This window comes from Peromyscus leucopus, chromosome 15, assembly GCF_004664715.2.
Source record: "Peromyscus leucopus breed LL Stock chromosome 15, UCI_PerLeu_2.1, whole genome shotgun sequence".
Classification (NCBI taxonomy): domain Eukaryota; kingdom Metazoa; phylum Chordata; class Mammalia; order Rodentia; family Cricetidae; genus Peromyscus; species Peromyscus leucopus.
Window position 1 is genome coordinate 63,214,112 of NC_051076.1, and position 72,089 is coordinate 63,286,200.

Genomic DNA, 72,089 nt, shown 5'->3' on the forward strand with positions numbered 1-72,089 from the left:
TATGCTAATAAAATGAATTAACATTTTAATGTCCTATCTGCATTTGGTATAGCCTCTTTGCTCAGGTTTTAAAAAGGAGACTTTAAAAAATATTTCTCCTTCTCTCTCTCTCTCTCTCTCTCTCTCTCTCTCTCTCTCTCTCTCTCTCTGTGTGTGTGTGTTTGTGTGTGTGTGTGTGTGTGTGTGTGTGTGTGAGTGAGGGTGGGTACACTACACCTGTGCATGCACACAGAGGCCAGATAAAGGCATCCTGTGACCCCTTCTATCATTCTCTACCTACTCCTCCTTGAGCCTGGGGCTTGCATCTTGGTTAAGGTGGACACCAGCAAGTCCTAGTGATCCTCCTGCCTCCACCCTCCTTGAAGCTGAGGTAACAGACATTGGCCATGCTTCCAGTGTATTTTGTGGGTGCTGGGATCTGAACTCTGGTCCTTGTGATTTACAAAGCAAGTATTACTAATAGAGAAACCATCTTTCCAGCTCAAAAGGCAGTATTTCAAATGCTATTGAAGAAATACTCTCTCACTCTATTCCCTGGTGGTCTTCCTACAGATACCCAGCACTGGCTAGGGATATAGCTCAGTGGCAGAGCATTGCCTAGCATGCACAAGACCATAGGTTCAATCCCCAGCATCCTGGGTATCCCCAGCAGTCACTAGATGAAGGAGACTCTGAGTGGACTCAAATTATTCATTTAAGTCTTGTATGTCTCCAAACTCCAATCAACGATTTACCCACCATTCTGTCTTAGTTAGCATTTCTGTTGCTATGATAAACACCGTGTGTGGGGCATACAGGACAGCATGAGCTACAGAGATGGTGCCTAGAGGAAGTTAGACAGATGGAGCCCAAGTTGTTTACGCTGAGATTAGAGACAAATGGTGCCAGAGGAAGTTAGCCCAAGTTGTTTGTGCTGGGATTAGATACAAAGATCAGGAGATGATGTCAGAGCACAAACAGCTCGTAAACGAAGAAACGAGTATAGGGTAACCTTTAAAACGATTGGTCAGTTCCTTCCACCCCCTCCTAGGGTTCTGAGGTTTTTGCTATAAAAGAGGCTTACTGCCTAACAATAAATGAGTTCTTGCTTGACTTGACTCTCCGCTGCATCTGATTGTCTCCAGGTAAGAGGAAGACTGGGAAACCAGCGAGTGGAGCACTTACCTTTCCTCGGTTCCAGGCCACCTCCTCAGAGGTGACTTAAGTTCCCGGTGGGACAAGACCCTACAGCTGGTGCACAATGTGGAGCTCGAAAGTTCATTTGGCTAAGGCCAAGTGGTCTTCCAGGGTAAGTGAAACCCACAGTATGGGTAATGCAATTTTTCCAAAAGATCCCCAAGAGCCAGGGGAGGCCAAAGTAGGCAAAGAGGACCAGGAGGGTGAAGAGACCAAGTTTGAAGTCATCCACTCTGTGCCTTGTGAGCCATATGCCCTGAAGGAACATGCCCCCCCCACCTTATATCCCTGAAACAGGGAAATGCTCCATATACAACCCTTAGAAGGGACCTACATGACTGTGGTACCTATGACCAGCCATCAGCCGGGGATCGGGGAGCCAATGAACCGACTTATACAGAGGTCTATATTGCCCAGATAGCGCCCCAAGGGAGGCGGGACATAGGACCCCCAAGAGTAGATTCCACCGGGCATTTCCTGTTAATCTGGTCCCTGACCCTAATAGGCCACAAGAATGGTACCTGTGGGAGGCCAAAGACCTTAAGGAACTCCGCAAGGCAGTGACAGAGCATGGTCCGAATGCCCCTTGGTCCCAGACCCTACTGCAGGATATTGCATATAATCCTGGTGTCCCCGAGGATTGCCTGGACCTGGCTAAGGCCATCCTTTCAAGCACTCAATATATCAAATGGTGCGCCCACTATAAGGAGGAATGTAGAGTCCAGGGAGAGGCCAATTGAACTACTCAGCCCGTGATCCCAATTACTTACGGCATGTTGGCAGGAACTGCTGACCGGTACTTACTGGGGTCCAGCAGGCTGAGTGAGGTTCAGGCGCCATACCGAGACCAGGTTCCACAGGCGGGGCTAGCGGCCTGGCGTAAGCTAGATGAGGGACCTACAGAATCCCCCATAGCCGGAGTCAGGCAGAAGCCCAGGGAGACCCTACCAGAGTTTATAGACTGGGTCCCACAGAGCATGAATCGCAAACTCCCGACTGGACCCTCTGGGACCAACTTATAAAGATTCTGGCCTGGGATGGAATGAATTCAGAACACCTTGCTGCCCAAGCAGGGCTGAAAGAGACTTCCATGGGCCGATGGGCGGTCACCACCCAGGATCTGGGCACCCAACATCAACAGACCCAGACGCTGGCCTTAGCGTTGCCATCCCAGATGACTGCCCTGACTGAGGCTTTCTCAGATGGGCCTTCGCAACTCAGAGTCAGGGGACTGCAAAGCCTGCCACCGGGTGGCCGGGGGTGGGGGGTAGAGGGGGTTGGGGGATGGGGGTGGGGGGGTTGGGGGGGCTGCTTCAGATGTAGGCAGGAGGGACATTTTAAGCGAGAGTGTCCTCTCTGCAACAGCCTCCTGTCGGCCAACAAAAGGTCAGCCAGGAGAAATAAGACCCTCTACCACCCCCTGTCCTAGGTTCAGGAAGGGATATCATTGAAAAAAGGACTACAGGTCAGAATTCAGCGTAGATGGGAAACCTTTAAACTAGATAAAGGGTGCCCTCCAGCCCTGTTAGTCAAAGGAAGAACTCCCCCTGGGGGGGTAGGTGAGCCCCCCCCTCCAGTGGCCCATGCCAACTGGACTGTTCCTTTGGTCCTGGGACACCACCTCAAGATGAGTATTGTCATAGATGGGAAAAGGTTCCACTTCCTGGTGGATACAGGGGCAGACAGGACCATGCTCCACCGGGAGGAGGTGCCCCCTGACTGGGACCTGACTCTGGGACCCCGAATATTGGGAGTAGGGGGTAATGCTCAATCTCTTGAAATGGTCGCTCTCCTCAAATGGACCAGCCCGAATGGGGACCAGGGCTAGACACGTCCCCTGGTGGCTGAGAATCTTACTGCCAACTTATTGGGGCAGGATATGTTGTCCCAAATGGACTTAGTGCTCACCACCGACCACAGAGCTTTCTATGATGATATTATGGAGGACAAAGAGGCCCAAGGAAGGGGATGGGGAGCAGAGGAAATAAAAGAAGAGGACTTCTTCACCCACTATAGAAATGCCCCCCCCCAAATCCACTCGGGTTTACCCCCAATCCTAGAGGCCACTGCCCTTCGGGTACCCCCTATCAGGTGGAGGCTGGGTGACCCAGTATGGGTGGAGCAGTGGCCACTTGCTAACCCTAAATTAGAGGCACTCCATGCTCTGGCTAAGGAACAATTGGACCTTGGACATGTGTGCCCTTCCAGGAATCCCTGGAATACACCTGTCTTTGTTATTTAAAAAAAAAACCCTCAGGAGCCTGGCGCATGTTACAGGACCTACACAAAGTAAATGAGAGGATGGAGCTGGTCGGCACCCCCTTGAGGGGTCTGCCCTGGGTGCCAGCAATACCCTCAGACTATACCCTGGTAGTGATTGATGTTAAGGATTGTTCCTTTTCTATCCCCCTCCATCCGGATGATTGTGCCAAGTTTGCCTTCTCTATCCCCTCCTCAATTTCTCCCAGCCTGATCAGAGATTTGAATGGACTGTATTACCCCAGGGAATGGCTAATAGCCCGACCTCCTGCCAACAATACCTGGCCACCCTGTTAGGACCCTGCTAAAGATGGATAAGACGCTTACCTATGTTTATACGGATGGTATTATTTTGGGACATAAGGACCCCTTGTCTGCAGGACTTGTTGGGACAGGTGCTTGCATGGCTTCAGAGAGGAGGGTTCACGGTGGCTCCTAACAAAGTCCAGAGGGTGCCCCCCCTTTAGGATTCTTGGCACCGAACTTACCCTGACCCGAGCCTGCCCGCTTAAGTCTAAGCTAGACATTCCTGTGTCTTTGACTCAGTTGCAGAATATCCCGGGAGAGATCCATTCAATACTACCTTGGGTTCCCATCTCCAAGGATAGTCTTGTACTCTTATTCTCCCTATTAAAAAATAAGAAACCTCAGGATGTTATTGCTCTTACCCCAGAACATCGGGGCATCCTTTTACAATTTCAGGATGCTCTTGATAAAGTTTCCCTGAGGAGGTATTCTGCTGACCTTCCTGTTTCCCTCTGGCTGTTCACAAGCACTATATTGATCTCTGCGGTGCTGGTACAAAAAAGAGAGCCAATAGAATGGATCCATGCCTCCCTGGGTATACTCACAGGCTGATCAGCTTGCCGACACTATAATCAGAGGTCGGTCGCAAGCCCAGAGACATTTTGGAAGGGTCCTCAGTCTATCATCTTCCCCTTCCAGATGGCGGATGTTGAATGGCTTTCTAGAGCCAATGCCCATCTCAGCCTCTCCCTTGAAAGATTCCTGGGACTCCTTGATTGTCACTATGGACCCTCCCATGGACAGTTATTCTTTGGAGGCTCCCGTTGAGCTTCCCCTACTGATTTTGGGGCTGCCCCTACTGATTTTACCAGAGCCTATTCTAGATGCTCTTCGTGTGTTTACAGATAGGGAATGAACAGCTCGGCTTATGCTGCTTTCAGGGACAATCAGGACTCTCCCAAGTCTACAGGAATTCCGACCCTGTCAGGGATCGGCACAATAGAAAGAGATGCTTGCAGTTATTATGGCCCTCCAGAGTATTCAGAGACCTTCCAAATTGTATTCTGATAGCCTATATGTAGTAAATCTATTACCTCATTTACCCCAGGCCCATATTCGCCTGGACACTGATCCCATTTCCCTGCTAATGGTGACCTTTAGAGGGTTACTGGGGGGAAGAAACCATCTTATCTATGTTCAACACATGAGGGGACATGCTAAGCTCCCAGATTTCTGGCTATGACTGGGCGGATACTCTGGCCTCGGGTGCCCAAATATCCACATTACAAGAGGCCACTTGCCTACATGACCTGACTCATCTACAACATAGATTTCCTCATATTCCTATAAAGGACCTTAAAAAGATAGTTCATACCTGTCAGGCCTGCCAGCCCTTTCTAAGAGTACCCCTCTCAAACACCAGAAGTCAGTCCTAGAGGACTGAGACCAAACATCCTCTGGCAAACTGATGTCACTCATTTTGCAGCCTTTGGCAAACTTAAATATGTTTTTGTCTCAATAGAGACCTTCCCGGGGACTGTTGGGCTCCAGCCCATGCTGGCGAGAAGGCCAAACATGCACACTCTCACTTTCTTTAATGCTTTATCACCTTGGGCTTGCAAGCACAGATTAGAACAGACAATGGGCCTTGCTTTACTGGTAAAACCATGACAGAATTCTTTGAGCAATGGCACATAAAACATACTACGGGAATTCCCCACAACCCTCAGAGATAGACAATCATTGAAAGAAACTATCGATGCCTCAAAGAACAGCTTTTAAAACAAAAAGGAGGAGTATTCAACTACATCAGGCCTTATTTACTATTAATATTTTAAATTTGTTCAAAGGAGCCAATAAAACCAGATTTCAAAAACATTGGGGTATGGTAATATTTTATTTGTACTGAAATGTGATTTTATTTGTATGTTAATAAATAAAGTTGCCTGGGGGTCAGAGCTAACAGCAAGCTATAGCAGAGCTGGGCGTTCGTGGTGCACACCTTTAATCCCAGCACTTGGAAGGCAGAGCTAGGTAGATCTCTGTGTGTTCAAAGATACAGCCAGAATTGGAGACACACGCCTCTAATCTCAATACCATAGAAGACCTGGAAGTCTCTACAGACAGGCAGTGACAAGGCAGTCATGTGTTTGGGTTTACAACCAATGAGAAGGCAGAACAGAAAGACTATATAAAGACAAACACACAGGAAGTAGGTCCTTTTCGGAGGGGTCCCTTGGCTGAAGAGTCTAGCTGCAGGGTAAGGCTCTTAGCTCTGATCTCTTGGCTTTCTTCTTTGCATTGGTTCTGTGTTTCTTATTTAATAAGGCGGTTGGTTACATCTACATTGGGGTCAATTAAACACCAAGCCTCAAATTCAAGTACGTTGGAGAGACCCTCTAACACTTCAGTGGAGAGGACCAGATCCCCTGCTTACCTTGGGGAGGGGGTATGGTTGTGTCTTCCCCTTTGGAGAGACGGCCTGATCTGGTTCCTAGCCAGAAATCTAAAATTCCTTCCCATGTATGGGAATAGGAAGAGGCAGGGTGCTGGGGAGGCTCTCAGAAATCCACAAGGATGACCCCACCTTGGAGTGCTAGCAGTGGTCTAGAGGGTGCCTGGACTGGTCTACTCTGGTGACCAGTCTAGTGAATACCCTAACAGTCATCACAGAGCCTTTGTCCAGTGACTGATGGGGGCAGATGCAGAGATCCATGGCCAGGCACCAGGCTGAGCTCTGGGAATCCAGTCGATAAGAGAGAGGAGGGATTCTTCAGGCAGGGGACAAGATCATGATGGGAAGATGTGCAGAGATGACTGGCCACACTAGTGGAAGCCCATGAACTGTGGACTAGTGGCTGTGGAGCCCCCATGGGACTGGACTAGGCCCTCCGGATATGGAAGATGGTTGTTTGGCTCGAACTGTTTGGGGGGCACCAGGCAGGGGGATCGGCATCCATCCCTGGTGCATGGGCAGGCTTTGGGGAGCCCAGTGACTGTGGTGTGACCCCTTGCACAGCCTTGGTGCAGTGGGGAGGGGCTTGGACCTGCCTAGGCTCAGTGTGCCGGGCTCTGCTGACTCCCCATGGGAGACCTTGATTTGGGGGATGTGGGGTGTGAGGTGGCTAGGGAGGGAGGGCTGGAGGGTGGGAGGAGGGAAGAGGGGGGAATCTATGGGTGGTATGTAGAGTGAGTAGAAAATTTCTTAATAAAGAAAAATGAAAAAAAAAATCCTTCCCACCCATGCCCAACAGGAAGATGCCTAAGGCCAGGCTGACTAACAAGGAGAAAACAACATGGGTTTATCTCAAAGATAGTCCACACGAGGCAAATCAACCCTTCCCAAAGGTACCCCCTTTGGAAACACAGGGAGTTAACCCCAGAGGCCTAGAGCCAAAGACCCTCTGACAAACAGGTGTTACCCATTCTACACCCTTTAGCAAACTTAAATATATTTTTGTTTCAATAGAACAAAAGGGGGAATTCGCCCCCATATTCGGTTACTCTGCACCCTGCGGCCATCATGCTCTGGCCTCGGGGCTACAAGGACACCCACGCCGGGCCCCAATCAGGGCCTTCTTCTCCCCAGCCACCCCTTTGCCCTTGTAGGGCAGGAGCTCCTGGAGTGACAGTCCCTACAGAAGCGATGACAGAATACAGGCTTGCCAAGCCCTGGGCCGAGCCTGGAAAATCCTGCTGAGGAGAGGGGAGGAAGGATGGCTGTATGAGTCAAGGGGTTCAGGGTCATCGCAAGGGAACCCACAGAAGCAACTGACCTGCTCATGGGAGCTCACGGACTATAGACCGATAGCTAGGGAGCCTGCATGGGACTGGCCTAAGCTATCTGCATATGGTGATGGTTGTGTGGCTTGGTCTACTTGTGGGACTCCTGGCAGTGGGAGTGGGACCTGTCCCTACGGCTTTGGCTAGCTTTTGGGAACCTGATCCTAGTGCTGGATTGCCTTGACTGACCTTAATACAAGCAGAGAAGCTTAGTCCTACATCAACTTTATATGCCATGCTTTGTTGGCACCCATGGAAGGCCTGCACCTTTCTGAACGGAGGTGGAGGTAGGGTAGATTGAAGAGGGGGAGCAGAGGGGAGGGGATGAGGGAATGGGAGGGAGAGGGGAAACTGCAATCAGGATATAAAATAAATGAGAAAATTAATTAATAAAAAAAAAAGAATACAGGCTTGCTGGAGGCGTGGGAAAGGGTGCCCTGACCATCCAGCTGATCTACAACCATTTTGTGGAGGAGTATGACCCCACCATAGAGGACTCCTATCGGAAACAGGTGGTCATTGATGGGGAGACATGTCCGCTGGACATCTTAGACACAACAGGTCAAGAGAAGTATAGTGCCATGCGGGACCAGAACATGCACACAGGGGAGGGTTTCCTCTGTGTGTCTGCCCTCAACAACACCAAGTCCTGTGAAGACATCCATCAGTACAGGGTGAAGGACTCAGACGATGTGCCAATGGTGCTGGTGGGGAACAAGTGTGACCTCGTACTGTCGAGTCTCAGCAGGCCCAGGACCTTGCCCGCAGCTATGGCATCCTTACATTGAAACATCAGCCAGGACCCGGCAGGGTGTGGAGGACGCCTTCTACACACTAGTACGTGAGATTGGGCAGCACAAACTGCAGAAGCTGAACCCTCCCGATGAGAGTGACCCTGGCTACATGAGCTGCAAGTGTGTGCTATCCTGACACCAGATGGCGGTACTCCAGCTGATGGCCGTCCTGCTCTTCCTGGCTCCGGCTGCGCTGCAGCCCAGAGGGACCCACACCAACCTCAGTGGGTGACCTGGGCGGTGATCAGTGCTGGCAATGGACCTGGCCAGAGTATCCTGGGACATTGGGGATTGGACCCCCCCCTCCCTTTCATAAAGGACTTCAGTTCTCCAAGTCCCCTAAGCCTGTCACCCATAGTGGGGACACAGTGGGCTCCATGGATGACCCTCTCTCCCCAGAGGTCTCATCCCCACACCCACCACTGCCCCCACGTCCTTCGGCCTCCCCCTCTTCCCTGCAGCAGCCTCTGACACCTGCCCAGGAGGGCTCTACCGCCTGCCTCCAGCACCCACTACCACTTCCCAGCGCCCCACTGCTGGCTCCTCAACAGAGCCTGGGGGCAATGGTGACTATACCGAGATGGCCTTTGCTGTGGCCGCACCCCACCGCCAAGACTCACCCGATCTTCCACCGCAGCCCCTTGTGCACACGGCCGGTGGCGAAAGTGACTTCTTGGTGCCCTGGGCCTAGGGCTAAAGCTGTCTTCGCTGCTGCCACTGCTGGCGAAGCCCGCTGGGCCTCTACTTCTCAAGGGATGCTTACTGGGAGAGGCTGTACGTGGACCAGCCAGCTGGCACACCTCTGCTCTGTGTCCATGCTCTCCAGGATGCCCCTGAAGAAGTCCCCAGCTTCCGCCTGGGCCAGCATGTCTCTAGCGCCTTCCCCACACAGCTGCATGAGAATGATTGGATCTACATCCATGAGGACACTAATCTTCTCTACCCCAACCAGAGCATGGACCACAGTTCCTGGGAACAGCTCAGCATTGGCAATGGTGGCTTCCCCTTGCTCACCATCTTCCTCCAGGTCCCCCTGGGGTCCGCAACCCAGCGGGAGGACGGATGTCATTGGCCAGGCTCTGCCGGTGTGCACTTCTCCATCATCAATGACTCCTTCCCAGCGTGTGGCTCCCTCAGATCCCAGGACCCCTACATCCCGGAGACAGGCCTGTCCTTCCGCATCGGGGAGAACAGGCCCCCCCCCAGCACCGTCTACCAGTTATACCCGTTGCCCATGCAGTTCAGTTCCTGTGCCCCAACATCAATGTGAAGGCTCTTGGAAGGGGTAAGTCTGCCCTTCCGTTGCAGCCCAGACAGCTTGGAGGTGAGTGAAGGGGTTAAGTGGCGGCATTCCGGCTGGCCTCTACCCAAGGTGGTCATGGCGGCACAAGAGAGCGCTGGATGCTGCAGTGGCGGAAGAATCACGAGCCATGTTTACCTTTTTAGAGCTTTATTAGGAGGAAGGAGAAACAGAGACACAGAGAGAGAGAGAGAGACCACGTGGCAGGAAGTTCAGAGAAAATATGGAAAGGGGGCCCTTGGGAGGGCACACCCACTTTTTAGGCTAGGACGCCATCACAGGCTGATGACATAATAAGGACAGAATCCTTACGGTGAGCACTCGCTGGGCCCTGGACCGTGAGCCTCAGGAGAAGTATGTGCTGGTGGCCACGTGCATGGTGGACACTGGTGCCAGCGAAGAGGAGGTGACTGTGTCCTTCCCGGTGACCATGTATGATGAGGATGACTCAGAGCCCACCTTCTCCGGAGGTGTGGGGGCTGACAATTCTCCATGGGACTGGACTCAAAGATGGATTAACTCTAGTAATTCCTAAATGTGACTGGAACAGACTCCTTTTGGAAATCATCAGCCGTCTTTGGGGGTGGGGTAGGGAAGGATAACCCTCTCTTTGTACCTTTAACGGTTTCTTAACTCTTCTCTCTGTAGATGTTCATGTAAGTACCTCAGAGAGTAAAAGCCTTCTCTCCTGCCCATGACATTGGTCAAAAGAGGCTTTTTAGAGAAATCCCCTGAAATGTTTAACTAGTGTTGGGACTAGGGACCTACACTGTGTCTGCTTCCTAACTAAATCCACCAGGGGACAGTAGGGCTGATCTGCCAATGACAGCACACTTAAACAGAGGTGACACACCCTCCGTGTTCGGAGTGGTCACCACAGGACACAGATGGCACATGTCCCTGCTACAGCTGGAGTGAACTTCGTAAAGAGGTGCCCTGCGCCTAAACCTTAAAATAAGGTGGGCTTGCTTAAAAACAAAAAGGGGGAATCTGTGGGGCATACAGGCTGGCATGGCCGCACAGATGGTGCCAGAGGAAGTGAGCCCAAGTTGTTTGCGCTGAGATTAGATACAAAGATCAGGAGATGATGTCAGAGCACAAACAGCTCGTAAATGAGGAAATGGTTATAGGGTGACCTTTACAACAGTTGGTCGGTTCCTTCCACCCCCTCCTACGGTTCTGAGGTTTTCTGCTATAAAAGAGGCTTACTGCCTAACAATAAACGAGTTCTTACTTGACTTGGCTCCCCGCTGCGTCTGATTGTCTCCGGGTAAGAGGGAGGCTGGGGAATGGGCACACTTACCTTTCCTCAGTTCCAGGCCACCTCTTCAGAGGTGACCTAAGTTCCCGGTGGGGCAAGACCCCACAACCATGAGCAGAAATAACTTTGGGTGCTGAGTGGTGGTGGCACACACTTTTAATGCTGGCACTCAGGAGGCAGAGGCAGGTGGATCTCTGTGAGTTTGAGGCCAGCCTGGGCTACAGAGTTCCAGGAAAGGTGCAAAGCCACACAGAGAAACCCTGTCTCAAAAAAAAGAAAGAAAGGAAAGGAAAGAAAGAAAAGAAAGAAGGAAGGAAGGAAGGAAAAGAGAGAGAGAAAGAGAGAGAAAGAAAGAAGGAAGGAAGGAAGGAAGGAAGGAAGGAAAGAGAAAGAAAGAAAGAAAGAAAGAAAGAAAGAAAGAAAGAAAGAAAGAAAGAAAGAAAGAAAGGAAGGAAGAACTTTGAGAGGAAATGTTTAGTTCAGCTTCAAGTTCTACATCACAGTCCATCAGGGAATTCAAACAGGGCAGGAACGTGGAGGCTGGAACTGAAGCAGAATCCATGGAGGAGTGTTGCTTACTGACTTGCTCACCATGGCTTCCTCAGTCTGCTCTCTTAAACACTCAAGGACCCCCTGGCGAGGAGTGGTTTGGACTCTGCCACATCAATCATTTATCAAGAAAATGCCCCACAGGCTTGCCCACCCGACAGTCTGGTGAGAGCATTTCTCAGCTGAGAAAAACTATGCAGGCCACGTTCCACTGCAGGTGTTCTCACCTGGGTTAACAGTACTGCAGGTCCAGGGCAGCGCAAAGGAGCCCACTGGGATTCTTTTCTTCTCTTAGCAAATTAAAAATGAGAACACCTGACAGCATTTTAGCTTTGTTTTTTGTTTATTGGTTTTGAGCATCCAGGGTTATAAATTCAAAATAGTGACAGGAAAAAAAAAAAACAGGTTCTGGACAGGACAGGACCATTAATTACACTCACCAACCACAGCAGCTTTGTCTACCCACACAAGATCTAGCCAACCAGTGTTCCGACAGGACCTGAGGCCTCAGGGGGCCTCCCTCTAGCTGAAGAGCTACCGGCAATTGATGGGGGAGGGTGTCTCTTTCTTCTGTGGTGTAGCCACTGGTGAGCTGCCCCTGCTCCCATAAATAACCCCCACCCAGGCTCATGCCAGCAACTCTAATTAAACTCAGTGGGTTATTTACAAAAAAGGACAAAGAAAAAAAAGACATGAATATAGGACAGGGGTGTGTTGGGAAGAGAATGTTCCAGAAGGAGGTAGAGGGGAGTAGGGGATGGGTATAATAAAATATATTATATGCATGTATAAAATTGTCAAGGGAAAGTAAACATTTTAAAAGACATCCAATGTCCTCCTCTACACCCCGTGTGTGTGTTGTGTGTGTGTGTGTGTGTGTGTGTGTACAAGGCACCTGCCCACATATACACCACATCTCTCTCTCTTTCTCTCTCTCTCTCTCTCTCTCTCTCACACACACACACACACACACACACACACACACACACACACACAAAGAGTTCATTATCTTGGAACACAAATTTTCTGCCTGCCTTGTAAGAACCAACCCAAATCACGGAACCTACTCAGAACTAACCCGTCGTTACTTCTCATCATTAAAACTAGTTACAGGAGCAAGGCAAGAGTGACGGATGCCTTTAGTCCCAGCACTCAAGAGGTAGAGGCAGATGGATATGGGGCCAGCCTGATCTACAGAGTCCAGGACAGCCAGGGCCACACAGAGAAACTCTGTCCTGAAGCCTGGCCACCAGAATTCATCCCCTGACCCACAAGGTAGAAGGTGAGAAACAACTCCTGCAAGTCATCCTCTGGTCCCTCGTGTGTGCTGTGACAGTGTGTGTTCTGGCCTGTGTACGCCACACACACCCCCATTAATTACCTAAATAAGTAAATGTAATTTTTTTAGGACTCATGAAGGAAATGCCTTTGTCCTAAATTCCTGACTCAAAACTACAATCACATTTAGGTCACATCAATTGAATGCTCTCATTGCAGACACTATTATTTCCTGCTGACGTGCTGATAAATATGTCCACCCAGAGAGTACTAGTTAATCTTCACACGTAGTCTTTCCTCCTTAGGTATATACCAAGGGATCTGGGAACGTGGCTCATTGGGTAAAAGTGCTAGCTCTGCAAACCTGTTACCCTGAGCTCAGTCCCTGGAACCCACGTTCAGATCTGGAGGTGGTGGCACACATCTATAATCTCGGCACTCCTATGGCAAGATAGGAAGAGACATAGAATAGCCAAGAAGCTTCCGGCCAGCCAGTGTGGAGTGTGCAGCACAGCAGAGTTTCAGCATGGTGGAAGGCAAGAACAGACTCTGCGAAGTTGTACACACACACACACACACACACACACACACACACACACACACACACCAATGGTATCAGCACTTGATAGTCTAATACCAAATGTCTATTAAATAAAGGAACATTTTAAGCATTGCTTTTAAATGTAGTAGTGTTGAAGTGGTGCTTAACTTAGGTATGCAAGCCACAAGTTTTTAGATAATAAAAAAAAAAATCAGCCGGGCGGTGGTGGCGCACGCCTTTAATCCCAGCACTCGGGAGGCAGAGGCAGGCGGATCTCTGTGAGTTCGAGGCCAGCCTGGGCTACCAAGTGAGCTTCAGGAAAGGTGCAAAACTACACAAAGAAACCCTGTCTCGAAAAACCAAAAAAAAAAATAATAATAAAATAAAAAATCAGAATGGAAACAAGAGAAGCAACTTAGAATTTTGATAAAATTACTCCAATCATTAGGCAACCTTTATTTCCACCAGTGAAACAGAAGCCTCCAATTAAAATAACAGAAAAGTTTCATGGTCATTATTTGCTTTGAATTTTTAATGAACTCTTAAACACACTTGAGATTTAAAGGACATTTTTTCCCATGTCTATACGGTAGTGTTGTGAAGCATGATGTTATTAATTCCTGCACAGGATGATAAAGCTGAAGCTATTAAAAAGGAATATGGGGGCTGGAGAGATGGCTCAGAGGTTAAGAGCACTGGCTGCTCTTCCAAAGGTTCTGAGTTCAATTCCCAGCAACCACATGGTGGCCCACTACCATCTGTAATGAGATCTGGTGCCCTCTTCTGGCCTGCAGGGATGTGTGCAGGCAGAACATTGTATGTGTAATAAGTAAATAAATAAATCTTAAAAAAAAAAAAAAAGGAATATGGAATCAAAAACTTTCAAGTCTATTTATAAATGGACCTTGGACCTGGGTGGCCATGGGCCAGCTTTTGTGGTATACACAGTGTTGAGCAATGGAGACCCTATCTCAGACAAGGTGTGAGGGACAGACTGACACCCAAGGTTGTCCTCTCGTTTCCACATGCACACCATGGCGTGTGCAAACCTGCACTCACATCCACAAACACAACACACAAGAGACAGAGAGGAAATGGGCCTTCATTACCTAGATGGAATTTTGAGATGGATACCAAGACAACTATGGATACAGCTGAATATATGAGCTCTAACTTCAAATCCTATAAACTGACCAGGTCACATATGGCACATCACCATTAAAAACCCAGCATACAATATTGTACAATAGTTCATGGTATAAGTTAAGTCCACAAATATCAGATAAGATTTATCTCTTATGTCTTCAAATTCTGGAAATACTATCCACTCACAAAGCCTATTTCAAAAGGATAGCAGGAAGAAAGGACAGCAACCAATAACGCTTAGAGCATCGATGGCATTTAATTCATTTGTTAGTAAGATTATAGAGAATATTATTTCCTAATTAGCTCCTGTGTCCGTTAGGGAGGTTTTATTCATTCTGCAGGCATGCCGAGGATGGGTGCTATAGATCTGATGAGAAAAGTGGCTTCTAGAAAGTCCCAACCCCAAGTTGGTCTTCCATGATTGATATCAAAGTGGACATTAGCATTCTTCCTGAGACAAGGCCGGACACCTCTGAGAACATTCTCACTTAACCTTGTGAGCTCACTTCTCCTGAGACAATGAGTCCTATCCATCAGCTGCCAGGCAAAAACCAGTTTAATGTGAAGAATTAATTACACCAGCCTGACAGAAGCCAGCATCTCAATAAAAACTTTTAAATTTACTTAAAGGCGATGCATAGATGCCTGACACATACTGAATGACCCTCCGAGTTGCTAGACACATTCATCCACGCTTTCCTGACATTTTCTCATTTCCATCTTGCTGTCCTTGGGGTTCTGATGGTCATCAACCAGGAACTTTTCCAGACAATACACAATCAATAAAGTGTCTCTCATGTAAGCATGAGGACCCCAGTTCAGATCCCCTGCACCCACAAAAGGCTGGGCATAGTGGTTTATGTCTGCAAGCTTAGTGTCTGGGAGGCAGAGACTGGGAGAACTCCGGGGCTCACAGGCTAGCCCGCATAGCCAACTGGAATCTGTTGGCTCTAGGTTTCGGTGAGAGACTTTTGTTTCCAAAAATATGGTGGAGGCTGGAGCGATGGCTCAGCCCATGGAGGCCCTTGACACCAAGCCTTACAACCTGAGGATAATGTCTGGGATCTGTGACAGGAGAGTACACACTCCCACATGTTGTCCTCTGGCCTCCCCGGGAGTTCTGTGGCATGCTCATACACAGAAAGAAAATGAATATATAAAAATGGCAAAAACCAGGTAGATAGTGACATCTACTGTGAATTCTGGCTTCCATCTGCACACATGTGCAGCTGTACACATGTGTACACACACACATATACAAAAAAAAACAAACAAACAAAAAACCTGAAACCCAAACACACTGCCTCTGTTGGGGTCATAATTTGAGACACTGTAATAACCAGACTAGGAGTATTAGCTAGGGTCATCTTTGTGGATTCCTGGGAGTTTCCCTGACACCAGGTTTCTCCCTAATCCTGAAATGCGAACCCCATCAAGATGTCTCTTTCATTACTTTCCACTTCCATCCCACCCCAACCTGCCTCCTTCACCTGGTCCAACCAGATCCCTCACATCACCAATCTAAGCCTGAACTGGCCTTCTCCTGTATCACATTGATGACTATCCTAACTGTCATCAGAGAGCATTCATCCAGTAACTGATGGAAGCAGATGCAGAGATCCACAGCCAAGCACTGGGCCAAGAATCCTTCTGAACAAAGGGAGGAGGGATTATAGGAGCCAGAGGGGGTGGGAGGTCATGACAGGGGAACCCACGGGGACAGCTGGGAAACCTCATGGGAGCTCACCAACTCTGAGCCTACAGTTAGGGAGCGTGCCTGGGACTGACCTAGGCCCTCTGCATGTGTGTCAGAGTTGTGTAGCTTGGTCTCTTTGCAAGGCTCCTAGCAGTGAGATCAGGGCCTGTCCCTGACACTTAGCCAGCTTTGGGGAACCTGTTCCCCATGCTGGATTACCTTGCCCAGCCTTGATACAGGGGGAGGAGCTTGGTCCTGCCTCAACTTGATGTGCCATGCTTTGTTCACACCCAGGGGAGGCCTGCCCCTTTCTCATGGAGAGGGAGGAGTGAATAGGGAGTGGGGTAGATGGGAGGAACAGAGAGAGAAAGGGAGGGGAAACTGTGGTTGGTATGTAAAAATCAATGAAATAATTAATAAAAAAGAGAATGCTTTATCACAGCATCACAGTAGCAAACTAGGATACTTGTTTATTTATAATTAATTTTTGAGATAGAGTCTTGCTACATTATATTAGCTCTAAACTCTAGGGTTCAAAGGTTCCATCTACTTCTGTCTCCTTAGTAGGTGGTACAGACCACGGTACCCAACTTTCAGCAATTTACTTTTTGAGATAAACCCTAAAGTACAAATCACGGAGGAGAGGCATGCATCTGTAATTCCAGCACTTCAGAAGTTTAGGCAGAAGGATTAGGAGTTCTAAGGAGAGAATTGACTAGACAGTGGTCTGGGGCCACCCTGGGAGTAGGACCATCTCAAAACAACAAAAAGAACAAGAAGAAGATGGAGGAGGGGGGAAGAAGGAGGAGACCAAAGGAGAGGAAGGAAGCTCTGAAGAAGGGGGTGGGGAGGAGGAGGAGGGGGAGGAGGAGGAGGAGGAGGACGGACTAATGGAGGCGGCTGCAGCGTAGACAGTTGCTCGGTCTCCAATGGCTACAGCATTTAGATATAAGAATTACCCAGACGGGCTGGAGAGATGACGGCTCAGTGTATAAGAGCATGTACTGCTCCTACCGAGAACCCAAGTTCATTTCTCAACACCCACATTGGGTAACCCACAACTACCCAGAACTCCAGCTCCAGGCGATTCAACACTCTCTTCTTGACCAAGGGCACTGCACTCATGTGCATATATCCACACACAGATATATACATATCCATATAATAAGAAAAATGGGCTTCCAGCTGGAGCAGAAAGAGCAGGGTCTTCAGACATCCTGACCTCTATTGAGATTGCAGGTGATGCATATTAGTCCAGAGGTTATGGGCCACCAGGACTGGAGCCATGAACACTTCTTGTCACCTTTTGGGCAGGCCACAGCAGAACTAAGCCCAGGAAGGTGTGGGTTCTGTCACACACTATTGGCCTGACGTCCCAGAGGACCTGGAACCTATGAAAATGGCCTACCCGAATGTGGGGACTTTATAGGAGCCCTGGGCGGAAGGAGGTATTGCCACCAATACAGCAGTCAGCTGAAAAGTTCATCATGGGCAATGTGCCTGCCACCTGAAGGACATGTGAAGATCCTACTGCTGAAAACTTGACATGCTTTGGGAGAAATCCTGTTGAGACTGAGCTGAAAGTTTCCTCCCTGCTGGTACCTTTCATAGTACTATATGTGCTATGCAAGCTCTGAGGGAGAAAAGTCATCAACAGGCTTGCTGAGCTGTGGACCTTATTGCTACAAACAGACCTGCAAAGCAATATGCCCACTGGAGTAATAATGGATGACCATTAAGGGGAAAACCAACTACTTTAGTTGCATTTGATGCTGTGTCCACCGGAGGGAATCCACTTGCTTATAAAGCTGTTTATTAGCCTTTGGCTGGGGACCTAGACCCTACTGAGAAGCTCTTACTGTTGTCTCAGATAGGGTAGGGGCTCCTGGGACCCTACTCCACCAGGGGAGATAACAGGGGGGGCTGCTGGGGGAAAGAAGGTCATTGTCATTCGTGATGGAGCCCCTGGTAAGTTACTTGTGAATCAGTAGACAGTGTCACAGTGGCTCACGAAGCAAAAGCAAAACCAAAACATGACAGTGAGATGAGGTCTTGGTGGAAGGATGGAGAGGGAAGGTGTTTGTGGGAGTAGGAGGATAAAAGGGTGGAGGATGGGGGTACCAGAAAATATCATCTACATGTATGAAATGATCAAAGAACAAATTAATTTAAAAAATAATAAATGACCCAGAAAAATAAAACTTGAGGGGACAGATGGCAGGTAGGAGACTAAAGTGGTGGTGATTCACCCTGATACTCACTATTTCAATGGTGCCTCCTCCAGGGGCCTGCTGCAGATCCATCACTCAGGTTAACTGAGGCTTACTCATCAGTTCCTGAAGCCCAAGTGGCAATGATCATCTGTGAGACGTGCATGCAGAGCAACCAAAATACACTGAACCCACCCGTTCTGCCCATTTTATCTAGACAATTATCTGAAACTTGGGTTTTACTTCCATGAACTCAATTATTTCACCCTGGAAATTGCTGGAGATCTTTGGAAACTGTCAGCAAATCCAGAAAACTAGCTATGGATAATAAACCACCAGAATTAGTCTTTGAGTAATTGACATGTGTGGTGGTTTGAATGTAATTGGCCCCCATTATCTCACAGGGAGTGGCACTATTAGGAGGTGTAGCTTTGTTGGAGTAGGTGTGGCCTTGTTGGAGGAAGTGTGTCACTGTGAGGGTGGGCCATGCTCAGGATACAGCCCAGTGTGACAGGTGACTTCCTGTTTCCTGCAAGATGTAGGACTCTCAGCTATTTCTCCAAACCTAAGACAACATAATACTTCAGTAAGTTATTTCTAAAAGTTCTTCAGAAATCCACATTGTATTTGTGCATGCACATGCATGTGTTCATGTCTGCAGTAAGGGTGTGTGTGCACATGTGAAGAACATGTGTAGGTCGTTATCAATTGCCATTCCTCAGGTACCACCTACCTTGATTTTTATAAATGTTATTGTATGTTTGTGTGTGTGGTGACCAGGGAACAAGCCTGAAGTTGCTTGTAGTTCCCACCTTGTTAGCAGTTTCTCCCATTTCTGCATGCAATCATACCTTACACTGGTTGGCCAGCCAGCTTCTGGCAACTCTTGTGTCTTCCCCTCCCACACCACAGGAGTGCAGGGATTAGAGAGCCATATCACAACTGGCTGTTTTACATGGGTTCTTCATCCAAGTCAGGTCAGCAAGCTGCTGTAGCAAGCTGAGTCATCTCCCTGGCCCCACGATTTGTTTTTTGAGGCAGGGTCTTCCACTGACTTGGACCTTACCAAGTGGGCCAGCAAGCCCCAAGGGTCCTCCTTCTCCATCACCACCACATCTGGCTATTTTTACATCAGTTCTGGAGATCTCACCCAGACCCACATGCTTGACAAGGCAAGCACTTTACTGAGACATCTCCCTATCCTTTGTATGTCTTTTACCCTGACAACCAGCATTGGTTTTAGCATTAAGAATTACTTCTGGCCTGTTGTAGAATATTATTTTAAGATGTGTTACATTTGTTTATGCTGTGGAACATTTGCTTTAATGATGCAAAGATGTTTGCATTCCCTTATGTTGCATTTGTTTAATTCTGTAAAGCTGTAATACTTTGCCTATCTAAAACACCTGAGGGTCTAATAGAGTTGAACAGCCAATAGCAAGGCAGGAGAAAGTACAGACAGGCTGGCAGGAGAGAGAATAAATAGAAGGAGAAATATGGGAGAGAAAGAAGATCAAGAGAACAAGAAGAGGAGGGTGCTAGGGGCCAGCCACCCAGCCACCCAGCCAGCCATGGAGTAAGAGTGAAAGTAAGATATACAGAAGTAAGAAGAGGAAAAAGATCAGAGGCAAAAGGCAGATGGGATAATTTCAGAAAAGCTGGCAAGATCAAGCCAAGCTAAGGCCAGGCATTTATAATTAAGAATAAACCTCCATGTGTGATTTATTTGGGATTTGGGTGGCAGGCCCCCAAAAGAGCCAAAAGAGTAAAAAAATTATAATAATAAACAACAGTGGACCCAAGTGAAAAACACAGCTGTCTGCTATTTAAATTAACATAATACAGAGGACTCAGGACTAAGCAGAAAGATAGCTAACCTTCATTTTAGATTCAGGTTAACCCCAGGCCAATTTTAAGAATGTGAACAGGATAAAGTGGAACACTGTAAAGGGAATTTTTAAAAATGAGATTCATTAAGTGATTTGGAGAATGGTTCTTACTGAACTTGAAACAGAATTGGATTCTGACTACCCAGAATTCAGAGTCCTCAGACATGAGCTCACTGACAGAAAGCAATTCCAAAAGCACACATACTGTGAGTATGCCTAAGACCTCAATTTAGGAGTCACAGTTACGAGTATTTTATATGTACTTTGAGATAGGTCTCACTATCCAAGGCTGGCCTTAAATTCACTAGGCAGCCATGCATGGCTTTGAACTCCTGATCCTCCTGCCTCCACCGCCTGAGTGCTGGCATTACAGGTGTGCTCCACTTCACTTGGTTTATGCAGGCTAGGCGTGGAACCCAGGGCTTCATGAACCAAGCAAGCACTCTACCAACTGAAATGAACTCCCAGCCCCATGATTTAATATTGACAGACAAAAGAATCAAATGTCATCTTTTCACCAAAGTATCTCCTTGGCTTTCTTTTTTATTTTAACCATTTACATTTACTTAGGAAAGTAAGATTGTTTAAGGAAGCAGCACCCAGTTTTAGAGTAATTTATATGTGGAAAGAATACAAAATTACTTGATACATCTTTAATAGACAAATACATATACAAACATTTTACTCTAATAATATTCTTTATCACTTCAATTTAAACCATTCCATTATGAAAATTTCTTAATTGAAGAGAGAATATTCCTTTAAAACTCTAAATTAAACAGAGCTTTCTCAACTAATTTATAGCCACACAGCCTGCAGAAGTATGTTATTTTCCAGTTTCCAATTCTTCCCCTTTAAAACTGTTACAGCTTGTTACCTTTTTTCTTTCTTTTGAGACAGGGTTTCTCTGTGTACCTTTGGAACCTGTCCTGGAACTCATTCAGTAGCCCAGGCTGGCCTCGAACTCACAGAGATCCGCCTGCCAATTACTGGGATTAAAGGCGTGTGCCACCACCGCCCAGCTGGTTTGTCACCTTTTTTAAGATACAAGGCACCGAACACCAGGGAGGGATCACCCAGGGAGTGCACTTGGACCAGATCTGTTCTCAAACATTTGTCCTCTAAAGCACTGCCAGCTTTGCACAAACATACTTGTTACATTAACTAGCATTTCCTCGGTGTGGTTATCTTACAATCTACAAAACTCAAAAAGATAATCTGCACCCACTGCAGACAATGCAGGTTAGTGTCTGCCTGTCAGAATGCTCCTCTACTCACTTAGGTGATTTCTTGGAAAGAGTCTTACTCGGTCTGAATGAGCATTCTTAAGAGTCCCCAGAAAGATTTTCTTCCTTGATTAGTTCCAGTGATTTCATGAACTGAACTGATACATAAGGCAAGTTGGTCCTTTAGAGCAACTGGACTGTACACAACCTACATGGAACATCCTTCATTTTGGAAATGAAGAAAGCAGACATGAGGAGAATGTATTTAGAGTTTCAAAGAACTGAAACTGGTATTGTTCAGACTAGGCACTGAAACACTTCTACAAAGAACTTGCCAGATTGTCTCTTCACCGTAGAATGTTCCATTACGCTAAAAACAAAAGGATACAGAAAATGGTTATTCATCATTTACATCATTTTACTTTTCTGTAGCAGAGTCTGAGAAGCAAATTTTCTTAATTTTGAAATACCCATTATACACAATACATCTATTTAGTAATTAGATACTTGACGTTGAGTTGAGAAGAATTCAGGACAGGGACAGCAAGATAGCTCAGGGGGAAAGGTGCCTGCCGCTGAGTCTGATGACCTGAGTTCAATTTTTGGACCCACATGTGGAAGGAGATCCAAGTCCCTCAAGTTAGCCTCTAACCTCCACATACATGCTGTGGCAGTACAAATGAGATGTGTGCACATGTACACACACACAAACATGCATCGAGTAAATAAACATTAAAAAAATTAGGACAAGTTTCATGGCAACAGCAGGTCTGACACTGCACCACGTAAGTACTGTGCCAGCATTAGTTTTATTCCTGGCATAGTCTATTGTTACCCTATCTATGGTGACAAAGCCTCCACTCAGCCTGTTCTAGTCTATGCTACTTGATGGCATCCCACCTTCTCTACTCGTCACCAGCTCATCTTTCTCTGGCTCTGGCTTTTCCAACCACCGAAACACAGCCTGGTTTGGGGGAAGGGGGTTGTTGAATGTGACTCTGAGAAGGATGACGAGCACTCCACAGAAAGATAACCCATAAACAATGTGATGGCATGAAGACACTCTAAATACCACCTTCACAGTTGTTTGTAAGTTAAAGATTTTATTTCTATTTGTGTGTCTGTCTGTGGGTGTGTACACATGAATGCAGTGCCTGAGAAAGGTCATGGGATCCCTCAGCTGGAGTTAGAGGCAGTTGTGACCTGCCGTGTGTGTGTGTGTGTGTGTGTGTGTGTGTGTGTGTGTGCGCGTGTGCGTGTGTTAGGAACCAAGCTCAGCTTCTCTGCAAGAGTCCCAAGCACTCTTAGCACGGAGCCATCTCTCCAGCCCTATTTTCAATTTACAGATGGCACACCTGTTCCACAAGCCTCACTTAAAAGACAGTAGACATTAAAAGGCCATTTTCCTTGGGAGGAATAAACTACATGAACAAAGGACAAGCAGCAGCAATCAGCTCTTGGGTGGCCATGAAGAATACAACCAAGAAAGGGTAAGGAAGTAGCAGATAGCAGGAATCGGGACCTATCGAACAGAATGTCAGCTATGGTCAGGCTTCCCTGACAGAATGGAGAGCGATCCAAATTACAAATTACGCAGCAACTGTACAGAAGTGGTGGGGAACTGCTCTTTGTTCTGTTTGTTGTTTGGTTGGTTTTTTCAGACATGATTTCCTGTAGCCCAGGCTGGCCTCAAACTCACCATGTGGTGGAGGATGACCTTGATCTCTTCCTACTTCTACTTCGCAAATGCTGGGTTTACATCGTGTGTCACCATGCCCCACCAGATTATGGAGAGGACAGAATGGCATGGAATCAGGAGGCAAGCATGTGGTGTGGGAGCAGAGATCCTCATCTACCTTAGTAAAAAAATGTTTGTCAACTGGAGACGCCTAAAGCTGTACAGACAAGCAACAGAGCCATGAGCCATGAGCATAGTCTGTGAAGAGACCAGCAGGTCCAAGAGAATCAGCCACAACTGGGGGTGATGGGCAGTTAACGTTTGGCCCCACCCCTTCCTAGGGAACTGTGGGAAGTTCATGGCTGCTGAGGAAAGGAGAGATGTTTTCTTCAGTGCTACAGCCACTGGCAGGTTGTTCATCCTCTTATAAAAATAACCCCTCACCCATGTTTCTATAAGGAAACTCAAGCTCACACACACACATTGGCACACGGTAGGGAGGGAGAAGAGATGTGATACATTCTAAAATATTTTCTTTTTTCTTTGTTTTTTTTTTTAAAGATTTATTATGTATGCAGTGTTCTGTCTGCATGTTGCCTGCAGGCCAGAAGAGGGCGCCAGATCTCATTACAGATGGTTGTGAGCCACCATGTGGTTGCTGGGAATTGAACTCAGGACCTCTGGAATAGCAGCCAGTGCCCTAAACCGCTGAGCCATCTCTCCAGCCCTTTTCTTTGCTTTATAGTAAGAGTTTATCATTAGATGAAATGATTTACATGAAGGAAAATGGATTAGAGGTGGAGATGACTCCGCTGGTAAAGTGTTAGCTGCAGGAGCATGAGGACCTGAGCTCAGATTCCCAGAACCCACAGCAAAGTCAGGCATGGCAGCACACTCCTGGAAGCCCAGTGCTGGGAGGTGGAGCAGGAGGATTCCTGGGATTTGCTGGCCAGCCAGCCTAGCTGAATCAGTGAACTCCAGGTTCAGTGAGAGACTGTTGAGAGTGATAAAGGAAGAGAACAGATGTCAACTTCTGGCCAGAGGCCGTACATGAACACATCCATGCACGTGGACATGCACGGACACACGGGCGCGCGCGCACACACACACACACACACACACACACACACACACACACACACGAGAGAGAGAGAGAGAGAGAGAGAGAGAGAGAGAGAGAGAGAGAGAGAGAGAGAGTGTTCCCAGACAAGGAAACAGACTCAAAGAGGCCAAGAAGCTCCCAAGTGTCACACAGCCAGCTGTGGAAAAATCTGGAGATCTGGAACCCAAGTGGGTTGACTCCAGGGGTTGAAGCACTTTGGGCCACCTCAAGCAACTCATTTTAGAAAATCTCCTGTAGGGGCAGGATGTGGTGGTGTTGCACACCTTTAATCCCAATACTCTGGAAGTAAGAGGCAGGGGATCTCTGTGAGTTTGGGTTAGTCTGGTCCACAGAACAAGCTCCAGCTCAGCCAGGGCTACATAAAGAGATCTTGTCTCAAAATGGAAAGATGGAAGAGAAGGAGGGAAGGGTGAAGGAAAGGAGGGAGGGAGGGGTGGAGGGAGGCTGACCAGCCCCACATCTGAATGTTCTGGAGACTAAGAACAACACAAAGCATTGTTTCATGGTGTCTGCTCGAATACACACCTGGACTACAGACGATAGCAGCTAAGTAGCTCCATCCTCCTGAGACACGCTGTGCATAGGAATGAGGCTCTCACACTGTTCACTGTCTTCTGGAACTCTAAAGAGAAGGCAACAGTTAAGAGAGCTTTTAACCTCAGAAATAGCCTGCTACCCTGTCTGAAGCTGGGAGGTCAAGACACAGTTAGTGGCAGAACCAGCAATTTCCTTCATGGTTTTGAAGTGCAATACAAAAAGCTTTCTCTCTTAAAAAAGAAACTTAGAAAAGAAAATGTAAGACTGTGGTAACACAGTCTATTATGAACTGTACCCAAGCCAAAGTTTATTTAATTACAGACCACCTGTGAACCAAAACATTTGCTTCCTAAACATTAGCAGTGAAGAAATTATCTCATCATCCAAAGAATCCACACGCATCTTTTTCCTTATACAACACAAACTATGTAATCCATTCTTTCAACAATTCCTTTCAAAATCCCTAAAGCCAGGCCACTGTGGTGACCCTCAGTATATTTGGCCATTGCTGTTGTTTTGTCTGTTGAGACAGGGTCTCCCTCTGTAGCCCAAGCTAGCCCCAATCTCAGAATCCTACAGGCCCTTCCTCTTGAGTTGCTGAGATTACAGGAAAACACAGCCACACCCACCTGCAAATATCATTCTTTAAAAATCTATGCTGTGATCCCAGTGCTCAGAAAACTGAGGTGAGAGGATCAGGAGTTCAGGGCCAGGCAGGGTTACTAAGACTATATTTCAAAAACAAAAACAGGGCTGGGAGGTGGCTTGGTTAGTAAAGTGCTTGCCTCACAAGCATACAGAGACACAAATTCCATCATCCCTAACCCATGTAAGATGGCCAGGCAAGACAGAAGCATCTGTAATCCCAGGGGTGGAGACAGGAGGGTCCCTGGGGCTCACCGCTGCCAGTCAGCTTAGTCAATCTGGTAAGCCTACCCAAACTAGCCAACACCAGCGAAACACTCACAAACTAAGGTGGAGCTTAGGGAAAACATCTGACATGGACCTCTGGTCTCTCCTCATGCACGTGCACATACATGTAGGTGCATGCAGACACAAATGAACGAAAGAATGCACACACACAAGCTTAAAACAATCTTTGTGGGATAAAACATACCTCTGAACTCGATGTTTTCTGCATATAAAGGCAAAAATTCTTCTGACTCCAACCATCACAGGATCCCAATTATTATAATGGCATAGGAGAGTAACAATAAAAAAAGAAAAGAACACAGGGATAGCGCCTGCAAAAAATAACCAAGAAAACTGCACCTAAAACAAAAGATTCAAATAAAACCTCAAAATTATCATTAAGGCAATTTTTACCTTTACTACACATTAAAATACCAAGAAGACAGACTAAACATTGATAATACGTTATGAGGTATTATTATATAAAAGGATTTAGGACTTCACTTTACAATTCTACTTGCCTAAGTAACTAGTAGCAATAGTTACTGCTCTAAAGGAATGGGCAAAAGAAAAGCAACGAAAATCTGCCGGTATTTGCAGATGCAGTGCCCAAGGTGGGGATGTCCACAAATGGGCTTTCTGTCTCCAGCACCATGGTGCCCATTTCCTCTGGAATGGTCACTCCTGCTCACAAGTGTATATTTCTTCCTCAATTTCTAACACTATCTTCAAAATTTCAGATTTGAAAATAACCATTATGTTATAGCTGTGTTAACAGTTACATCAGTTCTTAGTGTTAAAACCAAGCAAGACCCTTACAGACAACTTGTGCAAGCCTTTTTGAATAATTTGTAATAAATTCTAATTATTTATAATTTTAGTCTTTTGTTTTGTTTTGTTTTTAGACAGGATTTCTTGGTGTAACAGCCCTGGCTGTCCTAGAACTTGATTTATAGACCAGGCTGGCCTCAAACTCAGAGATCCGCCTGCCTCTGCCTCCAGAGTGCTGGGATTAAAGGCGTGTACCACCACCTGGCTATTACTTATAATTTTGAAGATTTATTTACTTATTTTAGTCATGTGTATGTATATCTCTGCTGGTGTCAGCAGGGGCCAGAAGAGAGCATTTGTTTCTCTGCAGCTGGAGTTGTAGGTAACTGTGAGCTCCCTGACATGGATGCTGGAATTTGAACTCAAATCCTCTGAAAGAGCAACAAGTGCTTCTCAACCTCCAGCCCCACAAACTCAAATTATAACACTCAAAACTGGTTATTTCTCTATCAACAGATGAAAACATGCTCAGAATCAGGTCCAGAGAGATAGCTCGGCAGGTAAAGGCATTTGAAGGCAAGCCTGGAGACATGAGTTAATCCTTGGGACCCATACAGTGGAAGGAGAGAACTGACTCCTGGGGGTTCTTCTCTGACTGCCACGTATACACTATGGCACAAATCCATGCGCGCACACACGCACTAATGAAAGAAGTTCAGAATTAACTTCTGACCAAGTGAACAGGAGCAGGCAAGAAGCCAGGCTTCAGCACTAAAGAGCCCTCTGATGCAACCCTTATGATCCTCTCATCCATCACCGATTAAGGTCCTCAAGAAACTGAAGATAATGAAATGTCATAAATCTTAAAAGTCCATCCTTTGTGTTTAGAAGTTACCTTTAGTGTCTAGATCTGACTAAAGCATCCAAAACAATTTTCCAAGCAGCCTGCACTGACTACTGAGACTGATGAGGGACACAGTGGTGATCTGTTTTAAAGAAGGAAATAGCCATTCCTGCTTGCTAAATGAGGAAAAAATATTTGTCCTCTTCTGACAGTTCCAAAGAAAAATAAGGGACAGAAGAGATGGCTCAATAAAGTGCTTGACTTCATAAGCATAAAGAATTAAATTTGATCCCCAGAATCCTAATAAATATTCTGGGTGATCCTCTGAACCCTAATTAAAAAACTTGGGAAAGGTGGTGCACTTGAAATCCTAGCACTTAGGAGGTGAAGCCACAAGGATCTCCGAGCCCACTGGCCAGTTAGTCTACTCAGAGAGCCCCAGGGCCCAAGAAGAGACAGTCTCAAAAATAGCTGGACAGCACCTTAGGAACAACACCCAATGCTGTCCTCTGCATGCATATACACACATGTACTCATTCAAACATACACATTCACAGAAAAGAAAGGGAAAAAGGAGAGTTTTCATAGGGAAAACACCCTCTGCTGGAAAGCACACACTGGCCCATTACCACCACCATTAACAGAGAAAACAAAATAATCCTCCAACCTGATTTGTACAGTACATGCACACAGAGGTTCAGTGACCCACAGAACACCCAGGAATGAGTCCTCATTAAGAGAAACCGAGAAGTACACAGTTAGCTATCAATGTATTGATAAAAACGTAACATTTTTTTGGAATGATTACCAGAACATCTAATAATCTACAAATATCAGCACAGAATTATTTTGTAAAGATTTATTTATGTGTATATGTGTGTGCCTGAGTTTATGTGTGCCACACGTGTACAGGTGCTGGCAGAGGCCAGAAGAGGGTGTTGGATCGCCTGCAGCTAGAGTTACAGGTGGTTGTGAGCTGCCTGATGGGAACTGAACCCAAGTCCTCTGTACGAGCAGTAAGTGCTCTTAACCAGAGCCAGCTCCTATCCCTACAGAATCATTTTAAATAAAAAATATACACATCACTGAGATTTTTTTTGCCTTTATCCATAAGGTACACAAAGACCTAAATAAAAATGGCACTAAAAATAAGGTTACTAGAACACACTAGAAACCTGCAGCTTTCAAATATTTCCATTTTCAAATTGCATTAAGCCAACACACATGTGCACACTATGATTACTTATGACTTAAAATATTCAAATTCCAAATGCAGAGTAAGTGGCTGTATCCCTCCTGAAGCTTTAGGCAAAGGCACACTTCTCTCCTCTGCCCCCTTAGAAGCACTAAAGAAACTTTTTCCATAGGGTGAGGTAGCACATGCCTTTAATTCCAGCACTTGGAAGGCTGAAGCAGGTGGATCCCTGTGAGTTCAAAACCAGTTTGATCAATGTAGTGTGTTTCAGACCAGCCAGGGTAATACAGTGAGATCCTATCTCAAGAAAACAAAAGAAATTTGTAACTCATTTCTCTAGGCTGCAGTCAGAGATGCCTCAGAGTGTTTCAGAGTGTTACTTCTGCACCATAATTTATCATCAGAATCCCCATGGCCAGACCAGGACATTGTAGAAGAGGGCAGGGACACCTTGGCTAACTGTGACAGAACTGAGCATTCTCCTGGAGTTCACTTCGACAGCAGTGTTAGCACAGCGTTAAAGCAAGCACTGGTGCTGACCTGAGAAGCCAAGTTACCCACACCAGTGTGCTAGAGCAATCGCCTATTGCATACAATGGACCTATACCAAAGACACTGGGAACACAGAGCTACCAAAAACTAGAAGCCCTGAATAAAGCCACTCCCCTTAACCTGGAAATTAATGGGAAAATAATGGAAGACCAAAATTAAGATTATCTGTTTCTTTTCAATTTTTATTAATTTACTTATTTTTTTAGTGTGTATGCATGTGCATATGTGTATGGGTGTATATACATATGATATGCCCATGACTATAGAGATCAGAACCTTGGCTGCTGTGGTGGTTTGAATAGGTATGGCCCCCACAGACTAATGTGTTTGAATAGTTGGCCCATAGGGAGTGGTACTTTTAGGAGGTGTGGCCTTGTTGGAGGAAATGTGTCACTGTGGTGGTGGGCTTTGAGGTCACATATGATCAAGCTATGGCCAGTATGGGACACAGCTGTTTCTGCTGCCTGCGTATCAAGATGTAGAACCCTCAGCTCCTTCTCCATCATTATGATGTCTGCCTGCATGCCAACATGAAGACAAAACTAAACCTCTCAAACCCCAGTGAAACATTTTCCTTTCTAAGAGTTGTCAAGGTCATGGTGTCTCTTATAGAAACCTAAGATGGCTGTCTTTCCTTGGGTGATGTTTTTTGAAAGGAAGTCATTTACTGGCTTAGGACTTCCCCTTGGGCTAGCTGGCTGGTCAGTGACAGTGAACCCCAGGATTCCTCCTTTCTCCACCTCCCCAGCGCTGGGATTACAAGCATACAACACTACTCCTGGCTTTTTTTTCACATGGATTCTGGGGATCAAGGTCCAGTCCTCACACTTGTCGAGTCTCTCTACTGACGGAGCCATCTCCTTCTCCCCACTGTCTGTTTCCTTTTAGAGGGAGAAGCATCGAGTGTCACCCACACCTGCTTCCCGTACTACTAAACACACCCTGAACTGTCCCCGTGTCTGCTGTAGTGACGTCCTAGAGTGTCACAGTTAGAGCCTGGCTTACCTTTTGCATGCACATGTCGGCTATGATGGAGAGAGGTATTGTAAGGCTTAGTGCAAGTGTGCCTATCAACGATGAGGTAAGAAAGCAGCCCCTGGAAAGAAGAAAGGAAACATAATTTCTCTATTAAAAACATTTTTTAAAATGCCATGGAATAAATTGAACCAAGATGTCCTATCCTATAATACGTGCCTGAGAGATCCCAAGCAGAGGTGAAAGCTGAGTATGGACAGAGATACAAAAAAATAATAGTTACTAAAATGACTCCAAAGTTTGTCCTCTACTATTTAGAAATACAAACATGGAATTATACAGTGATCTGAGTGCTTTATACTATTTTTGAGATCTGTTTGCATATATTATTCAACTTTGGATATATATATATTATATTTCATTAATTTAAAAAAATCACTGAGCAGAGTTTTTAGTTTTTTGATGATACCTAACAAAACCACATTACCTTTCTTTAGATTTTAAAAACTAATTTTTAAATTATGTATATAAGTGTGGGTCTGTACATGTGAATGCAGTGTCCTTAGGGACCAGAAGAGGATGTGAGATCCCTCTGAAGCTGGAGTTAGGCGGGGGTAAGCTTCCTAATATGGATGCTGAGAAGTGAATTTAGGTCCTTCGCAAGACCAGCATGCACTCTTAAAGACGGAGACATCTCACTAGCTCCCAAACAGAATTATTAAAATTGAAATCACACACAAACTTTTAGAAACTGATAAGCCTTTGCCACAAGGCCCAGCTCTCTGGAAACTTCAGTGTGATAGAAACAGTGTAAGACTATAATGGAAGTCTCACACACTCCATATGGGATACTGTGTTCCAACTTATTTTAAACTTATTGTCATTAAATGAGAAAAATTCTAACATATTATAGTATGCTAGCATTCCAAGTTAACCCATTCGTGATTTCTACATCTGACTCATTCATTCGTAAAGCTCCGAATATAAACGTAACAACAACAAAAAAAAGCCTGTGAACAACCAAATATTCCCACGCTCCCTACGTAAGCAACACCCCTGGAATCACACTAAGAATCAGTGAATTCTCACATCTCACACAAACATATGATGTCCACTAGTCCATGGCTACTTTCAACTGTATAACACTAGGCTTTATATGTTCACTCATACATGTTCATGTGTGTGCATGTGCACTCAGGTGTATGTACACATGTGTGCATGTATCTGTTTTACTCTTCACCTTATTTAGAAGACTAGTTCTCTCACTGAACCTCGGTCACTGATTCGGCTAGACTAGCTGGCTAGTGAGTTCCATGGCTCTTCCCATCTCTGTGCTCCCATGCTAGCATTAGAGATGCACAACACCTTGCTTAGGTATCCAAACTCAGACCCTCATGTTTGTGCAGCAAGAACCTTATCAACTGAGCTATCATCCCAGCCCCCAACACTATACTTTAAAAAAATCTTGTGCCGGGCGGTGGTGGCGCATGCCTTTAATCCCAGCACTCGGGAGGCAGAGGCAGGCGGATCTCTGTGAGTTCAAGGCCAGCCTGGGCTACCAAGTGAGTTCCAGGAAAGGCGCAAAACTACACAGAGAAACCCTGTCTCGAAAAACCAAAAAAAAAAAAAAAAAAAAAATCTTTTATTTATTGATAATTTCATATATGTAAACCAACTCCTTGAAAGCATTTTTACAAATTTAAACAATTTGTATTGTCCTAGTCGACTTCAGCTCTCAACACAGCCCAGAGCAGTGATCTAACCTTCCTAATGCTGCAACCTTTACAGTCCCTCATGTTGTGGGTGACCCCAACCATAAAATTATTTCGTTACTACATCATTAACTGTAACCTTGGTACTGTTATGGATCGTAATGTAAATATCTGATATGTAGGATATCCGACATGTGACCCCTTTGAAAGGGTCGTTCAGACCTCCAAAGGGGTCATGACCCACAGGTGGAGAACCACTGGCCTTGAGTCATCTGAGGGAGTCTCAAAGAGGGATTGGTTGACCTGTGTCATGTCTGTTAAGACTGTCTTAACTGATGATTAATGTGGGCAGGCCTGCCCTGACTTCCCTCAGTGATGGACTGTGACCTGGAAGTGTTAGCCGAGAAACCCTCTCCTCCCCTAAGTCACTTTTGGTCAGAGTGTTTAGCACAGCAGCAGGAAGGAGACCAGAACAGTATTAGTTCACATAGTTATATTCACTCATTTATTAAGCCAACACTTTTGAGCTTCTTTCTATGTATCCTCTTTGTGATGGACCCACAGAAGTTAAAATCAAAGTCCCTGCTCTATCAGAATAAATATATCCGATTACAAGCACCCCTGTGGAAGGGAAGCACACAGAAGGGACCCTCAGAACTCAGAAGACACGGAAATGTCCAACTACTCCTCAGTCAACAAACCGACAACAAAAGGAGTGCAGAAGAAACAGCACCTACCACAACCAAAGAAACTCGGAAAGAACTGTTCCGACGAGGCCATTGATAACGATACACAAAAGTACCACTTTATTGGGAAACTCGAAGTCCTCAAAGCCAGTATAATGAAGTAGAAAGAACCCCGGCCATAAGAGCAGCAGATTAAACAGACCTACAAAACCTGTAGAAGAGACACAGGGTTAAAATCATGGCTGATTTCAATTTTCCAGACTTGGTAACACTATTAGAAACAGATCTCACAAAGGGCTTCAGTGGCTTGCTTAACTGGAACTTGTGTTGGTTTGAGGATTAGTTCTACCAACAGCTCAATTCCAGGAAAAAGCAGCATCAGCACCTGGTGACTGTCGACTGCGCTTTGGCTGGGCAGAGGGTCAGTCAAGTGCTCTCTGCTCAAACACGAGTGCAGTCTCAGCACACAGCTGTGCTCACGTCTACCCTCAGCTCTGGGGACACGCAGACATGGCTCTCTAGGACCCAGTGGCCAGCTAGTCTGGCTGAACCGTGAGGCCCAGAAGGTTCCGTGAGAGACCTTGGAATCCACAATATTTCCAAGAAAATAAAAATAAATAAATAAAAATCATATGGAAGAGGAAAAAGGCCTCCACAGTCTCTCAAAAAATAACCTATGAATTTATAATTTCAAGTAAATAGCCTAAAAGGTTAGACATATACTTGCCAAAGAACATTGGAATATCCAATTTATCTTCTCTGTCTACCTTTCTCTTGATCATCACAATGTACACAGCATAGAGCATGGCTCCAGCAAGGGACCAAATGGAACCTGTAAAAACCAACACATGATTTAAGCCCTTCTATCCATTCATGAACTCATTCAACATACATCACTACATATACTTAGAGACTAATAATACATTGAATACTAAATTAAGAAATGAGAATGCAAAAATGAAAAAAAAGAAAAACTAACTCATTCCATCCAGCTCCTCCTGCAGGATAGGAAGGAACTGAATGGATAAATAAATTTATACAAAAGCATTTGCCTTAGTGACCTAACTGAACACCCACATGAAAGTCAGATAAGTAACATTTTGTCTTTAATTTTGAAACATGCACTTATTTCTATCTACATCAGTGGATCTCAACCTTTCTAATGCTGTGTCCACTAATACAGTTCCTTATGTTGTGGTGTCCTCCAACCATAAAATTATTTTCGTTGCTACTTCACAACTATAATTTTGCTCCTGTAATGTATCATAATGTAAATATCTGTTTTCTGAGGGTCTTAGGTGACCTCTGTGAAAGGGTCATTCCCAAAGGGTTGAGAAACCCACAGGTTGAGAACCACAGCTTTACAGGAACCATTTTAACACAGATTTCTCTCCATCTCTAAGCCATTGTTGACCTGTTCTTCCCATCCCTCCAAATGGATTTCCAGATATTTGCTGCCACATCCATAAGGCCACACCTCTTCCACCCAGCATCCTTTCTACTCTACCAAATTTCCATTGATTTCTCTTAGGTTAGACAATGGAATGTCTACTAATATTAAATATGGTATTATGGGTTGGGAGATATCAGTGGGCAAAGCACTTGCCACACAAATATGAGGACATGAGTTTGAATTCCTATGACCCACATCAAGTCAGACATGGAAGTGCACGTATCTGTAATCCAGCCCTCCTGCAATGAGATGGGAGGCAGAGACAAGAGAATCCCAGGAAGTTTACAAGCCAGCAGCCAGGCACACACAGTGGCAAATAACAAAAGACCCCAAACAAGGTGGAAATCAAGGACCAACACTTGAGGTTGCCCTCTGACCTCCACACAAGCATGGTGTCTCATATGCATCTATATTAACACTCACGTATACACATACACATACCATATACTCATACAAAGATAAAAAAAATGCCATTAATTTATTCTCTAGTGGCTTTGTTTTGTAATTCCTGTATCTTATTTTCAAACCAAGAACTGTTTGAAAACTACAGCACATAATGTTTTCCTATAATTGGTTGATAATGTGCAATATAATATGAAGCTCACAGTGTGTGACTAATTCCTGTCTTCATTAACTTGTGCTCAACAACCCTTAAGTAAGTCTTCATAAACAATTACCAATGCACCAAGTGACCACTCAATACTTTAATCTAGTCAAAGAACAATATTTATTAATGCTATTTTTTATTATCAAAAAATTTTAAAGCCTATCAACAAAATCTTACAAAATATATATTATGGGTTTTTTTAATTTGGATTTTTTGTGGTTTTTCGAGACAGAGTTTCTTTGTGTAGTTTTGGTGACTGTCCTGGAACTCACTCTGTAGACCAGGCTGGCCTCGAATTCACAAGAGATCCGCCTGGCTCTGCCCCCCCCAAGTGCTGGGATTAAAGGCGTGCGCCACTGCCACCACTGCCTAGAGAAATTAACTAAGTTGGGCTCTGCCTTTGTTTTTGCTAAATCCAGGCAGTAGATAAAAATTAAATGTTTACTATAATAGTAACTGTTAAGACAAGGAACAAGACTGAATGAAAAAATTAGTGAGGAAGACAACAGGATATTTATTTCTATACCCTCACAGTATCTCCCCACAAGATGCTTGCTACTTCAACAACTAGTCACCTCGCCCTGGTGCTCCCTGACAGATACTACTTTAATACCGACATCACTAGCAAAAGGTTAAAGCAATGTCATGGGTCTGCAGAGAAGGCACCAACACCAATCAGATCAGGAAATATTACTGTCATGGTATTACTACCAATCTGTACAACATCAATTTAAATAGAATTCTAGATGAACCCCAACTAGAATGGAGAAACACTGTACAAGATAAATAAGCTGTACCCTTCATTAGTGTCAAACTCACAGAAGACAAGGAAGACTGCATTAGGGTTCCTACTGAAAGGACATTAGAGGAACAAGACAACCAAACGCAAATCAATACAAGATCTCAGGCCATTAGAGGAAAGATGGTTACATTAAGGATGGGTCTACGGCCCATAATATCAAAATTAAGTGTTTACTGTAGTAGTAACTGCTCATGAAAGGTACAAAAGTGGATGAGAAAATTAGTAGAAAAAATTAGATTTTTATAATTGCTTTGTAGTTACGTAAGTTAAAATGTTGGGAGAATCTGGGTGAAGGTCATATAATAGCCTTTGTTTTTGGTTTTGGTTTTTAAGCATCACTTCCAAAGGGAAAGTTCAATTAAAAGACAAATTTTTAAAGACCCTTGTTACTGGGTCAGTACGATGGCTTAGTTAGTAAAGAGTGTTTGTTTCCAAGCCTGGAACCTGAGTTCAATCCCTGGCGACCACAGTGAAAGGAAAGATTTGACTCTTACAGATTATCCTCTGACTTCCACACATAAGATGTGTCACATGCATGTGAGCACACACACACAAATAAATGTAATAAAACTAAGTGTCTGTTAGTGACATGCGGTGTGTGCATGTATCTGCATGCAGAGCAGTATGCACAAAGCTTGTTTGAATGCCCAGAAGAGCACAGTCACGTTCTTACCTATTGTGTCTCTTCCAGCAGACTTCTCAGACCCCGACAGATTCACCAGCACCACGCCTCCAATGCTGTGAAAGTAACACCCATTACTGATGAGCAATAATAAGCTCCTAAAAGACTAATCATCTAGATAAAAACTAAGAGCTCGTCTTAACTTTGGGTAAAACTGTCTGAGAATGTGGTGATTTTACTGATGAGTGCTCATGAGCTCACCAGCACAGTACAGGAGAGTGCTGCGCTGACAGGTAATCCTCACAAATGCACACTCATGACTTACAGGGAAGGAATTCATGGAGAGGTGAAGGAACTTGACCAAGACCGCATGACAGGGCTGGAACACAGGCAGCTTGTCCTCAAAGCCCAACATGTTTACATGCTACTGTCTTAATTATGGAAAAGATAACTTGTCATCCCTTTGTCGAGCCTTCTTTCAAAGAGAGAAATAAGCCAATTCCACATAAAGCTAGCAATAGCACTTTTCCTGCAAGTGAAACCTAAACAAACAGCAAGGCTGTTCTTTCACATTAACCCCAGGATTTTAATGAACCAAAAGACGACCGAAGGCTGTGGAGAAGTCAGGCCACTGATTTAGTTGACTGTCACTGCTGAGCACCTCGAAGGAGTAAATCAGTGTGTTCCAGGGGACAAGATGGGCGTTCCTCTTCAAGGAGCTTGCACGGCCTTTCTACTTCTGGGTAGCTTATTAGTTGTGTATATTTTTTTCAACAAACAGAAATGCTGCAAATTTAGAAGACAGTCCAATTCTCTTGCCTACTGATCAAAGAGACTCAGCACATTTGAGAAGTAGTATGGAAAAAGAATATTTTCCCCCTTATGGAACCATGTAATTAGAAGCAAACAGAACAGTCCTTACACTGGATCTTCCTACTCTCTAGCGCTGGTGTCGGGTTTCCTGCTATGATCATTGTTTGGATTACAGTCAGCTGTTGTTTACTGAGTTCCCACAATATAACACAAACCATTTCATTTCCATTCAGAGGATGATGCCATGATGGTGCCTAAAGAGACTGAGCACACGCTCTTGGAACCAGTTTACAAGTTTGACCTCATCCATCCGCATAACAGACCTATGAGACAAATTCCACTGTGATCCTCAGTTTACAGAAGAGGAAACAGGCAAAGAGATTTTAAAATAATGTGCAAGATCTCAAAACTAGTCATGTAGGTGGGAGTGGATCACAGACAGCAGAATGTGATTTCCGAACTTTCATCAGATTTCTTTCAAGGCTATAGCTATATCAAATTCTATGCATGATCACAAAAATCCAATCTCATTGTTTAAGGCCAATTCAGTACAAAGTAAGTATTAAATAGTGTTTATTGGAGTATTCTCAAGAGTGAAATTACACAAGTAAATTAAAATCAATTACCCTAAACTATAGTGAACTTTTTTAAAGCGTAGGAAGTACTTTAGACTGTGGCCACGAGGTTTCTCTTACAACTCTGCTGCCCCACAGCAGCCACAGATGATAAGCAAATGAATGAAAATGATTGTATCTTGATAAAACTTTATTTATAAAAACTGGCAGGCAGCTGACGTTAGTTTCCTAGTCCTCATTCTCAACCTACTTTTACAAGAATATTCTGTCACAGCACTTGCACACTCAACATTTTATATCCATTCCCTTCTTTATCAAACCTTCCTTTATTACATGGTACTAAGAAAAGTTAAAAACCAGCATATATATTTCAGGTAAAGTTTAATAAAACCTTATTTACTTCCCCAACACAAATGTATTATATTTCCAAAATGCAAAAACATGTTTGGTTAAAACATCAGTCAAGCATACAGAAGAATATATCCCTGGTAGTTATAAAGACTAACTATAAATCGGTTGGGTCAGCCAGAGTGTCACTGAAACAGTCTTGACCAGCTTTCCCTTGTGTCTAAAAGCTGTAATATATAGAATATATTATATGTAATACAGAATATAAGAAGAGCGACCAGTCTTCTACAACTGCCAACCAAGTGCTAGTCCCTCAGATACTTTTCAGACACAAAGCAGAACAGTTCTAGTTCTCTCTGCTGGACCAGGGCTTAGGGGAAGCAACAGAACTCTGACTTGGTCTCAGCTACTGCTACGAAAGTCTCATCATTAAGTGCTTCTGTTACATTCTTTGCTCTCTCATTTTCCAAAAAGAGCTGCTTTGTCAAACTAAAGCATCTCCTTTGAGTACTGTCTATGGGAAAAGCTAGGCTCTTGGCAACACACAGAATCTGAAGTCAAGTTTCAGCCTTTAAAGGTTTATAGCCCAGCAGAGAAGACAAGAAAACCAAGCTCACAGTTACATATGAAAGAATGAACATAGTTATTGACAATGTGGCTGCTGTGCCAAATGAATTAAACAGAAAGTAAGTGAAAAATCACTGCAGGCTAAGATAACTGGAGAAGATCCAATCGATTTCTAGAAGAAAGGGACAAATAAAAGCCAACATAAAAAGAGGACTTGTGTCAGGAAAAGGAGATAGACAACTGATGATTACATTGGCAAGTTACTGTTAAATGTGAAAGTTAATTCAATACTTAGTAATTTTTCAGTCAATGAGAACCAGTGCATGAGAACCATAGCTGTCCTGGGACCTTTCCCTCCAGTTACCCTAATGTGACCCAGTGCTAAATAGCATCATGTCCATGGGAAGCCTTTCTTTGCCTCATCTATCTTTGCTTATGTATTATAACATAAATTGTTTCAACATCATATTTTAAAGACTTTATTATTTATGTCTACATAAGTGTATGAGTGCATGTGTATAAAAATATGCATGCTTGTGTATGTGCAATGAGAGACAAGATGAGATGTTGGATCTGTCAGAGAAATGTGAAATATTATTTTAACTAGCCAAAGATGTCTTACATTTGTTTATGCTGTGGAATATTTAACTGTTAAAGTGTTTCATTTTTTTGCTGTTTGTTTACATGCAGTTGCATGTTTTTATGTAAGATTTTCTTTTTTATTTTTGCTAAGTACCTGATTGTCTAAAAGAGCGAATATCAATAGTAGCAAGAAAGGTATGAGCACAGCAGAAAAAAAAAAAAATTAAAGAAAGAGAAGAAATGAGAAGGAGACACACCAGGCAGAAGCACAACCAGCAGATACGAGAAGCAGTGAAAGTAAGACATATAGAAAGAAAGGTAACAAACAAACAAACAAACATAAATAAATAAATAACCCAAAGCAAAGGTAGAAGAGAAACAGGTTAATTTAAGTTAAAAGAACTAGCCAGAAATGAGCCTAAGATAGGCTGAGCATTCCTAACTAATAATAAATCTCTGTGTCATGATTTGGGAGCTAGTTGGTGACCCAAAAGAAAAAGCCTAGTACAAGAGAACGCACTATAGGCTTTGTGGACTAGCCAGTTTGCTGCATGGGTGTTTAACTCTGACTCCCAGTCTTCATGATTGTCCAAGCAAGCTCTCTTAACTGCTGAGCCATCTTCCCGGATCTAAATCTTATTTCTGAGCAGAACAAACTAGCATATGTTATATTCTTACCTTAAAATTACAGCTAATAGCTTAGAGAGGGTAAATCTGTCTCCACTGTTACTCGGAAATACAGCTGCAAGGATTAAAGTAAAAAGTCCTACAGGGAGGAGGAAAAAGACAGACGCTGGTAAGTTTACTTCTACCACCAATACCGAGGGCGACATGAGCAAATCACATATCTAACTTTTAAGCTAATTGTTTTGCTCTTTTCGAACAATTAATACTGCATTTATGTAAGTGGAAATGTCCAAAGGTCAGATTAAGAAGAGCTTCTAAACTAAGCCACATCTATTCTAACAGTACAGATAAGGGTAGGCCTACTTATTTTTAAACTGTAAGTACTAAGTTGAGCCTGCAGAGTAACACTGACCTCATCAGTCACGCCTGTGTTCTAAGTTATCTCTACAGCTTCAAAAATACTTCATTTATCTTCCAGATTTGGAAGGTGAGTCAATGTGAAAAAATAAAACACCTACTAGAGTGCAAATTTTAGATATGAAATAAGCAGTGGTATTTAGCCAAAAAATCTAGAAAAAGATCTCTGAAAAGGAAATATGCAGGGAAAGACTACCATAGAGGGAGGCTAGGCCTAGAAAACCGTCACACACTGCAGAATAAAACCACAAAGGGCTGGGTGTGGTGGTGCACACCTTTAATTCCAGCACTTGGGAGTAGGAGCAGGCAGATCTCTGAGTTGGAGGCCAGCTGGCCTACTAAGTGAATTCCAGAATATCCAGGACTACAAAGAGAAACCCTGTCATAACAAAACAAAAACAAACAAACAAACAAAACCCACAGGAGGCCAAAGGAAAGCATGTGCCTAGCATGTACAGACCTAAAATGCGTTCATGAATTGAAGGATAAAAAACACAAATACCCAGTGTGTACTTGTCGGGAGTGAGTGCCAGCATGCACAGGCCTGGGTTTGATCCCCAGCACTGAACAAAAATCACAGCCAAACAAAGAACTAAAAAGTACCTGAGGGATCACCAATAGCACAAAGTTCAGGCAGTCAACTGTAACCATGTAAATATGGTTGTGCATGCCTCTAATACTGCTTGGAAGACAGACACAGGCAGGAGGATTGCCACAAGTTCAAAGCCAGCCTGGCATGACCTATACAGTAAAATAGTCAGAGCTAAATAGTAAGGATCTCAGTAACAACACCTCCCCCACCCCACAGTTACTTATAATATACTGATGTACAGCATAACTAAAAACTTAGAAGATAGAATTGTGTCTAGGTACATACAAATATCACTAGATATGCATGCATCCATTCATAATACAGATTTTAAGACACATTTCTTACCAGACGTTGAAGACAAAATATTCACTATGGCAACCTGTGTGTCTGAAAGTGCTTCTTGATATGATAAATTTGCCAAAAACCACTACACAAAAAGAAAAGAAAGTGAAACCTCATGAAAAATATTTATATCTGTCTGTTCAATTTACAGTCGCCCCCCTTCTAAGCACTATTACTATATGACATTTGTTTTTTGTTTTTAAGATTAAAAAAAAAATCAAATGTTTATGTGTGTATCTGTGGGGATATTCGAAGTTGCACACAGTGCCAGCAGAGACCAGCAGAGGGTGTCAGATCTCTTGGACTGACACACAGATGGTTGTGAGCCACCCAGTATGGGTGCTGGGAACTAAACTCTAGTCCTCTGCAAGAACAGTGTGTACTCTGAACCCTGAGCCATCTCTCCAGTCCCCATAAGTCATTTCAAAAGCTGCTCTTTGAGAAAAAAAAAAAAAAATCACAGGCCCCAAAATAAGAACAAACATTAATAATCATACCTAAGATCTTGCTACTCAATTCCCTGAAGACACTAACAGGCCAGACAATGACACAAACCTATGACCCTAGCACAAGGTTGGGAAGTTCATAAATTCCACAAGTTGCAGACTAGCCCCTGCTAGTGAACCTTGTCTCAAAAGACAATTAATTTAAATTAAGTTGCAATAAAAACAAAACCAAACCAAACAAACGAACAAAACAAAAAAACCTGAACTTGTCTAGCATGCAGAGAACCTGGTTTCATTTCCCAGCACCAACAAAAAATAACTAACAAAAGCTGTTTTTTTTTAAAAAAAGACTTCAGAGCTGGAGAGATGGCTCAGTAGTTAAAAGCACTTGCTGCTCTTGTAGAGGACCTGGGTTTGGTTCCCATCACCCACAATGCATGCCTCCTCAGAACTTCCTGTAACTCCAGCTCCAGGGATCTGACACTCTCTTCTGTGCTCCACAAGCGCGCACGCGCGCGCGCGCGCGCACACACACACACACACACACACACACACACACACACACACACTGCTCATTCACACACAGAGACACATAATTTAAAAAAAAATCAGCATTCAGAGACTGTGTATGTGTAAAGGAGAGACTGAATATCAAATCAGCTTTTTTATGTTTGTTTATTCATGCACTGATCATACTCTACTAAGTTTATAGAAGTCAAACAAATTTGGGGAAATTATTTGACACTGAAACTTACAAGACCTAGAAAGATGGTTTAGTGAATGAGAGTATTTACTGTGCAATCATTTGGACCTGATTTTAGACCCCACATTCATGTAAAGAAACCAAGGATGGCCATGCCTGCCCCTGCAATTTGTAAAACTGAGTGCAAGCATGGTTTGGGCGTATGCAGGTGTTGTGTTCTAGGATCTGGCTTCATGTCTTCATTTTGTGGGGTGGTCTTTGTGTATAAATACACATGTGGAAGCCAGAGGTGAACTGTGGCTATCATTCCTCAGGTGCTGTCCCTCATTTGTTGAGATGAGGTATCTCACTGGCCTGGAACTCACTGGGTAAATTAAGCTAGCTGGCCACTGAGCCCCAGAGATCCAAGTCCCTGCCTCCCTAGCATTGGGATTACAAGGGTGTAGCAGTCACACCAAACTGTTTTACAAGGTTCTGCAATGAAACTGAGCTCCTTGTGTCATAAAGCAAGCATTTTATCAGCTAAACTGTCTCTCCCACCTTAACTTCTAATTCTTTGAGATATGACAAGTATTTACTGAGTTTGATATTCTAACATCCCAGTGTGCCAGACAGCCATTAACAGAAAAAAAAAAAAATAAAGAACTCTAGTAGATTTCTATTTCAATAATGCATTGTTGGTATGTGCACCATCTTAAATACATAAGAAAGAAAACAGAGCAGGATGGTTCAGCAGATAAAGTATTTCCATGTAAGCCTGATGACCTGAGCTCAATTCCCAGAACATGTACAAATGTGGAAGGACATAAGTGACTTTCTCAGGTTGTCCTCTGAGCTCCACACACATACTATGGCAACCTCTCCCCCTCCCCACCATCCGCATAGCATACATATACACAACAATAATAAACCTTAAAAAACAAACACCTACCACAAAGCAAAAAAAAAAGCTGATTTTTGCTACTTGGGTTGCAGTAAGTTTCCCTACAGTCTTCAGTATGGATTCCTGATCTTTCACAGTAGGATAAGACATTCGAGACAACTTGGCCTCTAACGCATGGCTCGATGGAAGCTGTCGAATCTCCATGATATTGCTGAACCTTACACGGGACTTCTTGGGAGCTAAAATGGAAAGCATAATAAAACATTAAATGCACCCTCATATCCTACAAAAATGAAACAGAGTGTTTAATTTAATAGTAAATGCAGACTATTCCATTCATTTATGATCAAAGTAAGGAAAAAAAAACCACTAGAGTTATATTGTTACCTGGGGCAGCTTTGCTCAGTCACAGGAGCTACTGGGGAAAAAAGATTTCATCTATGAAATGTTCTGAAGAGTTCAAAATAGGGCGGACAAGACAGTTCAGTAGGTAACACCTACCACCAAGCCTGAGGACCTGAGTTTGATCCCCAGGGAATCAAATGGTAAAGAAAGGATTGACTCCTAGAAGTTGTACTCTGATCTCCAAACAAGCATACAAAATAAATTAAAAATGTAATTTAAAACTTTTTTGAAGAATTTAAAATGATTAAAATTCAACAAAAGGTTTACAGTTGTATATAAACACAACCACATGGCTTGGGATTTTACTATGTTTATTATTTTAGCATTTATAGCAAAACATGATTTTGATTACTCTTCATGGCTAGCTAATTGAGAATTACCTTCCCAGTAAAGCATTCAGAACACTTTTCTACACTACAGTCTCAGGCCTTGCAATGGAAATAACAGATGAACGCTTTGCTTTATACTGTCGCTGACATTCTGGAAGAAACTCACCCAACTAGCAAAACTCAAGTAATGTTTGTATTTGGCTCTCTGAGGACATGTTTATGAGAATATTGCTCATTTAAATGAATAAGTAAATAAAAACATACACATATATAGTGTTGTGGCTCCATTGATAGAGTACTTGACTAGCTGGGCTCCTGGGTTCCACTCCCTAGCACTGACTAAACCAAACATGGCAATATATGCCTATAATCCTAGCACTCAGGATGTACGGATGATAGGAGGATCCGAAATTCAAGGTCATCCTTGGCACATAGTAAGGTTGAGGCCAGCCTGGGCTACATGAGAGACGGTCTCAAAGGAAAATAAATAAATATATTTATTAATCTATATACTAATTATTAATTTATAGGTTCCTTTATATATTATGATGATGAAACCATAGAGCTTCCTTGTATTTGAAAATATTTCCGATTGAATTAATACAGATACTTTATTCTATCAGATTCACAATCCAATCAAACTTCCAGAAAACTTAAGGCCATGTCAATCCCCACAGAAGTCAAGACACACTTACTTACTGTATGAACCCTGTGAGCTCACAGTGGCTCAAAAGAAGCTAAATTTCCATTCACTCTCAAGCATGGAACCCTAAGCTTGACTCACTTTTTTCCGTTCCAAGGTTTGTGCTCTCGAGCTTCTCACTTGGAAGATCATGAAACTTCACAGGAACATACAGGGGTTCACTCTGGGACATAATGTGAACAGAAACAAGCATGAGCAGCAAAACCAAAGCCAAGCTCTCAGGCGGAAGTGAAGTGCAAGGCACGTAGACACAGGAACCATCACAACCTGACTGCTCCCCAGCACATCTGTAGTCAGCACCACTTTCCCCAAAGACTGGGGAAGCAGCACAACCAGTCCACACACAGAAGAATCATCTTAAAGTAGAAATGTCAGCCATGAGACCATGGCTCAACAGGCCAAAGTGCTTTCCTGTAAGTCCGACAGCCTGTGTTCAATCCCTGAAATCACAGGGAAGGAAAGAGCCAGCTCTCCAAAGCGATCTCCTAAGACACGCACGCACGCACGCACGCACGCATGCCTCCCCACTCCCTCACTTAATAACAACAATAAATACATTAAATATAAAGTTCAGGAATGTAAAATGGTATCTTTGGCACTCTGGGAACTAATACCTCAATATCATAAAAGTAATCCTCTCAGCCAACAGCAAACACTCATTCTTCAGCTATACACACACAGCATGCTGTGCTGGAGGAAGTACACACACAAACCCCCTGCTACCTGGGCAGTTGAGGTGGAAGGATGGTCTGAGCCCACCAGTGTGGAGCCAGCCCATGCAACAGCGTGAACTCTTGCCTCTCCCCACAAACAAAACAGAACAAAGGCACTCTGAGCACTCTTCCTGAACAGACACTGTTCTAAACCCTGTGACTAAGAGGAGTCAATGAAGGTTCTTCCCTCATAAGCATGTACTCCAAGGGGGAAGGCAGCCAAGGGACAAGACTCAAATGTATAGCAAAGCTGCATGTGTTGAATTTGTCTTACTATACATAAGATTCAACAACAACAAAAATCTTTTTTGGGTGGGCGATGGGTAGGGGTATGAGGTGTACGTGTCTGTATGGCTACAGATGCATTAAGTTGAAAGTTGGTAGAGAGACAGGTCTGGCCTGGACTTTATTATTTGCCTTCTGTAAATTGCTTCCCCCATCCCTCTCTCCTCAGGGGCAGCTGGCCTGCTTACCCCTCGGCCCTCAGTCTCCCTATGAAAGGGAAGTGCCGAAGCGATTCTCTCAGAGGGCACACAATGCTGAGCCGTGTCGCTCATCAACAGGCTGTCATCACAGCTGTCTGGCTATTCCTGTTATGGCTGAACAAGAAAGGCAACACTTACCAAAGAACTACTCATACTTGTATCTGTTGTGCAAGCAGCAAAGTAACCTTCAGCATCTGCAAACTGAAGACAGAGAACAGGGCATCAAACTCACAGAAACTCACGTCATCATGCAGGACTACTCAGATAACTCGAATGAACACAAACAAAATTCCAGAATAAAGTTATGCATCTAACTATTGTTCTCAACAGCAGTAGCCAATGCCAAGGGTGCAGCCATGCAGAGCAGACTTTGTCATCTTATCTCTCCTGATGAAGAAATTGAGGCTGACTGTTTTGTCAAAGTAGCAGAACCTGGATTAAAACCACGGTGAGTCATCTAAGGCTAAAGCCTGAGCCCTTTTCCTTACACTATTACAATATTTCTGACATGCAGAGAAGACAGGGAGTTAGTGAAAGAAGACAGCAACCCTCTGGTATTGTTGTGAAACTAGACTGACCTGACAAGTCTCTGACAGGACTCAGGAAATGGCCCACACTCTGGGAGCCACTTAATACTGTGCAAATATGATTCCACTTCATAACCCCTGCGACGCTACCAACAAAGTACTATTTAAACCCACACAAACTTGTTGTAGAATATTATTTTAAGGTGTGTTGCTTTTGTTTATGTTGCATTTGTTAAACTCTGTGAAGCTGTGTTACTGTGCCTGCCTAAAACATCTGATGATCTAATAAAGAACTGAATGGCCAATAGCAAGGAAGGAGAAAGGATAGGTGGGGCTGGCAGGCAGAGAATATATAGGGGGAGAAATCTGGGAGGAGAGAGAAGAGATGGAGGAGTGAAAAAAGGAGTAGCCAGAGAAGGAGGAGGACTCCAGGGGCCAGCCACCCAGCTACACAACAAGCCACGAGTAAGAGTAATATTTACAGGGCTGGAGAGATGGCTCAGTGCTTAAGAGCACTGGCTGCTCTTCCAAAGGTCCTGAGTTCAATTCCCAACAACCACAAGGTGGCTCACAACCATGCATAATGAGATCTGATGCCCTCTTCTGACCTGCAAGCATATATGTAGGCAGAACACTACATAATAAATAAATAAATATTAAAAAAAAATGAGTAATATTTACAGGAGTAAGAAAACTGGAAAAGCCTAGAGGCAAAAGGTAAACAGGGAAGTTTAAGGAAAGCTGGCAAGAAACATGCCAAACTAAGGCCAGGCATTCATAATTAAGAATAAGCTTCCACGTATGGTTTATTTGGGAGCTAGGTGGCGGGCCCCCAAAAGAGCCAAACCCTCCCAACAACACAAACTAACAGAACAAACAGAAAAGTAGACCATGACCACAGTAACTAGAAGGAGAGATCAGGAATGCTTTTTTCTTTATTATGTTCTAATAAATCTTTATTTAAAGAACATTTGAGAGGTTGGAAAGACTAGATATTCTTGATTATTGGGCACAAAGTTTCTGTTTGGAACAATAAACATTCCTAGAGACTGACAGTGCATAGCAAAGCAAATGCACTTGGTGCCACTGAACTGCACATCAAAAAAAGGATAAATTTGACATTCCATATATTTTGCAATAATAAAAAGGGAAGGAAATGGCTAAAATTTGATGTTACATATATTTACTAACTACAGTGGTGGAGAAAGAGAAATAACTTTTTAAAGAAAAAAATAAATTTGAAATAAAGAAAATAGAAAAAGAAAATGATAAAATCAAGAAACTTTGATGACTGAAAAGCTGAACATCTTTAGGGGAACAAAAAATAAATATGGGCTTATTTTTTAAAAAAATGAATAGAAATGACAGTTTTATACTCTTCCTTCTCAAAAATGTAAGATGTCTATTACACAGAAAATAAGTTGCTACATAAGCTACCATAGTTATCAATGAAAACCTTACAAAACATCAATGAAAGAATGTCCTAGCCAGGTGATGGTGGATGCCTTTAATAACAGCACTTGGGAGGCAGAGGCATGTGGATCTCTGTGAGTTCAAGGCAATCCTGGGCTACAGAGAAAGTTCCAGGACAGGCTCCAAAGCTACACAGAGAAACCTTGTCTCAAAAAAAAAAAAAAAAAGAAAGAAAGAAAGAAGAGAAGAAGAAAAAAGAAAAAAAAAAAAAAAAAAAGAAAGAAAGAAAGAAAGAAAAAAGAAAAAAAAAAAAAAAAAAGAAAAAAGAAAGAAAGAAAGAAAGAAAGAAAAGAGAAAAAGAGAAAAAGCAAAGAATGCCCTTTGATTAATCAAATACCTGACACACATCCTGAAATAAAGAATTTTCACTTAATGTATGAAACTGAATTATCTCGTTTCTACAGTTAACTTTACAGCCAATTTACAAGACACTCATCTAATCTGTAAATGAGCAAAGACACTAGACATTGTTGTTATGCCTTCCTTTCTTCATCGTCTCCACAGAAGCTGATGAAGGCTACTTTAACAATCATTAACAACCCAAAATGTCATAAGAAAAGGGACAGAAAGTGACATACACTTCTGATTCCTCACAAGACATTCTGCTGCCAAGTTGGAAGAACACTTTAAAATTTTTAGACATGGGCTAAAGAGATGAGTCATTGGTTAAAAGTGCTTGCTCCAGAATCACAAGGATGGGAGCTCAGATCCAAGCACCCATTAAAAAGCCAGGCCTCACATAAGTGCTTGTTAACTCCAGGTCTGTGGACTTGGACACCCTCTTCTAACCTCTGTGCATACATACCTCTACACATATGTGTGCATATTCTCCCTCCCTCCTTCTCTCCCTTTCTCTCTGTCTCCCTCTCTCTGTCTCCCTCTCTCTGTCTCCTCTCTCTCTCTCTCTCTCTCTCTCTCTCTCTCTCTCTCTCTCTCTCTCACACACACACACACACACACACACACACACACTCAAGTAATAAAATAAATCTTAAAATAAAGTTTTGGACACAGTTTGGGTTGTTTGCTTTTGTGAGACAGGGTTTCTCTGTGTAGCTCTGGCTGTCCTGGAACTCACTCTGTAGACCACACTGGCCTCAAGAGATCAGCCTACCACTGCTTCCTGAGTGCTGAAATTAAAGGCCAGTGCCACTACTGCCTGACTTTTGTTTTTATATTCTACCATTACATGCTCAAATGAACAATTTAAAAATCTGACTTTAAGAGCCAGGCAGTGGTGGTGCATGCCTTTAATCCTAGCACTCGGGAGGCAGAAGCAGGTAGATCTCTGTGAGTTTGAGGCCAGCCAGACTGGTCTATAAAGCAGAGTTCCAGAACAGCTAGAGCTGTTACACAGAGAAACCCTGTCTCTAAAAACCAAAAGCCAAAAAAACCAAACAAACCAACCCAACAACAACAAACAAAACTGACCTTAAGAAAACTGATAAACCACTCAACTTGGAAAAACAACATTTAACATACAAAATGAAAAACTTACAAAAGCAGCAGGCTTTCCTCGAAATCCTCTTGTGCATTGTTGCCTCCAAGGTTTCCAAATAATGAAGCCCAAAAGGTACAGAACAAACATGGATGTCTTTGCAAAGGTGCTGAAGAATGGCTTGTTATACTGAGTGAAGACATACTGTAGAGGAAATGTAACATTTTACACCAACAACCTAAGAGAGTTAAAACCTTTCTGCACATCTCCATCTTGTCATCTCTTCGGAAGTCCATATGTGCAGGAAGACCAAAGAGATAAAAAAAAAAAAAAAAAAAACACTTTAAATCCATCTCTGAATACTGTATATGTCTTGCACGAGGTAATATTGTCAAATGAAGCAGCAATAACCATCAAAAAAAAAAGGGTTTTCAACACATCTACTGAAAACCTACTATGCAAAAGTGCCCGTGTTGGGACTAAAGAAGAACAAAGCAGTACTCCCTGCTCCTGAGGAGACACATGTGTCAAGAAATGTGCTAAGTACCTACCATACAGGAGCTTCAGCTTGGTACCATGGAAGTACCAAAAGGAAAAACTGCTGTAGGGTTATGTGGGGGGCGTTTACCCACCAACCCCAACAGTTCCCCAGAGTTTTCTTGAGTGTGGGCAGCAGGAAATATTAGATAGAAGGGTTTATAGCGGAGACTCTTGCGGAGATAAACAGAAAATAAAGGATAGCCTCGAGAGGGCCTAGAACCTTTTCCAATGGCCCTGACTGTCTCTGTCTCAGGGTTTTTATAGAGATGCCAAGCGGTGGAGCAAAAGACCTCCTCCCCCAGCACAGCCAAGTGCAGACCATCTCAGACACCTGCACTCAGGCCCATGGTCCTAATCATCCTCTTTGCGGACCTGCTGGGTAAAGCCATGAGGAACCCGAGAACGGGCTCCCACAGTTATGGAAGTTTTCAAAGAGGCTATCCCATATATTCTCTCTCTGTCTCTGTCTCTGTCTCTGTCTCTCTCTCTGTCTCTCTGTCTCTGTCTCTCTCTCTCTGTGGGGGCTGGGGTAGGCATGTGTGTGCACATGCATGTGAAGGCCAGAAGACAAACACTGGTGTCCTCTTCCAAAAGCCATCTGCTGTGTGAGCCGTAGCCTCTCACTGACCTAGAACTCACTGAGTAGACTCCAATGGCCATTAAGCCCCAGAGATCTGCCTGTCTGGGCCTCTCCAGCACTGAGATTACACCACCATGCCCAACTACTACACCTGGCTTTCAAAGATTATTCTTGAGATGTGTGTGGATGGCTGAAGAAAAGTCATGCCATGCAGAAGAAATGGCATGAAGAAAATAAAGCAGATTAGCATATAACAAAAATATGAATGTTAATGTCATTAGGAAGCTATTTTTTATGAGTAATTTTCTTTTAAATTGTGTGAAAACTCACCATATTCATTTTGTCCCCTAGGAAACAACAACAGCAACAAAACCTAGTTACATGCACCTAGAAAGATGACAAGTCAGGAAGAATAAAGAACTCCAAGACCCAGATGGCAGCCTGGACTATTTCCCACTGAAGAAAACACAGCTCTCAGTGACAATGGCCAAATCTGGGGATGGGGACAGATATGTACCAGATGAGCCTGGAGCATCTTGAGCCAGAAAGCAAATGAGATCATCTGAGAAGGATCCCAGAGCCAATCTGAGGGACTCCTACTAAAGAAAGCTAGGGCAGTTTAAGCCTTAAAACACAGTAATTATAATGGGTAGAGCTACATATCAAACATAAAATATGTAAAAACCCATGAGCTATGATGGTTCTGAAAGGGATGTGTTAGGAGTTAGTACTAGAAGTTCCTCATAAGTGTTCTCTAAAGGAGGTGAAATATCAAGATTTACCCAACATTTTATATATGATCCATGTTTCAGGATGGCCCAATAATAGTTGTAGAGAAGTTATCACTAAAAAGATTCCAGATTTTAAAAAAAAATACAGAAGGAATGGTTCTTTGATGAATCACCATTTTGCAAATCCTAAAGAAAGAAACTCCTAGAGCAATCACCACAACTGTTATCTAAAGGTTGGTGAGAAATTTTATTTTTTAATTATTTATTAACTTTGTGGGGTGGTAAGCATGTGTGTGTGAGTATGGTGGTCAGTCAACAGCTTGTAGGAGCTGGTTCTCCCCATTTCTTACAGGGGTCTCTGGGATCAAACTCAGGTAGTCGGGCTTGGTGGCAGGCACCTCTCCCCACTGAACCATCTCACTAACCACCTCACTGGTTTATACTACTTAACCTGGCATCCCCCCAAACAACTGTGCAGACATCATATGCCTCCTGTCCTGATGTCATAACCACCAAGATAGCCTTGCCTGAAAACCAAACCTAAATCAAGACTTTCTTTATCCAAACTGAAAGAACAAGTTAGTTGACAGGATAAGGAAGCAATCAGCAAGGCCAAGGAGGTGATGTGTCTCACAGGACAATGACCTGGTTTCTCCAATCAACAAAGGAGAAGAAAAAGGGGAGTGCTGTGTACTCAAAGGTACAAAAAAAAGCAATGTGGATCCTTGTTCAGATCCTAGCTGGGTTGTGTGTGTGAGACCTTGTTACATCAAGAAAAATGAACTGGTTATCAGGTGATTTTAATGAATTATAGTTAATTTTGTTAGACATGTTAGTAGCAGTGATTGTATCTTTAAAATAAAAACAATGTGATTTTCAGTGTGAGATAAGCAAGAAAGAAATTATATGGTGAGGATTTGCATAAAGTATTCCAGGAAATAAGAATGAATGTGGTTGATGAGATTAGAAAGACTGATCACTGTTAAAGTAATGAGTCATGAGGATTTATTATACCACTTTAGTCTCTCCCTTCTTCTGTCTGTCTCTAGTGTGTCTGTGGTGTGCATGTGGGGGGGGGGGGGTGCACATGTGTGTACAGATGTGGGTAGAGATGTCTGAAGCTGACCTGAGGTATCTTTCTCCATTCCTGTCTTCTTTATTATTGAGGAAAGGTCTCTCCCTGAACCTGTAGCTTGCCAATTCCAGCTAGTCTAGCTAGTCCTGGGATCCCGGGCCCTGTCTCCCGAGTGGTGACAGGAGGCTACCACGTCTGCCTGGGCTTTACATCGGTTCTAGGGATCCAATCTGTGCTCCTCCTAGGAGCTTATGGGCAAACACTGTCTCCAAGTCTGATATGTTTACCTGGCTGAAGATTTAAACTTCTTATATATGCTCTAAGATAACAGAATTATAATTTTTTTTCCACTAAAGCATGTTACTGTTTAAAAACTGACTTCTTTTCTGGCTTTGTGAAGCATAACTGACATATGAAAACTACAGTTGTGTACAGTGGTACACACAGATAGTCCCCGGCACTTAAGAGGAAATTGGCTGGGCTACTTAGTGAGTTCCAGAGCAGCCTGAGATACACAGGGAGAACTTGTCAAAAGAAACTACTAAACACTGAACATAGAAAACGTACCCTAAAATGTATTTACTGTGTACAATAAATATAATGCTTCAATACATACATAGATTGTGAAATACTTGTCAGAAGCAAGTTGATGGAACTTTTTTTTAACCTTTAGATATGAATTGCTAAATTATAATCTAATGCTTCCTTGTTCTAAATCCTTTCTTTTGTTGGAGTGGGGCAGGGGTGGAGGGGAGTCAGAGTCTTGCTGTGGGCTGTAACTCACTCTGTAGACCATGCTGTCCTGAAAACTCACAGAGATCTACCTGCCTCTGCCTCCTGAGTGCTATGATTTAAAGGCCTGTGCCACCATGTCCAGCCTTGTTCTAAAGCTTATTAGCTGATAAACAAAACAATTTATTTAATACTGCAAAGTTTAAAAGTTAAGTTCAGGACCCTATCTCCGATTAAGAGGTTTTCTTTGAAGCAAAATTATGGAATGTTAATCTAAAAAAAGATTACAGAAGAGTTTTCAAGTGAAATACAAAGGGCCTGTGGTGTTCCACCAGGGCCTAATCCCAGAAAGGCAAAAAATTATTTACTTACAAGGCATAACCTCAACTATTTACTTAGCTGTAATGTGAGATCCAGGATATCAAATGGCCTGTCCTGACATTTAAATTCATCTTATAAACTTAAGTTTCCTCTTGGATATTTCCTTATGACTTCAATATGTGAGTTCTATGTGATGAATTCTGAAAACAAAGGTTGTGATAGTGAGGTGGCTCAGTGGGTAATGGTACCTGCCCCCAAGTCTGACAACATGAATTTAATCCCCTGGACCCACATAGTAGAGGGAGAGAACTGACTTCCACAAGCTGTCCTCTGATTTTTATATGAGTGCCATGCACGGCGCGTGCGCACACACACGAACACGCACACACAGTAATCTAAATAAGTAAATATAATAAATAAAAAAAATTGTTGTCTTCTTACAAAGATCACTAACCAAATAGAAGTATACAAATACAAAGTAAAACTGGCTTACAAACTCAAAGAACCACATACTACCAAGGAGGACATCAAGCAAAGCTTAGCTTCAGCCAATCATACAATGGGAATTTCATAAAAATGTGTGAATCAGCAAACACATAAACGTGGATTCACCACCAGGCAGTGGTGGCGCACACCTTTGATCCCAGCACTCGGGAGGCAGAGGCAGGCAGATCTTTGTGAGTTCGAGGCCAGCCTGGTCTACAGAGCGAGATCCAGGAAAGGCGCAAAGCTACACAGAGAAACCCTGTCTCGAAAAAACAAACAAACAAACAAAAAACCAAAAAAAAAACAAACAAACAAAAAAAAAATGTGGATTCATTGTATGCATGTGAATAACAGTGACTTGTACAATGAAAAAATCAGATGACTGACGTTTACTTTTCCAATAATACTCTCTTTTTCAAATGTATTCATGTGTGGGAAGCAAACTGCGAAGCTATACACCTAGACCCAAGGTATTCCTGCTTTCTACTAGATGGTGAAAGACTTTCCCTCAGTGTTTACTAGAAAATAGTATTTATGAAAAAATAGATTCAATTTTGATTAAAAAATACCTTTACGTAGTAAGGAAATATATTCTGAGTAATGCTCCCTACAAATTAAGAAAACTGCAGGTAGGGACTGGGGAGATGGTCCAGTGGCTGAAAGCAGTGGCTGCTCTTCCAGAGGACCCAGGTTCAATTCCCAGGACCCCCATGGCAGTTCACAACTGTATGTAACTCCAGTTCCAGGAGATCTGACACCCTCACACAGACATACATGCAGGCAAAACACTAATCACTGCTAATAAAAATAAAAGTAAATAAATTATTAAAAGAAAAGAAGAGAAAACTGCAGGTAGGGCTGTAGAAACGGTTCTCATAATTCAAAGAGTTTACTGTTCCTTCAGAACTTAATCCCCAGCACCCTTGTTGGGTGGCTCACAATTGCCTGTAACTTTACTTCCAGGGCCTCAGAAGCCCCCTTCTGGCATCCGTGAGCATGTGTACACACATGGGCATACATACAGACACAAACATGCACACATACAAAGCTTTTGTAACTTTGGGAAACAACAAAGAGCATCATCTGAGTTTCCACTCGAAATGACACTAATATTGAATCAAAGAAAAAAGAGTCAACGTACTTAGAACACTGATTTTAGAAGCATGAGGCACTAATGGAAAATACTACAGGTTGACATTAATTGCTATCCTAATGCAACGCTATTAGTGAAATACTACCCTAGCTACCTTTTCCTCCTTTTCCTGTTCTCTTCTTTAAATCTTCCTTTTTTTGTTTGTTTGTTTTTTGAGACAGGGTTTCTCTGTGTAGCTTTGGTGGCGTCAACATTAATACGATCACTGCGCAGCATCATTGGTAGAAAAATACATACCGAGGTGAGTTCTGAAGATGCCACCCATATCACATCAACCAGCAGGAGAATCACTATCCCCAGGGCCATTCGCCTGCGCTGACAGAAGCCACTGTTCTGGGAATTCACTCGGTTCATGATAAATACACAAACCATTTGCAGTCTGTTAATTTAGAAAACAGAGATCTCATTAGAGTCTCTTAAAAGAAGCACAGAAAAATCAGAAATTCAGTACAAGGAAACACAAGATAGTTGCTAGTGAAGGCTCACGATGAAGTGTACAATCTACCTTGTTGCCAGGGCTTCTCTGAGCTCCTCAAACGCGATGCCCACAAACCTGGCAGATTTCAGTCTAAATGGACGTGAAGGACTCAGGCCACCTAAAACAGCACCACAGAAACTATGCTTAGGAAAATTTCAAGTGTAAGATCACATCTTTTTCAATCTTCAAAGACTATCAAAATGTGTTCAATATAAGCCACACTCTGAGGATGTAGCTCAGTAGTAGAATGCTGGCCTAGCAAGCATGAGGTCCTGGGTTCCATTCTAACCACTTCCCAAACTGGACAAAGTGGCCCATACCTATAATCCCAGCATTTGGGAACTAGGACAGGAGAATCAGAAGTTCAAGGTCAGTCAGAATAATACATAGTGAGTTCATGGGGGACATGAGACCCTATCACAAGATAACAACAAAACAAACAAACAAAAAACAGGCTGGGGGTGTAGCTCAGTTGGTACAGGTCTTGCCTAACACGCTTTAGCCCTGGGTTCATTCCCAGGACTGCATAAACCAGGTGTGGTGGAGCATGCCTGTAAGGCAGGAAGATAAGAAGTTCAAGGTTACCCTGGGCCACCTTCAAACACTGAGTTTGAAGCCAGTCTCCCAAACATGAGCCCTCCCGTGCCCACTCTTCTCCCCCAACCCTGCTCGCCCCAAAAAAAGAAGGAAAAAAAAAAAGATTACACTCCAAGAAGTCCTGAGTACCAGGCAGGTAAAAAAAGCAACGTTCAACATATGGCACATTTAAGAGTGCCATAAAAAGATCCTCGAAGTCTCATAAACCGATTCTCCCTTCCGGACCTTCGCCCCCGGGGCAGTCTAGACACGCGTGCGTGCATCAGAAAGTATCCTTACCCCCATCTCCAGGGGATTGGGCTCGCTGACAGGAAGTGATGTGCGAGGTTCCACTGACCTCACGTGAGGACGACAATCGTCCTCGCTCCCCACTACTCTCCCGGCCGCGGTCCCAGAGGACCACGGAAAACAGCGGGGACAGGGAAGCCTCCCCGCGGCGAGGAAACGACCGGAGGGAAACCAAGCGTGCCGCCTCGTGAGGGGCGAGGGGACTCTGACCCGTCCGCTATGGCCGCAGACGCCCGCCCGCCCGCCCGCCGCCTACCTGGCCTTCCTGCCCCTCGATGGAGTCGTGGCGGCACCATGAGAGGCCCTGGCCCGGGCCCGCCACCCAGCGCCGCCGTCTCACACCGCACGCACAGACCCGGGCATCGCGCCGCGCTACGGGCCCGACTTTCAGAAGCCGCGCTGCCCGCCTCGGCGCCGGGCCGCGGCTGTCACACAGGCCGGGACGGAGGGGAGTGACCCAGGCCAGCGGACTGCGCTAGCAGCGACAGGCCTGGAGGCCCGGATTGCGGCCGAGGCCCAGGCCCCGCCCCCGGCCGGTCAGCCAGCCAGGCCACGCCCACTGCTGGCCAAACAAGCCCTGCCCACTGCTGACCCACCAGCAGGCCCCGCCCCCGGCCCGTCAGCAGGCCAGGCCCCGCCCACGACCTGTAGACACGCCCCCATTCAATTAGTTTAGGCTACGCTAAGAGATCAGCCAGCCGCCCCTGGATAGTGAACCTGCCCGGAACACTCGGGCAGACAGGCACCACCCCACCCCCTCTGGGCCCCATCCCGGAGGCTCTAGGCCCCCTGCTTGTTCACCAACTTGGTGACGCCCTCCCCGTCACTCAGCGAGCCAACTGACTAAGCCCCGCCCCCAGATGATAAGCCCCGCCCTAGGCCTGGGTGGTCAGCCCAGGGCCCCGCCCCCAGAACGTCCGTCAGGCTCCGCCCTGGCTCAGTCAGCTCCTGCGGCCCCGCCCCCCTGCACCAGGATTGAGGGCGCTCGGGTTACGTCACGCTGGGCGCGACTTCAGACCCGCCAGGACACTACTCCAGAGTGATGGTGCGCTAATGTAGACTCCAGCCGCGTGTGCAGCCTTCTGGCGTGGAGACACAAGGGTGACGCGAAGGAAAAGAGATGTGAGGAGAGCGGAGGGAAGCGGGCGGAGGTGTCTAAAGGAGAGTCCAGCCCTGGCAAGGCGGCCAGACATCCCCAGAGCCCCACCCTGAAACGAAAGTAGGCTGCCGCGTTTCCTCCAAAGCTCAGGCAGCATGCTTCCAGTATCCCTTTCTAGAAACGACAGGCCGAGTGACTTGGCTCGCTTTGGATTCCTGGATCGTTTTGTCCGTAAACTAGATCTTCATTCTTGGAGTTAGAAGTTGTCTGGACCAAATTACTCATTTCCCTGGCTCTCACTTTCCTCATCCAAAAAGGCATAGGATCATGTCAATGCCTCCCTCTCTCTCTCTTCCCCTCCCCCATCTCTCTCTCTCTCTCTCTCTCTCTCTCTCTGTGTTTATACTAAATAAATTATCTAATAGAATGGTATCAGGTCAGCCTGTGACACATAGGAAGAACTCTACAGATGCTAGCCTAACTAAAGTATAGGATTTTGTTTTTATTTTTAAGTATCCTGAAGCTCCCATAAGAAAGAAAAGTTGGCCAGCATCCTGACTTGTATTTAGAAAACAAACACGGGACTTAAGGCTTTCATAACCAGAATTGCATTGTTAGCATTTTTACCAAATGAGGCAAAGAAATAAAATTTTCTTGCTCATGTAATCATAATGTGGTTCATTCCTTCTCTTTAAACTTTTTGTCTACATAGTCTGGTGACTAAAAATAAGACGAACATTTTGTGTTATCGGGCCAGATTCTAATAAACAATTGGCATCAAACACTTCCAGTCATTGAGAAACTCATCACTGGAGCAGAAGGGATAATTCAGCTGTGCAAGCATGAGGTCCTGAGTTCAGATCCCTAGCTCCCATGTAAATAGCTGGGCTTGGGCATATGCACTATGGGGAGACAGGGATAGAAGGATCAGTGCTTGCTGGTTGCCAGACTCTTTGGTTCAGTAAGAGACCAAGACTGACAGAGCAGAATGCCTGATGCTCTCTGCCCTCTGTATGTACACTCCTACACACAAAAAAGCCCGTCCTTGCTTGGCCGTTTGGTTAAGATCAAGGATCAAGCATACTGTCTGTTCTTACCAGTTTAATATCTTATCCATCTTGCTTCCAAGAATAATATAGTATATGGACTTTGGGAACAAAAAGATGAAACCTGATCTGGCTCCATCAACTCCACACCTGGAATGTTTGCCTTCTTGGAGTTCTTAAAAAGAAAAGAAAAAACAAAACATCATTCAGAGTAGAAAAAACTATAGCCATATACATACTATGGTGATATTTTATTTGTATTCAAATGTTATTTGTATGTTAATAAATAAAGTTCCCCGGGGGTCAGCACTATTAGCAAGCCATAGGAAAGCAGGGCAGTGGTGGCATACGCTTGTAATCCCAGCACTTGGTAGGCAGAGCTAGGTAAGTCTCTGTGTGTTCAGGGATACAGCCAGTATTGGATACACCTGCCTTTAATCTCAATACCAATCAGTAGAAAACCTGGAGGTCTATACAGACAGTCCGTGACGAGGCGGTCATGTGGTTGGGTTTACAACCAATGAGAAGGCAGAACAGAAACACTATAAAAAGATAGACACACAGGAATTAGCTCTGGTTCGGAGAGGTAGGACCACCGCAGGAGGAAGGGTAAGGTTTTAGCTCTTAGCTCTGACCTTAGCTTTCTTCTTTGCATTGGTTCTGTGTTTCTTATGTAATAAGACAGTTGGTTACATCTACAACATACACTTGAAATTACTACATGGAGGGAGGGTTGGTTATAGGCATAAATCATGTAACTCCAGCACTAGTTTTTCCCTCTCATTAACATTCTTTAGGAATCATAGTATGCTTAAGAATTTTTTTCAAGACAGGGTTTCTCTGTGTAGCTTTGCGCCTTTCCTGAAACTCACTCTGTAGCCCAGGCTGGCCTTGAACTCACAGAGATCTGCCTGCCTCTGCCTCCCAGGACTGGGATTAAAAGTGTGTGCCACCACTGCCCGGCAGAATTTTTTATGCTACATATCTGATATAGTCCAGGAAAAAGGCATGGTGAATCAGTCTCTCACGATCAAAGAGTAAAGGTCAGGTGTGATGTTGCACACCTTTAATCCCAGTGCTTACAAGGCAGAGGGAGGCAGGCCTCTGAGTTGGAGGCCAGCCTGGTCTACATAGTGAGTTATAGGACAGCTGGAGCTACATAGTAAGATGCTGTCTTTTGAAAAAAGATGGAAGCTGGGCAGTGGTGGAGCACACTTTAATCCCAACACTTGGGAGGCAGAGGCAGGCAGATCTCTGTGAGTTCCAGGCCAGCCTGGGCTACAGAGTGGGTTCCAGGAAAGGCACAAAGCTACACAGAGAAACCCTGTCACAAAACAAACAAACAAACAAACAAATACAATAATTTTTTTTTTTAAAAAAGGATGGGAGAATCAAGAAAAGTAGGTTCTTGGTTTTTTGTTTGCTTGTTTTTCGAGATAACATCTCACTTAAAAGCCCTGGCTGGCCTGGAAGTCACTATGGATCAGCCTGGCCTTTAGAGATCTACCTGCCTCTGCCTCATGAATGCTAGGATCAAAGTCATGCACTACCATATAGGTTCTGAAAATCTGTTATAGAATCTTGAGGATTATCAACACTGTGCCTCAGTTGCTTCATCTATGAATATGGGTTTCTTAAAATGCTAGCACAAACATACAAGTTACCATTATTACCATGTCTTAGTTAGGGTTTCTATTGCTGTGAAGAGACACCATGATCACAGCAACTTTTATAAAGGAAAATATTTAATTGGGGCTGGCTTGCATTTTCAGAGGTTTAGTCCATTATCATCATGGTAGGACATGGTGGTATGCAGGCAGACATGGTGCTGCAGAAGGAACGGAGAGTTTTATATCTGGATCCTCCAGCAGCAGGAAGAGAGCTAGCTTGAACTTCTTAGACCTCAAAGCCTACCCACAGAGACACACTTCAACAAGGCCACACCTACTCCAACAAGGCCACAATTCCTCATTATGCCACCCCTATCAGCCTATATAGGCCACTTTCTTTCAAACCACTACGCCATGTATTCCCAGAGCATCTACTAAGTGGCAGTGGTGCAGTGTTTGTGTGGTGGGAAATCATTCTAGGTAGATTACTTTCATGTAGTCTCAAAACTAATTTAACTTTTCCAGTATTCCCTTAGCTTTCTGAAAGAAATTCCCCAAGACTGCTCCATAAAACCAGGCTGTCCTGGTTAGAATTTTTTTTTTTAGTCAACTTGACACAAGCCAGGATCACCTAGGAAGTGGAAGTTGGGGAAATGCCTCCATCAGATTGGTCCATAGGGTATTTTCTTCATTAATGACTGACGTGGTGGGGACAGCCCACTGGAAGTGGTGCCATCCCTGGAGCATGCGGTTCTTGGTTGTATAAGAAAGCAGATTAAGGAAGCAAGGGGGAATAAGCCAATAAGCAGCATTCCCCCATGGCCTCTGCTTCAATTCCTGCCTTCACGTTCCTGCCCTGCTTGAGTTCCTGTCTTGGCCTCCCTAAGTGATGGACTGTGAACTGGGAATGTAAACCAAATAAACCCTTTCCTCCCAAGTCATTTTTGGTCGTGGTCTATAACAGCAGTAGAACCCTAACTAGGACACAGACCCTGCTATGTATGGCTTTTGTGCTGCAGCACCATCCTGACTGTGGTGGTTCGTTTTATGTCAACTTGACACAAGCTTGAGTCACTTTAGAGATGGGAACCTTAATAGAGAAAATGTCTCCATGAGATTTGGCTGTAGACAAGACTGCAGGGCATTTTTTTTATTAGCAAGTCATGTGGGATGGCCCAGCATATGGTAGTTGGTGCATCCTTGAACTGGTGGTCCTGAGTGCTATAAGAAAGCAGTTTGAGGAAGCCACAAGGATCAAGCCATTAAGCAGCACTCCTTCATGACCTCTGCATCAGCTCCTGCCTCCAGATTCCTACCCTTCTTGAGTTTGTGCTCTGACTTCCTTTAATGATGAACAGTAATATGGGTCCTTTGATGATGAGCTGTGATACGCATCATGGCGTTTTATCACAGCAATAGTAATCCTAACTAAGACACTGACCAACTCAGGCATTCCTTTCCTTCTTGTCCCATGTGTATACCTATATTCTTTATTCAGGTTAAATCCTCAGTCACTTTAAGAACTTTCTGGAAGATAACTGTCTGTTGTCTGGTCTGGTAGCTTCAAGTCCTTGTTTGTTTGTTTGTTTCTTTTTGTTTTCTCTCAAAGAGAGATCAAACTTAGAGCTTGAATATGCTAGGCAAGGTCACTACCATTTCTGATGTATGCTTACGGCTGTTCTCAAACTCCTGGGCTCAAGTGACCTTCCTTCTATAGAATAACTGGCACCACAATGTATATACCACCATTCCTGGCCAGCCCCATCTCTTAATTATATGAGAGATAAGGAACATGTGTCGTTGCCTTTCCCTTCCCCAGATCTCAGTGGTATGCTTTCAAATATTATTTCCACAACAGCAAGGATTTGTGTTCTGTTCTCCACTGTGTACAAAACAGCACCAATCAACAAGCTGGTAGTCAGTATTTCTTAAAAGAACTTGGGCATCTTACTGCCTCTTGATCATTTCAGTATAAAGAATTCCTTTCTTGTCTCCATTCCTATCTGCTTGCAGCTCTTTTTCTAGTTTCATAGGCTCCTCTTTTTATTAATTTCCCCTTTACTCTTCAAAGTTGATCCCTCTAAAAGGCCCTGTGAAATCTATTATAGTTGGTTAAGATCCATCAAGTATTGAGTGTGACACCTTACAAAATATCCACAGAAATGCAGTCTAGTGAATGAATCCCCCAAAGTATTTATGCCATAAAAAGTTAAATGCATGTGTGTCCAGCATGGTCCCTCCCTGATTCTCTAGAACATCAGCCTCAAAGGTTACAGTTTAAGTTCAAGGCCTAGGAAGTTACAGATCATTCTGCTCTTAGGTATTGGATCTCAAAGTTGTTAATTGAACCCTCCTTTTAAATTCATGAATCCCAAGTATGGAAATAAGTGAACACCTAAATGAAAAGAAGCAGAGATAATGACCATTCTTGTATCTATAGGTCATATGCCGTAGATTTAACTAGCCACAGATAGAAAATGGTCAGGAAAATTGCACTGTATTGAACACGTGAAGACTTTCCTCATCATTTTCCCCTAAACAATGTGATATAAAAACTGTTTATATTGCTAGAAAGATAAGTTAGTGGGCAAAAATACTTGGCCTGTAAGCACAAGAACCCGAGTTCAATCCCCCAGAACCCAAATTTAAAAAGAAAAGGCTAAAGGTGGTAGCACACTTATAATCCTAGTGCAGGGGAGGCAGAGAGAGGCAGACCCCTGTGGTTCTCTGGTCAACCACAATAACCCATTTGGCATGTTCCAAGTCAGGAAAAGACTCTGTTTCAAAACTAAATGGGGAGCTGGAGAGATGGCTCAGTGGAAACCATTGCTTTCACAGAGGACCTGGGTTCAGTTCCCAGCACCTATGGTTCAATTCCCAATACCTACATGGCAGTTTGAAACTGTCTATAGCTCCAGTTTCAGGGGCTCAACACCATTTTCTGGATTTCACAGATACCAGGCATACTTGGTGCATATACATGCATACAGGCAAAACATTGATACACACAAAATAAAATAAAAGAGGATTGCACCTGGGGAATGAGACCCAAAGTTGTCATCCAACCTTCATGTACACACACACACACACACACACACACACACACACACACACACCTATGAGCACAAGTACTTGTACATTCGTGACTTGCACACATGAATACAGAAAAACTACACAGCATTTACTTTGTATTAGGTACTGTAAATAATAGAGAAATTATTTAAAGAAGATAAAGGGAATATATGTGAACTTTATGCAAATAATACATATGTGTGGGACTTGAGTATCCTCAGAGTTTGGTGTATGAATGGAACCAGACTCCCAGGAATGCAAAAGGGTCCACTTGTATTTAGGCTTGCTCCAGCTAGTCAGACAGCCAGCATGACTTGTATTTGGCAGTGACTCAAAGCAAGGAAAGCTTTGGTGGGAGTGGAAAAAGATACAGGTATGCTCTCTAAACCTGGGAAGCTCTTAGTAAATATAAGTTAGACTCCAGTGAATTAAAAGTAAGCATACAGCTGGGTGGTGGTTGTGCATGTCTTTAGTCCTAGCACTTGGGAGGCAGAGGCAGCCAGATCTCTGTGAATTTGAGGCCAGTCTGGTCTACAGAGTGAGTTCCAGGATAGCTAGGGCTGCTACACAGAAAAACCCTGTCTCAAAAAATAAAAACAACAACAAAAAAAAAGTAAGCATACAAAAAGGTTGGCTAGAGGTATGTTATTGACTTTCTCTAGTCTAGGAAGCTGGCAATTCATTCTTTGGGTCTGGCATTGATTTGTTACAGATATTGTTACTTTATGTTCTTGTTGGTGCAGTGTTAGGGTCCTGAAGGAGTCCCACAAAAGACCACCATCCACATATGCAATCAACAAGAACGTTTATCATCTTGAGAGTAAAGGTACCAGCATGCTGGGGCCACACATCCTACACAAAGGCAAAATGGCAACCCCTGAGAGAAGCTTGTAGGCTCCTTTTAAGCACAGCTAAGGGGAGTTTCAGGGACAGTTAGGTCATCTCAGATATGACTAGATTATGCAAGTGGCAATCATATTAATGTGTTCTAATTGGCTAGGGCTACCAGAGACTACAGTTTTTTCCATTTAGGAGCAGGCCTGGACATGTCCCAGCCTTTGTCCTTATTTGGTTATTACCTTGAGCCACTGACTATGGGGACTGGCTCAGTGGCCCAGGCTTGGTATGTGCTATCACCCTTATCCCTGCCATCAGGAGCATTGGAGTCTGATTGTCCTTTGTTCGTGGCTTCCTCAGACACTGCCTGTCCAGTTTCGGTTATTAGGAGTCTACCATGGTGTTTGCCTGGCCTTTTCACACAGGAGGTAGGTCAGAGTCTTATGTCTCTATGGGCCCCAGTTAGGGGCTGTGGCACATTCAGACTCTCTCATGTGTCGACTGTATGACATCATACTTTCTGCAGTACCTACCACCATGCTGGGCATATGGCTGGCTAGAGAAATACCAGTTTATTTGATTTGCTTCTGAGAAATGATGAAGTGGGTTAGGATTCTTGATCTTTAGAAAACACATGTATTGTTTTAACAAAGACTATTGAGGTCCAGCTCCTCGATAGCCTTTTCCCAGGGTCTGTGGAAAATCTACAACCAGCTAATAATCTAATCTCAGACAATATCAAATGAATCTACATACATGAAAGTCTTTAGTCCATTCACTTTATTTTTCTGAGTGAATTCTCTGTCTACACAGCTTCTTTTCTGCTCTCATGCCTAGCTCCTTTCTTGCCTGATTCTCTCTACATTTTTCTGCTGTTCCCTTTAAGTGCTATCTTAGTTCCTTCATCTAGTTCTGCCCCATCTGGTTCTTCCTCATCGTCCATCTTGTTCTTCTAGTTCTCCAATCTAGTCCTCCCCTAGTCACTGAGGTTTACAGTTACATGCCTATGCAATGGCAATGCTCTGGCTAAGGCAAGCTCACCAGGCTTGAATTCCCTCCAGGTCAAAAGGAGGGGTGATAAGATCCACACAACGTGCAGGAACTGTCAGCTATCATAGCAACCTAAAAGGGAAGTGGCTAACGGGGAAAGAAATCAACTAAATGCTAAATTGGGTTAATAGATCTTAAAAGGGGGATATATGTGCTCAAACTATATTCTTAGAAGTGGTTAGGTAAAATGTTAAGAGCCTGTAATTTGCTAAGTCACGGGTGAAAATAAAACTGCCTTATTTTCCTTAGGAGCTGTATCTGTCTCAGCCTAATCTCGGCTGTGCCATTTTCTGGCAGGGCAGGGGAAGTGAACTCAGTAGCTAGGCACCTGAGTCAGTGCTTGGCATACATGATAAGTTAAAAAAAAAAAAAAACCAAACCTTTACTTATGAGTTAATTGATCTAGAGCAGAGATAGCATTTGGAAGAAAGAAGGTTAGACTTAAGTAGCATATCCTCCAGGCCTTCTCAAACAGAGAGTCTAGATGCTTAAGTCTGTTTTCAGAAAGTCTGGGAAGTATCTCAGATAAGATGCTTTCATCTGGAGAAGGTCCTGGCCGGATATTGTTAATGACGATAATTACAGAAAGGCCTGAAATTAGGGGTCTGGCTGTGTGACTGCTGTTAGCACCGTTGGGAGATGTTATCCAAATGCTTTAATTATATAGGGGAAATTGTGCTCAATGAATGATCAAACACACTGTTCTTAGAAAAAGAAGTGAATGGAAGAGCTACAATAGCACGTAAGAAATTCATTGTAGGAGACACTAATACTCAGAAGCCAATATCACCAAGACTTCCTTGAGCCTTGGCTTTATCCTCTGGAAAGGCCCTTGGCTTCTTCCAGGTGTAACTTTGTCACAGTCGGCTGAATTCCTGCTTCATATTTCTGCATCCCACAGCATTGTTTATACAATATTTCTTTTAAAACATGAAGTATATTGCATTTTATGGATAAACAAAGTAAGACAAATATCATAAACTTAGGAGGTTCTTAGACACCTAAAGTCTGAAGTGTAATTGTATGCAATATAACCCTGAATTCTGTGAAGTTTCTGGACAAGTTTGAGGAACAAGCATGTGGGGTTTTAAAAATAGATCTGTATCATTGTACTTTGCCCGTATTCATCAGTCTTTACCATTTTTTGTACCACCTTCCCCACTGTCTTTTTCCTGCCCCACACAATCTTCCTCTTACATGCACATCTTGCATATAAATATTTTATTCTAACTCCCACAATAAGAGAAAACATGTGATACTTGTCCTTATGAGTCTGACTCGCTTCACATAAAATGAAGATCCCCAGGCTCATCTGCTTCTCTAAAAATGACATGATTTCATCCTTTATGGCTGAATAAAATGCCACTGTAAGTATATATGTGTATAATGTACATGTACATACACAGTGCATATGTCCATAGGGTAGGTATCTCTTAAGCAGTGCAAGATGTGTTCCTGTATATGAACTTGTGTGTGTATATGTGTATAGTGTATATGTACACATACACACAGACATACACAGTGAATATGTACATAAAGTAGATATCTCTTAGTGCAAGATATGTTCCTATATATGAATGTGTGTGTGTGTGTGTGTGTGTGTGTGTGTGTGTGTGTGTGTGTGTGTGTTTCTGGAGATGGAACCCAGGGCCTTAAGCATGCTGGCCAAGTGTTCCACACCATTGTTCTATAGTAATTTCCTCTCAGTTGAAATATTCCCTGCAGGAAGTACGAGAGAGGTCCATGAGACTCGGGAAGTAAACACACCTCTCCTGTCTGGGGAAGATGAAACTTAGAGGATTCAGAAATGCCCCTCCTCGAGGTTAGAGAAGCAGTAAATAATTGTTGAGCTGCCTGCAAGTCCTACAGAGAGCTCCAGGGTTGCAGCTTCTGTGAGTGGTCAGCATGGTGAGATGGGCTTCTTGGTAATGCATGTGAGTGTTCTCTATTCCTGTAAGTAACACCTCACTCATATCCCATAAATAACCCTAATACAAACTCATGTTTCGCCAAGTTGGACTTTTATAGAATCATTAATGTGACCTATTTTTGGTTCCTTATCTGGCATGAATAGACATGTGTGCATATGTTGTGTCTCCCCAGGAAAAGGCTTTCCACAGCAACCGCTGAGCAACCTCATAAGCCTTGGGCTTAATTTTAACGATGGAGACACAATGTTAGGAAAGGTGAAAGTGGTTTTTTTTTTTTTTTAGTCAGTAAAAAATGTATGAGGAAGAGGGAAAGGTGTGTCCAAAGAGAGTCAGAAAACTGGTTTGGCAGAGCAGAGTTGAGTATGCAAAGGAAAATTGGGTTGGTCAGGTGATCCCTGGGGAGGCCAAAGTGTGCTCTAGAAACAAGGCAACAGAGTTTAGAGATTAAATCTGTGTGTGATGAGAATCTACAGGCTTGGGAGTAAGAGAAGTGTACTTGTGGGCAAGCATTCTACCAGGGAGGCTCCGTGCCCAGCTGGTGAGAAACAGTAAAGCAGACACAATCAAGTGTCCTCTGAAGTTGAGCGGCATGGTGATCTCATGGGAGTACCCTTGGGCCTAGCTTCAATGGAAATTATATAAACAAAACTTACTATCAAGTCAGGGTTGGTATTTGCTGAGCTAGAAAACAATAAATAGACATTTATCAAGGCACACAAAATGCCCAACAGATATATGAAAAATTCTCAAAACCACTAATCATTAGGGAAATGCAATTAAAAGCAGGTGAGAGCCAGAGCGACGTCTCAGCAGGGAAAAGCACCTGCCACACAAGCCAGACAACCTGAGTCTAATCACAAGAAACCCTGTAAAAAGCCAGGTAGGATGGCTAGTGTCTGGAATCCCAGCACTCCAACTGCAAGATGGGAAACAGAGACAAGAATCACCAGGAAACTTACAGGCCAGCTAGCCTGGAGTACTTACTGTGGCAGAAACACGAGGCCTGTCTCAAAAATAAAGTGGGAAGTGGGAACTACTGACTCCCAGAGGCTGTCTTTTGATGTCTACACATACACTACAGCATGTATCTTCCCACCCTGAAAAAATAAATAAATAAACAAGAGCACAGTATGATAGCACTGTGAAGTGCTAGTATAAATCAAACAGCTAGTATAAAAAGACAAAATGGGGGCTGGAGAGATGGCTCAGCTGGGAAGAACTCTAATGCTCTTCCAGAGGACCCAGGTTTGGCTCCCAGCATCCACATGACAGCCCACAACCATCTGTGATTCCAGTTCTAGGGCATCTGATAACCTCCTGGTCTTCACGGGCATTGTATGCATGTGGTACACTTACATACATGCAGGAAACACACTCATCATATACATAATATGTAAACAAATATTTAAAAATAAGTCATTAGTAATGAATCTTTTAAAAAAGACAGAAGGTAACTTTGGAACTGAACAGAGAGAAGGAGATTCTTATACGTCCTTGTTGAGAGCATGAATAGGTAAAGGATTCTGGAAGATAGAATTTAGGGTCCTCAAAATTTTTAAGTTAGAATTATGGTATGATCCAGAAGTCACATTACTGAAGAAACCTCCAAAGGTAATTGAAGCATTTTGTTTGCACTTCTGTATTTATTCATGTTTTATTCACAACAGTTAAGATGTGTTATCAACTTACTTCTCCATCAACAAATACATAAAGAAACTGGGTATCTATATATAAAGTGGGGTAGTAGCCTTTAAAAACAGCAGCAGTTCTTTAATAGAGAATTTTGTCCTCCATGACATAAATGAAGCTGAAAATATTAGGTAACTTAGACAGAGACTGATAAGTGCTGCATGATTTTACTTCTGTGTGACATCTAAAATAGTTGAATTCATACAGTGAATGGCCTTGAACTCCCTATGTAGCTGAGGATACCCTTGAACCATTGATCTACCCGATTCCACTTCCCGAGAGTCGAGATTACAAGCATGTGCTGCCACATCTCATTTATGAGGTGCTGGGGATTGAACCCAGGGCTTTGTGCATGCTCTGCAGGTACTCTACCAACTGAGCTACATTCCCAGTTATATAGAAAGTTGGAAGCTAAGGATGACCTTGACCTTCTGTGTCTCCTGACTCCACTTTTAAACGCTGAGATCACAGACATGTGCCACCACCCTTGGCTCTGCTAACAAGTTCTTGAGGAAGAGCATTGTTCTCTGTAGTCAGTACCTAGCTCACATTGGCACACAGAGGTATTCAGTAAAAACTTGTTCAGTGAGTAAATAGAACCCTGTCTCTTCATTTACTACTTTCTTTCCCTGGCCATCAATTTAAATTCTTGCTCCCAGAATCTTGCCTTTAGCCAAGCTCTTATAGTTCTTTTCCAGCATTAATCACACTCCTGGATTTTTTCCAGAAATAAATACACCAGCTACTGGTTAGCAGCCGAGCCTTTGGCAGCTGAGGTGAAGGACGCAGATGCTGTTCTGAAATCTAATCTCTACAGCCTCAGAGGTGGCTTGCCAAGAAGGTGATTTCAGCCAGCCCTGCGTTCCCAGCCAGAACTTCCCATTCCAGAGTGGCTGGCCTTCCCACCAAGTCCCAGGGTATTTTTGTTCCCTTTAACTGTTCCTGTATTCCTTATTCTGCCTTTGAAATCAACACACATTTCTTGGAGTTTAGATCAAAAAATAACCCTTATATAGATCTACTTCTTTTATTATTCTATTTTATAATGTGTATGTGGTATATGTTTGTGTACCAGGTCATGCTGAGGACCTAACCCAGGGCCTTGTGATTACTAGGCAAGCGCTCTACCATTGAGCTAAATCCCCAACCCCTAAAGCATGTTTTATATGTTTTTTTTTTTCTGGTGACTAAATAATTGAATCTCTCAATGTTTAAATGTAATAGCTCTTCAGATGCATTAAAAATTAAATTGACGATTAGGCTCTTTCTTAATTATAAAATTAAGTAAATACTGAATGTTTGAACTCAGCTCCGGGACAACCTGTCATACCAGAAAAAGGGAGTGATCAAAGATAATTGTTGTCATGACAGAAAGATTTAGGGGCATCTCCACGCGATTCCTAGCGAGACATGGGATAGCTGAAATAAGAACAAAGAAAACAGATTAAAATATGTCTGAAGTCATACATTGTTACAAATCATATGGAACTTATGCATGCATTCTTTTTAAAATTCTAAGCATCAGCTGGATATTTTTAAAGGATAAATATCTAGTTAATTAATATAAATTAAGTATTTTGGGTGATTAAAAAATTAAGACTAGGGTGTTGGAATGGCACTTGCTACCAAGCCTGACAACCTGAGTTTGATATCAGGAACCCCCTCATGATGGAAGGGAAAAATTGACTCCTGCGAGTTGTCCTGTGATATCCACCTGCATAAACACACAAACAAAAATATTAGAAAAGACAAGAAGGGAAGGGAGGAAGGAAGGAAGGAAGGAAGGAAGGAAGGAAGGAAGGAAGGAAGGAAGGACGGACAGGAGGGAGGGACCCATGAATGGAGGCATTTATACTTGACACAACCATGTGACTGGCCTGAGAAGGTGTAGATTCCTCACTGAGTTCTCTGCAGAGGTTGCATCTCACTGGCAGCCTCCCTGTAGAGGCCTGGCAGGGACATTCTGACCATAGCCTATGGTCAGGCCTGAAAAACTACGTGGAAGCTTCAAGCCTTGTGAGACATAATTCTGGAAGGGCCAGAATGAGATTTGTGCCATGTTCCACCCCTCAAACAAGTCTCTACAGCTGAGGAACAACGGAGCAAGGCGCATTAGACTCCAACCCTCAGTGACAAGGGAAAAACAAGGGGCCATCTCTAATCTACCACTGTGGCTATGGCTCTTTGTATTTGTTTTGTGTGTATGTGTATATATTCTGGGTAATAGGTTTTCTGCTCCCCCAATAATAGGTTTCTCCACTGCTACATAGTAAGCCAGATCAAGCCAAATTGAAAAAGTATAACAACAGGTTTATTTGAGCAAAGCAACCCTGGGCAGGTTCTCCAGTCCTAGAGATCGAGGCTGGAGAAGCTGCATACCCAAACTAACATAGGGAGAGTATATAGGTTGTAGGCAAGGGGTGATGATGTGCCTGCCACAAGCTGGGTTTGGATCCAAGCATGGTCAAAAGCTGAATGCTTTAGGAGGGGACTTACTTGGGTAGCTGGCATCTTCAGGGGAGGAAGTGGCTGTGACTACCAAGAAGGTGGAACTGGGCTTTTTGGTGCCTTCCCTTTGTTTGGAGAGTCTCTGAGTGGGAGGGGCTTGGAGAGACGGAATGGGGCTTTCCGGATCATGCAGGAGAGAACTGAGGGTTCCAAGTGAACACAGGGGTGCAAGAGTGGTGTGGGGGCTAGAGGAGAGCCTCTGGTGTTGGTTTCCACCTTCCGTCTTGTTTGATATGGGAGTTTATTGAGATCACTTACAGGCTATAGTCCAACAATGGTGAGTTGTGAACGGGAAGTCCAAGAATCTAGTAGCTGCTCAGTCCCACGAGACTCTCCCAGCTGGTCTTCTGGATGTTCTGACAAGGCGAGGGCAATGAGGCAAAGAATGAACCCTTCCTTCTTCCCTTGTCCTTACATAGGCTTCCAGCAGAAGATGTAGTCTAGATTAAAGGTGTGCCTTCCTGCCTCAGGTCTGAGTTAAAGGCATGTATCCTCCAACCTAAAGGTCCATATCAAAGGCACATTGTCTTCTTGCCTCAAGATCCAGATCACAAGTGTGCCCTCCATTTCTGGATTATAGTTCAATCCAGATACAGTCAAGTTGACAACCAAGAATAGCCATCACACACTCCAGTTCCATTCATCTCTCAGTCCCCCCATAGCTGCCCCTCACCCTCGCAGCACCTCTAAAAGAAAATTAAAAATACTGAGACCAAAACAAAGCAAACAAAAAATTCTCTTCACTCCTCTCCAACACCTCTTGATTTGCATTACTGGCATTTGGGAGCTGCAGTGTGTTACACAGTATACCCTTAAGTCCAATTAGCCTTACTTGCAAATGTTCATTGCAATGAGTCATTAGTCTGGTTCAAGGCCTCTGGTTTCTGGTACATCATCATCACTGGACCCTCATCAAAACTCCTCTAGATATCCCATGGCTGCCCTAGTCATGCAGATCCTGTGGTTTGTTTCACAGGACCATTCCCTTCACACACTCCAGCAAGTCCTAGATGGAGTAGATGCTAGGGTGGATGTGGGCCTGAATGGCAGCTAAGCTGGTCAGTCTGGACCACTGGGGCTGCCAACCTCAGGTGAGGGGTGGACCTACATCCATGGCATTAGAGCCAGTTCTCCCACACCAGGGTGAAGGGGTGGGGCCATCTCTCCCAAGTGGGAGACAACTCTTCCATGAGGATCCTCTCTTATTTGGGAATGTGTGTGCTCGACTAGCTAGTCCATGAACTTCTGGGAATTTTCATGCCTCCACTCCCATTTCACCATATAAAACTGAAATTACAGTTATGTGCTACTGTGTCTGGCTGTAAGTGGGTTCTGGAGATTTGAACTAGGGTCCTCATGATTGAGCAGCAAGGACCTTACCCACTGGGCTATCTCCTCAGCTGTTTATTTTCTTTCAATTGCACTTTTCACAACTGTAAACTCTGAGGACAACAATGTCAGATCAAAGCACCAAA

General features: G+C 43.9%; 1 protein-coding gene and 1 pseudogene across 4 annotated transcripts; one reads left to right on the plus strand and one right to left on the minus strand.

Annotated features, from left to right (window-relative positions):
- Positions 1 to 1,949: 1,949 nt before the first annotated feature.
- Positions 1,950 to 8,394, plus strand: LOC114696937 (annotated as a pseudogene).
- Positions 8,395 to 20,634: 12,240 nt separating this feature from the next.
- Positions 20,635 to 56,298, minus strand: Slc35f5 (solute carrier family 35 member F5). 4 transcript variants are annotated; one of them, XM_028874917.2, is made up of 16 exons: positions 56,029 to 56,298; positions 54,915 to 55,005; positions 54,647 to 54,788; positions 48,852 to 48,995; positions 45,492 to 45,554; positions 44,237 to 44,318; positions 42,767 to 42,957; positions 40,690 to 40,771; positions 39,387 to 39,474; positions 35,875 to 35,939; positions 33,067 to 33,171; positions 32,391 to 32,550; positions 29,972 to 30,062; positions 25,810 to 25,964; positions 24,681 to 24,777; positions 20,635 to 21,724 (listed from the first exon to the last, which is right to left on the minus strand). In XM_028874917.2, exons 1-15 carry the CDS (start codon positions 56,066 to 56,068, stop codon positions 24,702 to 24,704), a joined length of 1,575 nt encoding a protein of 524 aa, XP_028730750.1. In that variant the 5' UTR covers positions 56,069 to 56,298; the 3' UTR covers positions 20,635 to 21,724; positions 24,681 to 24,701. The 4 variants fall into 4 exon arrangements, 3 of the variants coding, with proteins under 3 accessions (XP_028730750.1, XP_028730748.1, XP_037067366.1); XM_028874915.2 differs by lacking the exon at positions 56,029 to 56,298 and adding an exon at positions 55,593 to 55,778; XR_005093039.1 differs by lacking the exons at positions 20,635 to 21,724; positions 56,029 to 56,298 and adding an exon at positions 55,593 to 55,807 and having other exon boundaries at positions 24,689 to 24,777; positions 25,810 to 25,936.
- Positions 56,299 to 72,089: the final 15,791 nt, after the last annotated feature.

Coding starts and splice junctions, on each gene's coding strand:
- Slc35f5 (XM_028874915.2), bottom strand. CDS start 55,665: ATGGCACTCTTAAATGTGCCATATGTTGAACGTTGCTTTTTTTACCTG. Junction 39,475..40,689: donor TATTTTGTCTTCAACGTCTG/GTAAGAAATGTG, acceptor TCCTCCCTGTAG/GACTTTTTACTTTAATCCTT. Junction 24,778..25,809: donor AGAAAACATCGAGTTCAGAG/GTATGTTTTATC, acceptor CCTTCTCTTTAG/AGTTCCAGAAGACAGTGAAC.